The sequence below is a fragment of the Penicillium canescens genome (genome assembly GCF_028828765.1).
Source record: "Penicillium canescens strain IBT 15451 chromosome Unknown utg000009l_segment0_segment0, whole genome shotgun sequence".
NCBI lineage: Eukaryota > Fungi > Ascomycota > Eurotiomycetes > Eurotiales > Aspergillaceae > Penicillium > Penicillium canescens.
Genome location: NW_026703971.1, coordinates 38593 through 110174, shown reverse-complemented (window position 1 = coordinate 110174; position 71582 = coordinate 38593). Strand labels below are relative to the sequence as shown.

Here is a 71582-nt window from a genome sequence, read left to right as displayed (position 1 = left end):
CCATTTCTTCCGATAATGGTGCTTCAAGTTTTGGATAATACCTTGGTCCAAGGGTTGATAAATTGAAGTTGCGTTTGCTGGCAAAAAAACAACCGTAATCCGGGGTGGTGGTGGCGCTCGCTGGAGTCCAATAACATGTGGTGAAGCATTGTCTAAAAGGAGCAAAGCTTTCTTATCTAAGGGAATACGCCCATAGAAAGATCGCAACCAGTCCTCCATAATGTCATGACGCATCCATGCTGCCTTGTTGTGACGCCAAACACATCCCAGAGCTCGGAAATTAACCCCCCGGAGTGCGCGAGGGGTTTTTGCTGTGCCAATCAACCATAAAGGGACTCGATCGGAACCATCCGCATTTGATGCAACAACAATAGTGATTCGTGTTTTATCAAGCTTTTTGCCAGCAATTTTTCCCTTTGAAAGACCACCATTTGGCATACGTCGCCAAAATAGGCCAGTTTCATCCATATTGTAGATTTCGGACGGTTTGAATTGATTGCAAATCGATTTGGTGCTTTTGATCTGATCATGTACCGAGGATGGGACTGAGGCAGCTTCTCCGTGGAAAGTATGATATTGAAGAGAGTGGCGTTGTTTGAAGCGAGTTAACCAACCCTCAGAGAATTGAGGTTTGGTCCGATCTTTGTATTCCGGTATTTGTCTCCAAAGCTCAGCTGCTTTAGTTTGGATCAAAGGGCCATTTATTGGTATTCCATTGCCAATATGGTTATCTGCCCAGTCATATAGCTTTTGGTCCAATAATGGCCAATGAGAGGATGAAGATCGTTTGTTTGCCCCTGCAGGGCCCGTATCAAGATAATTGTATTTGGATGAAAGGATCCTTGATATGGTTGACCGGTCAATCACTTGTTTGAATTGGTCCTCAAACCACTTAGCACATGCAGTCTGCGTGGGCTTTGGGCTAGTATTAGACCAAAATGCCCGTAGTGCCTGTTTCTGCGCGTCTGATATACCCAATTTGGTACGCTTTGGTCCCATTCTGACGCGCTTGGGTGGGGTCGGGAGGGTAGGAGAGCTTGTAGATTGAGGCATTCTGATTGGTTGATTGCGCTGACTAAGCAGATTTGAGAGGAAGAAAGTGTGGTAAAACAAAATGTGTTATATTCTGTCAATTTATATGGAAAAAACTGGAATGAAGGGGCCATCCAAGCAAGGGATGTGTTATTATCAAGAATGTGCAATATCCCACCGTGGTATAAGCGAGAGTTGACTGTATGAGGCATATTCACCAACCATCAACACCACGAGACTGATCACCAGCACCATCATTAAACGGACTGCTAACAGAGTGCTGAGATTGAAAAGCTGACTACGCTGATTAACTCTCATGGTAAAAATGAGACCGAGTACCTAGCCACCTATGTCTTCAAGTCTATAAAAGCCTCCAAGAATTGATGGACATGCTATTGCCCAGATACTCGACTTTCACTACGATCAAGATGGATGCCCCTAACAGCACGCCAGAACGGGACAAAGAAGGAGAACAACAGCCCAGTGCATTGCCAATCGTTTCTGAAAAAGAGAATTCGGAGGAGGCTTCTGATCATGTCTCACCACAGGTAAGTAAAGCGGCTCAGCTTCGAATGCTCTTGCTGACTATTACAGCCCTCTACATCGCAACAGGAAGCAGAAACAAGACATGCCTTGGCGACTGAGCCCTTTCAACCTATTTTGAAGGTGCTAGCAGACCTCGAACGCGACGATCCCACGTCCGCCTTTCCAGCAGGTCGAATTGTCGGACTCTATCGACGCCTATGGGAGTCGTGCGTGTCCAAACACGTCGATGGCCAGAAGCTAGAGCAGAGCAATCGGATCTTGAAGGAGGCTAGCAGACACCTGACTAAAGAGAGGGACGGACTTCAGCTTCGCCACGACAAGCAGCTGTCTCGGCTGCGCTTCTTTGAGCAGGCACTGGAATCATCTCGGGGTCGATTGACTAGGATCCTCGATGACTGGGATCACCCTTGCAGACTCAACCTGGCAGGGCTGCCAGACATAGCAAGAGAAGGTTGAAGGATTCTATATTCTTGATTGTCCTATGTCTTTTACCATGTGGAGAGTATCCAATGATGTACAGTTTCCAACGATGTTGCAATGAAGAGTTACCGCAGGGGAAGAAGCTTATATCTTTTCGAGAACTCATATTACAGCTTTTGTGGAATGTGTCTGCGAATAATCCCGCATGTTCTAGTGTCGCTTTTATTACCCTAATATATTATAAACGAAAAACTACGGATCCAGTGACAATGTGGCCAGTGTAGCTAGCGGAGAAAGTGTCGATTAACTCGGCCGTCCCGCAAATCATCACGACAGCTACCGGAAGTAGATGTCGCCAGCTCGTACAGACCACCAAACCTTCTCCCCGGAGACCGCTTCAACAATCTTTGTGGAGTGTTGGCGTCTTCCATTCTGCTTCGAATGGCCCTCTGAATGTAATCGTTCCTGGTTAGATCCAGAGATTTTGTTAAATTGAAGTAGTTCAGTCTGGGATTGACCACAAGTGCATCAACAATCGAGGAATGCCCGCCTTTGACCGCCAACATCAATGGATCCTCAGAGCATTGATTCCTGAGGTTCACATCAATCCGATCATGGATTAGTAGTGCCTGGACCATCTCCAAGTCACCGCCACGGGCAGCCATGCAGAGAGCGGTGTCGTGAGTTGCGATCGTGCTTTCATTGATGTTCAGACGTGCGTCTTGTTGCACTAAAAGCCGTACCACATCGAGATGGCCAGGTGAAACCGCTTGACAAATGGGTGGGTCTATTGCATCCCTTCCATTAATCTCTACGCCCTCCATACTCAGTAGAAAAGCAACCGTGTTCACGCGTCCGTGATATGCGGCCAGGGGGATTGGAGAGTGGCCTCCAACACAGACATTCAGACTGATGCCTGGCACCGCAAGCAGCCGTCGTAGGAGCACAGTATCCAACCTCGCCGCGGCATGGTGGAGAGACGTAGACGGCATCTCGAATGCCCCGCGGCCTCCAACAAAATTGACGTTGATGTCTTTTTCGGCCAACAGCCTTTCGGCTATCCCGTCGCATGACGAGTAAGTAGAAAGCCAAAGTGGCGTATTGCCATGTTTGTCTTTGCAGTTTACGTTGGCACGGGGGTGACTTAGGAGCAAATTGACCACTTCCAAGCGTTTGTTTTGTACCGTGAGATGGAGCGCCGTAGAGCCTTTTCGGTTCTGGATGTCCAAATCCAGATTTTTTGCCTGAGAAGTCTTTTGACAGCTTCTACTGACCCATAGGCCACTGCTTGGTGAAGAGGTAGCTCAGCCTCTTGTGATGATTTGGTACCAAGAAACACCTTGGCCATCGGATCGTTTGAAAAAATCATTTCCATCACGGGTCTATTGAAGCGACATGCCCAGTCCCATGGCGAGTGGCCCGAATCGTCCTGTAGATCAGGGTCGCTGCCACTAGAAAGTAGCAGATGCACGAACCCTATTCTGCCTGCGAAGACTGCTAGGTGGAGCGCTGTTCGGCCGTGTTTGTGCTTGACGTCCACCTGGACGTTGGGTTGTTCTAGAACGCGCTTGACGGTGGAAAAAGTTCCGTAGTGGATGGCATACCACAGGGCGCTCTCCCGCGCTTGATTTTGAACGTTGACGCCTAGGTCTCCACGACTGAGCAAGAGGTCCCGCACAGCAGCGGAAGAGTATTTGAGCGCCCTCATTAAAGGAGTTTTGCCTCGGTAAAATGCATTGATGTTGGCGTTGCGCTGGAGCAAAGCCTCCGCAAGACCAATGTTGTCGTATTTGACGGCCAAGTGCAAAAGATTGCTGTTCTGAAATTTGATGTTGTATTTCCAGATGCTGGGCTGCAGTTTAAAATCAAAGTCTTTGCATGATTTTGCGAGGGCAAATAATGCACTACCGTCCAAAAACGACACAATCCACAGCAAAAGCTCGTTGGGCAGGTCTCTGATGTTTGGCTGTAACGTATTAGCTCATCGGTAAACTCCGTAAGAACGAATTGAACAGACCATGATTGGACAGCGGATGGAGCAAACGAAATGTAGATGGGGGTGAGGTGAGAGTTGTGAAAGTAGGATATCGGAGGCCTTTATATACTCACCTCAGCTAAATTCCGTGGTCAGCTAGGAGTCTAGTCTGTCACTTCGCTGAAAGGTGCGTAGCAATCACAAGGAGTTGACAACAATGCTCAGGCGGAGTTGTAGAATCTCTGGAGTCTAGCTCCTGGGAACGCCAAAACTGTTCCTGGTAGTGTGTCGATGGCCTGGGAACCGAATCTATCTCTACGTATCCACATCTTGCACCTAGCGCCATAAGAACAAATCACAACCTATCACGCACTTCGAAATCCATAGGCAACCCAGAATCTAACGCAGCATTTGTCGACTTCGCTGCCTACCGCAGTAGCCAATCTGTTCGCCAATGTATGGTCCCCGCGATGGATAGTCAAATGTGCAGCTGATTGCAGCAGTGGTCTGGAATGATATCCCTTCATGCAGGCCACTGATTGGCTGTATACAGCGCATACTGCGTGTGAATGCATTCTTCGACGTACCGACTGTTTCAAGGAAGTGTTCCATGCCAGCCACGCAGCCATGTAGGTAAGGAGCCCACGGCGATGGCATATAAAGCTGGCGAGGGAACACCGCAGTGATGGCCCTACACCACCACAATCCGAAGCATTTTCTGCCTTTGACGACCACCTCAATAACTACCATGCTGCCTTGGAATCCGTTTCTTGTTTGTGAGATAGAGGTCAGCCCCAATGGCGGTCCTGGCTCTTGTTGCGGGACGACGAAAAAAGGCGAGCCGTGCAAAAACTCGATCAAAGTTGAAGACACCAAGATCGGCCATCAAAAGTTGACCACTCTCGCCAGAGAGCCATTTGACTTGTCATCGTTGCAGTCCAAGCTCTGTGATGTCGCCAGAGACTTCCTCTGCGCGAGATGGCACCGGCAACGGCAGGCCGACCAAGTTGGCCAGCAGTGGTATGAAGCCGCCGTCTGCAACCAGGCGCGAGTACCACATGGCTCCAGAATGGCTTCTCCGTCAGTCATTGTACATCGGGGCCAGCGTCAGACATCGTCAGCCTCCAGGCGACGCCCTGCATCAGACAACACCCGGTCATCCCCACCACCGGTGCCCCTGTCAACCAACCCCGAGCCAATGCAGCCATTCAATCCATTTGTGACTTCTGCAATGCTGCGGACGAACAGTGTTCCATGGCGCGTTTCGCCGACCCGACCAGCCATCCTCTCATCGGCAACTAATATCCGGGTGGGTGTCCAAGACTTGACGCTGCAGAGTCTCAGGCCGAGCCAAGCGGTCGACAGCATCCACGTCGACAGCATCTACTGTGTGTTCTGCCAGACTGAGGATGAAGACCATGCGGACGAGAGCGTGATCTTGCACTGCGGTCAGTGCACATCGCTCTGTCATCTGTCATGCGCCGAAGAATGGTTGGAAAAGCGAGATACAGGGTTTGGCACGTCATGCTGTGTGTGGTAAGTGTGGATGACCTTATTTCTGAGACGACCAAGATACTGATGACCGCAGCCGAAACGAAGGAGCCCTAGATGCCATCATTCGCCCCTTACGAATCCCTCCGTCGGATGCCGAGACACATTCCGTCCACACGGCAAGCGATCCATCTCCCACTGGTGGGCCCCGTCGCTCAGCCAGACTAGCAGGAACTCATCTACCGCGAGAACCTTCTACTTCTGCACCGCTTCGCCGGTCGGCACGACTGAATTTCACTCAGCGTAGGTGATCACAGGTTACAGCCGAGTTTGACGGAAAATGCGAAAAGCGAGTGAATCACACGTGAGTGCACGTGACCGACACTCGGCATCGTGATCAGCAACTGTGGTTGTAGCATTGATATAGATTTTTGGAGCAAGCTTAGCAAGAAATGAGATCCTGATTGTAAAAATCCAGAGTACAAGGCGACAGTTCATTTTTGCAAGTGCTGGGCACCACTTGACCTTAGCCAAAAGATACTGGCTGCTTCACTTAATTTGACAATAACATAGCGCTAAATGTGCTAGTAGATTCAGTTTCTTCTTTCATCATACCTAACGGCGTGACCAGAGAACACACCGATTCATCTCAGGGGAGCCGTGGCACAAAGGGCGGAGATTATTGGCAGAAAATCGCAACTGGCGTGCTGGCGTGAGACTGACAAACTCGTGTGCTTGTTAACTTACTCTGGGAATCAGTATGTGAACCCTGGGAATCTCAGAAGCATTTCTCGGAGCCATTTTTACCCTAGGAAATGCTGTTTAGCTCCTGGAGTTATTTCTAATCTCTAGGAAAACGAGATCTACCCCTGGGATCTTCGCCTTACATTCCTGACTGAATACGGAACTGGCTCTGGGAATACATTGGCTTGACCTGGGAGCTGTGGAGCCCCTGGGAGCTTACTTTAGGGTCCTAGAGTCACTATCTTGCCTTCCGAGATCGCCGAAAGCCCTCACAAAACACCCTCACCGGACCTGCGCAAAATTCTGCGTCATTCGGTCACTCCTAGAGGGCCAAATTATAGCCCCAGGAATCAAAAAAATCGTCAACAGGAACGCGGCTTTGATTCCCCGAGGTGGGGATACCAGACCCCAGAAGCTACATCGGGTTTCCTGGGGGCTACGTGGCTCCTAGAAGCTGCTTCTTTGCTCCCAGAAACGTTTCAGATGTCCCTGGGAGCAAGAGAACTCCCAGGGCCAAGGCTTGTGCTCCTAGCACTGATAGAAACGTTAACAGGAGCGTGACCGGTTTCGTGATGGTGATGATGGGATGTTCAGACGAGCGCTGTGTTACACTGAGAGTCCAAAAGCCTCATGGTGGCCACGTGCGGCCGGTCTAGATATACTCGCTTGATAATCGAATTTTTGACTCCGAGAAACTTGTTGATGGGTCAGCGGCTATTGTAGCAGCTCAACTGCAGCTGTAAAGACAAATCCCAAAGCAAATTTGTGTTACACCGCTAGCTTCAATGACACTGGATTTCACCCCTTCGTAGCACGATTTGCCACTGTACGTCCTTCGAAGTGAAAGCTGAGGGGTCAAAAAGACAAAACTGAATCAGAGCGGATTGCACTATGATGGTTATGACAGCAAGAAAATTGATGAGATGACTCGATGCCTCATTATTCTGTGAATGTTGAACATCGGCTAACTTCGACCCTGCACGGTCATCAGATAGAAGCTATATACCGATTGTACAGGCATATCTGGATGACGCTCGTTAATAATACGATTCAAGGCGTTGATTTAGCCCCCAGAGCTCCCACTACTAACTCCCAGGGAGACTTCACGGAAAATGAGGAGGACATCCCTCGTTATGTATATAACCATCCAATTTCCCATTTTTTTAATTATATATCATCAAAAGCTCTCAATCTTTCTCTTATGTTTGAGGCATTGTTTATAGCAAGAAACATGACCTCAGGAACTTTGGAAGAGGCAGAACCCAGCACAAGACACGGTATGCATACCCCGACAAGTTAGAATATTCCATCCTGGCCTGACATTGAGAAGATTGGAGAAGCGCAGAGTTGCTTTGGGATCTCAAGGATTCCTGGTCCTCCTTCTTCGCCAATTTGAGGGACGCGTATCGACTAATCAAATTGACACGCAAATCTCTGCTCTCACCCGCGGTAATTTCCCAGCGTCCAAAAAATATCGACGGGGTTAAAGCTGCGGTGAAAACCTTCCGTCTTGATTCCAAAAGAGGAACATTAAGCACCGAAGGAGCACAGCACACGACGCAAGATTGTATATGGTCGCTATGCTGAAGTAATGAATTACGTTGAGCGTTGGTCAGGTGAGGGATCTAAGATAGACTTGGATGAAACTATCGAAGTTGCTGACTTTGTGAAGATTATCAATTTCCTGTCACGGCTCGGCAAGAGAAATGAGTTGTCCAGATGGAAAAACGAAAGAGGAAGGAAGCTCTCCTCTCTGAGCGAAGGATAGATTGGGCGTCGTGCGATTATTTCGCCGCTGCCACGAATGCACTAAGGAAGCTTATTGATGCTTTCGCCAATGGTGGGAGCTTTCAACGATGGAAGAGGACTGATTGCAGGTTGTGTTCAGGCAAAAACTGGATGAGGATGTATTGCACGAAGCCGTCAATTCTGAATAGCAGATAGTAGCATATCGAATTTTCTTGGTCCCGATAATCTAGCCCATAGCGAGTTGGATGGATTTGATGGCAAGCTAGGGATTTAATAGATCGTTGTCTCACGATGAGAATTTTCATAGCTTGCTCACACTAGTATAATTTCTCCGAATTTTAGGATTGACAACGGCGCAGCAAAAGCACCGATGACTGGATCGTCAGAGTGGACAGTCGATTTTGAAAAATTCTCGGAGGAACGAAAGACCTATTTCGACATTATGCGTCATTGATATATTTATTTGGAGGGCATTCCTACAGGTATTACGTGATCATACAGTATCTCCGTTCATCTTGTATGCTTCATGTATTATCCTGCCACAGTTCCTCAGGGAATACGAAATAGGTCTAGGAACGCATTCGCTGCATCTGGGATCTGTTTCACCTATTTCTGGGCCCTAGAATTAATCTTCTGGCCTCCCTGGCTCGAATTAATATTTCACAAGACACCTTTACCGGACCTACGCACAAGTCTAAGCCATCATTTAATGGTCTCAAGTTCCATCTCTGCCTTTTATTCCCCAGAAACCCTGTCAAGAACCTTGCGAGTTATCGAACTCACAAGATTCTACGCTTCTCTGAACCATACAATTCCCAGGGGCGAAATTCGTGGAATATGTATATGGATACATTACAAACATGCGGTTACTGTCAACTCCCTGGACATCCCTCCCCTACGGTGGTAATTGATTTTTCGAGGCAAATAGGCCGATTAAATTCTCAGGTAGGCCGGTCGGCTCCCGCAAAAGTCCTCTACATACCGTCATTTGCCCTCAAACCATGGGTACAAAACACAGTTGGCAATGGACGACAACTGCTGTCATTTTTGCTTGGAGGCTCTTGTCATACTATTTTTGTTGGTATCACCAGCTAGGTACTGTGTACACAGTTAAGTGGACAGTGGTTATGCTTCCAAAGCAAAAGTCAATTTGATTCATGTAGATAGATGTTCTTTTTAGGTCAAGGCCCAATACCCCTGAATCCATACGGCGGGAGCCGTTGCTTAGCAAGATTACGTACAACCTGTCTTTGCTTATTCTGACGGGAGTATATGTCCCGACAATTTTAATGAGCACCTCGACCCAGCACTTGATGCTGAAATGCCTCACTCATCTTAAGCTTCACAGGTCAGGATCTGGACGACTTAAAACTACATTGCCGGGTCAAGTCTCCTTAGAATGGACAGGCGCCATAAGGATGTGTAAAACTTGGTCTGAAGAGCGCATGCGGGCAGGCCTGATTTTTGATTAACTTACAATGTCATCCTCAATTATATGCTACTTTGAAAAGGGAACTTGAAAGCAAACTCAACCTGTCAGGAAAATGGTGATCAGCATCGTATTGAGCCAAACGGTTTCTCCGGGATTCTAGAGGATTCGATACCAGGTATTCTCGAGGGTATTTTAACCCCCTCGATCCCAGTAAATAGGGGAAGGGAATCAACACTCTTTTGATCTCATCATTTGGGTAGTTCCCCTTTTTGATTCTGTTGCGCCAATCGCCTAGTACATCCATTGTATTTCCCTAGCTATACAGGATATTCCTGTCATAATTTAAGTAGTTTGGGGCAGATTGGCGGATACTCCTAGTGCCACCAACTGGCTCTCGTCTGTGCTTCAAGTTAGGCCGCCACTTGGAGCTAAGCTCGGCACGTTCAACAAATAGCTGCGTGCTTCTTCTATTGACAAGTTGTCAGCAAGTGGGTCTAGTTTGGGACCATCAAGCCATCATTCGCCCCACAACCCCTCTTTCTCACCGCCATGAAAAGCTTGCTAAAGCTTAGCATCAAGTTTATTCCGAAAGTCTTGTAGCATGTGTATGATGGTTGTATTGTTAGTAGAGTTATGTGGGTCACGACCCAGTATTATAGATACAGGTCTAACCCTAATGCATGAGTAGTGCGTATCAGGGTGACAGGATGACACCATCAGTACAGGGGATCCAAGAGAAACCATCTTGCGGGTGTGTGCGAAACTGTATTTGATCAAGCAAGCTAAATCAGTAATGGCTACTTCTAGGTGACTTCAGTCTATTGAGCCACGCATTAGGGTTTAGTTTTGGAGTTTTCACAGCAATGAAACAAACTGGGTGCTCCCTGGCTATTTATTAAGTTACAGGTGATGGGTTTCTACAATGCGAATCGTGTTGCCGACATAGCCGAGTACAAAGTGCGCGCTAACCTGTACTTGAAAACGTGGCGTGACTTGCAAAGTGAATGGAGCGGGAAGCCATATTCTAACATGTGGATTTCAAAGCAAATATGGAATCCACCGAAAGGTCAAAATCTATTACGTGCTACTGTGCCGGGATGGCAACTTCTTGGAGTCATGGCGCCGCAAATTGCGAAAGGAAAAACGTGGAGGCAGTCGAAATTCTGATTCGCTTTCCCTACTCTAACCAACAACAATCTGCACGAAGATACAAAGAGAAAGGATACTAATTTAAGCTTTACTGCTACACATTTCGATTCTAGCCTCGAAGCGCGTTTGTGAACCTGTATATGATACTGAGTCTTGGCGAAAATGATTGTTACAAGGTAAAGGCAAATTTCGAAACCTATAGCTGAGACCCAACGGTAATTTTTTTGAGAATATAAATATGGTGCTTGTGGCCGCCTTTCACACAACCACATACTTCAGTTGGTCGGAGTAGTCGTCTAAGAAGATGTCATCTTCATGCCTGGTCCATGTCTTAGGATTCATCTTTGCCTTATGCGCACTTGGGGCACAAGCTGTACCCCCACCTCTCCCAAAAGGTCTACCAAATCGAGTGTTCTCTATCCTAGACTTGGTTGGCCAGGATCCAGATATCATTGAGTTTGGTAACATTACCTATCAACACTCCTTACCGGAACCAGACAAGTTGAGCTTTTACATTGAAGATGGAGTAAAATTCTACAACTACTCTGAAGGAATTAAGCCCCCTTCCGGGTTTTGGGAGGAGCGCGGAGCTGCTGAGGATACCCAGACTGAGAATAGCGATCGGTAAGCTTTCGCCTCTTGACGGCGAGAAGAGCTGACTGACATGTTGGTGTAAATGCAATAGTTCTCGCCCTGAAACTCGAAGCTTTGCATGGATCAATTGTCCTAACCTTTGTCAATGTGGACAGGAAACCTCTTATACCTGGGAAACCGTGAACTATCAGGTGGTCTCAGGCAACATACATCAAGTTTCAGATCCCCTCTGTCCTCCTGGAAGTATTGGGAAGTCATACACCTATTCTTACTCGTACTCTATCTCAATCCAAGAAGGCCCAGACTTGGTTAGTCTATCCTCTGCTGGTACTATGGTGCAGAGCGCAGGGACTTACAGCAGTATAGAAAATACCTGTTGATTATCTCGACAAACTTGGCATAAGGGCCATGTTCACCTATACGTGGGGGTACGTATATGGAGCTCTGTCAGATACTGTCTAACTAATCAGTCCAAACAGCCACGCTACGGCAACATCTTACACTGTTACCTACAGCGATAATAACCAGCTACATCCTTTTATTGAGACTTTTCGACCTAACATTTTTGTTGCAAATGGAGTAGCTAGAGTAAGTTTCCGTTTCTTGATCTAATCCTGGAGACCTTCAGCCTAATTTCTCGCAAAGGTGATTAAGAAGACGAAAGACGGACGTATTTGTAGCACAAGTGAGCCCAGTTATATGAACATCCATCTCCCGTTGGTTCAGGGAGAGAACAACGATTGCCAAGATGCAAGCTCATCATGTGGTGCCGCTGGTACGTTGTCCACCCACTTTTACTTTGATCACAAATCATCTCTATCAGCCAAAAATGAATAAGGCGGGCGCTAAATACGAGTCATTAGGTGTCTATGACTCTTGCTTTTACGTTGGGGATTATGCCGCCCTGCTGTGCCCTGGTCGACAGTTGGGCCCGACACCCAATGACCGTGAATGCCCAAGCTATCTGTATCCTAGCCCTTACAACAACTAGACCACGAAATGGGGCGGATCCAGATCCACATTTTAGACCCAGATCCTGAATGCAAGATGGTCAAGGCTATTGTCGGGATATATCCTTCGGTCAGAACAAGCTTGCGGTAACTCACCGCTAGCGACCGGGAGATAACATCCCTTGCTTGGTATACGCATTCTTGTGTGAGCTGCAGCTCGGGTGTTGTGACCACCGAGTGTCGGCGCATGGCCATAAGGGGTATCTTGGAACCTGAGCTGAGAAGATATATACATCTACTACATGAATAAATCGACCTTGCTTGGGAGCATAAGCTGTTCACTCAAAATGAGGTAGGATCTCAATCATAAAGATCATGTTTCAATGGATCTAGAGCTGAACAAAATTCCAGAAGCCAAGGAGACGCTCCCAGGAATACGAAAATCCTCAGTGCTTGTGACGGTTCATGGATGCTTCGGTTTACCACTATGCCATCTGGCCAAAAAGGCACAATGTTTGGTCAGCGAACAAACACCCAAGCTACTATATATGCTCGATCTCTGACAAACTGGACTGAAGGTCCCAGGAATAATTTTGGTTTCTCGAGAATATGAAGGGCCCGAAGAGCTAAGTTGGGGCTGTCAAGGATATACATGAAGCATACGGAACGGATTGAGATATGATCCGCGCGGGACCCACATGGTGTACATGGGTTCCCCTGAACGCGAGGAAGCTGTTGAAATTCAGGATGTACAACCCAAGACGGCATGAATTTGACCTATTCTAGAGAGAAAGAGACCAGACTTAAACACCTCTCTGGAATAGACTGTTTGCATACTTTATTCATCCTCCATCATTAGACATTCTAAATTACAACACATTGACATACACTTCTTGCCAAGAGAACCTCCATAGTCAGATATTGTTGAAAATATCTGACTATGGAGGTTCTCTTGGCAAGAAGTGTTGTCATTGAAATGAGGTGTTTTAATTCTAACTCCCTAAAGAGGTACTTCTACAGCTATTTGTAATAGTAAAAATACAATAAGCGAGAGTGCGACGGACCTGCAAGAGTTCCATGGTACAAAACATCTAATAAGCCCTATATGGTCGTTGCGCATGAATTCAGAGATGTTGAGGCCTCAGGCTCACTGAGCCAATATCTCAACAGACATTTCAAAATTATTGAGGGTATATATTTCAACCAGACACTACTTTCCGTTTCGTTTAACGCCTCAGAAATCCGACAAATGGAATATTGTAGAACCTTCAGTCACCAAAAAAAGAAGCTGAAAAAGATAACAAAACAAAAAAAAAAATGCGTGTCTTCATTCATGGTCGCAAGTTTGGAAATTGAGTGTTGACAACGCGTGGCCAAGCTTCAACGGGTTGACGGGTCGAATGACCTCGCTTTCTGCAGTCTAGACGGACAGACTCATAGCTCTACACAACCAACACCACACTAAAGCGAGGTTAAGAAAAAGAAATACATACTTATCGGGACGAAATTGTAGGCGCTTTTCGGTAATTCAACGTTGAGTCACTCACAGGTGAGGTATCAGAACAAGAAATATGAGCCTGCCATTGCGGATTGAATAGTACTCAGTGCCTGAATTTTAGAGAGCCGTGAAAGATTCAACAGTCAGCCAACGTTTCTTGACCAACTCAGCATCCTTTTTCTCAACACCGCTTTTACTCTCTCTCTCGCTGAGCATCTCAAGGCATCAAGGATGTCGCTGCAAATATTGCGGCAAAAAGAAAACATGAAAGTGACCTCAATTAGGACAGGTACCAAGCTTGTAAGTCACAGAAGCCGATAAGCCTATAAATACGTCCTCTACCCCGGCAATTTGCTCTACAATTTATTCTCCTGACTCTGCAAATTCGAGAGGGCTTGGGTCTGAGCCACTGAGAAGTACTTCCCCATTGATCCCATACTGAAATTGCCACTGTACTGACATTTATTGAATACGTGGTGGATTAGCAAGCCATACAGTGCTTGTGAGAGATACAGGTATGATTCCCACCAGATGCACTGCTATCCACACTAGCCGATTAAAGATGTCTATGCGAAGATGCCTCCGTCACAGCAGCCGACTGAGCTGATCTACTGTACAGCCTCTGTGTATTCCCAAGAGAAAGCGCGAATACCCGCGTCGCAGTTATGTGAATCTTAGCCTGACCTGTCTGGATTCTACTGATCCTGAAGTCGATGCGATTTAAATATAACCGAGGAAATTCGACAACAAGGCACGAGCGCAAGGGCCACAGCTTTTTGCCGTCTCTTCGTCCCTAGTTTTGGCCACCAGAACATGTGAGTCATGCACTATCTCGCCGATCTGAAAGCTAATGAATGACAGTGAACCAAGGACATCGCATTAGAGTGCCCCCGAGGCTACCACACTCCTGTTAGTGCTCTGCACAAGCCATGGCCTACACATCTTTCCTGGTCCCGTCGCTTAAGACTAGCCAGCATACCTTAGATGAGTAATATCAATAACAGGTATGGACATTCGATTGCGAGCTTGACTGCAAGGAAGTCCATTCATCCTGGTAGTGTGAGTGATTTGTCGCGCCCTCTGCTGTGCTATATCAGTTGTTCGCGCAAATTTTTGTGCTCCAAAACACGGACACTGCTGATTTTCATGCTATTGGAATTAGGAGCAGCCCATCCCAATGTGAAACATCGCTGTTGGGAGTTCTATCGCCGCATCGGAGATAAGACCAAGGCGTCACTACGACGCGTGATCCATCGCGTCTTCCGCGGCAATGCCCGTAGCCTCACGTGATATTTACACCAACATTACGCCTCTTCCTCCTACAACTGCCCCACGGGAGTCAGTTGCTTGCCTCTGCGGGTAGCTCGTCATCTCTCACGCAGTCAAGTCTTGATTTTGAGTATCACATCCTTTCTCTACGGCTATAGCACCGATAAGCCTTGACTATATTGCTCTCCGCCATGACGTTCGGCCAATCTAGCAGTGTCACGCCTGCCACACTCGACTCCGCTTGGCCTCCGGCCCACATTTGGGAAACCATGGGCGCGGCAGACCGTGCCAGTTGGCTAGGACAGATACAGAGAGACAGGGCCAGGCGCCTTGAAATGGATGTAGCGGAGACTGACCTCCGCCGCAAGGCCTCGTGTGGACCTGCAAAATGACGATAATCTCGAAGAAAACCGTCAGCCACTTGCCGAAGTCAAACCACCCATCGACATATTTCCGGGTGTCTCCGCCGCCCTCCTTACTCGCGTCTTTGAGAGGAAGTTGAAGGCGACTGAACTCATACGCTTCAAAGAGGAGTCAGTCACCGAGCTAGACCAGGAGGACAGAGTCTTCACGATGACCGAGTTGGGAGGCACAGTAGGCTTCAAGAAGGCAGCAGCGTCGCTTAAGGACTGGGCCCCCAACCCTCAAATATGGACGACCTGCTTTCTTGCCTATCTGGCCGTTGTAGGATATCTCTTCGGCGAAAAACATCCTAAAGCAGTTCCCAATCTACTCATTTTTATGAGGCAGATCCTGGACTTCGCTCAGACTTATCAGTGGTCGGAAGCGGTCCGCTCACTTGCCCTTGATTTCCACCAATACATAATGGATGAAGGAGAGTTATCGACGGACAACTACCTGATCACAGGACCATTTCGCGAGAAATACCTCAGCCACAATCTCACCCTGTCTGCGAAGTCACCAACAAACCCTCCAACCTGGCCTCGTCAAGCTAGGAATACCAGATCTTCGAATAATGAGACAGAAGTTTGCGATAAGTTCAATACGACAGGGTGCTCCTGGGAAGGCTGTAAGAGACGTCATGAGTGTACGGCATGCGGCCTAAGCGAGCATGGCGCCTCCTCCTGCCGGAAGGAAAAATAGCAAGTGACAGCCCTTGAGAACTGCACTAGTGACACCGACAACGTTGTTCTCAATCCCCTATCCCTAAATCTCGTACCACAGGGGCAACCACCCAGACCAAACACTGCTGTTCAATACCCCGTTTTCAACCCCGAGCTCCCAAGGCTACAGTTCTCTCCGTCGCCACTGCATGCGCAAGGCTGGAGCAATCTTCTACGCTACTATCCGGGCGATCTCGGGTCCACTATCGCTGGCATTCTGACCTACGGTGCTCAGGTCGGCTATAGGGGCAAGAAGCAGTTTCGCTATTCCTCCAACCATCACATACATGAACCTGGCATGATCACGCCCAAACTAGCAGAGGATCTCAGCCTCGGTCGTGTTAGACTAGCCTCTCGGCCCTCCTTCATTTCACCGGTTGGGTTAATCCCTAAGCACGACGGGGGATGGCGCCGCATCCATGATCTATCCTGGCCCCCCGGACAGGGCTTAACCAGGGCATACCGGACTCTGGTCAGCTATCGAATACATGACAATCGATGACATATACGAGCAGGTCATACAAGCTGGCCCAGGTTGCACAATAATCAAGAGGGACATCAAGGACGCCTTCCGAATCGTCCCCGTTGCCGAGGATAACCAGCACCTCCTTGCCTTCCAGTGGACCGATTCCACTTATGTCGAATGCTTCCTCCCCTTTGGCCTCGCAACGGCCCCGTTTCTCTTCAACCTCTTCGCCGAGGCGCTCCATTGGATACTCCGATGTCTCCTCCCTGCATTCCATATCGATCATTGCCTAGACGGTTAGTTACTCAGTCTCCCTCAGTGTCCGACCCCGCGGGTCTTTTTGATGAGGTTTACAACAGAGTTACCGACTATCCACGTATTCCTCGCAATACAAAAAGGACCAGCCAGGAACCTTTGTTAAAATCCTAGGTATCCAGATCGACTCCATTGCAATGGAAGCTCGTCTGCCGCCAGATAAGTTTTGCCGCGCTACATTGGACGCCGCAGCTGCCCTGAACGCAGCGAGTCTCTCCCTCAAGCAAGCAGAGCGCCTCACAGGCTTATTAGCCTTTTGTCCAAGAGTTGTACGACTTGGAAGAACAAGAATACAGTTTCTATACACCTTCCAGGCCGCTTTCCCGCATGGGAGTAGTGCGCGCCGCCGTATCCCTTACGAGGTACGTGACGATTTGGAATGGTGGAGGGACTGCTTGTCTCTCCGCCGCCACATCACGCATCTCTACACAGATGCCTCCAGTACAGGCCAGGCGCTCTTCTTCTTCTCATCCTAGTCTACGTTATACTGCTGGCTGGCCCATTGTCACCAGCTTCATCCAAGCAATGCTGCCACATTGGCCATTGCTCAAGACGCACATGCGCAAATCAATATGAACGAAGTAGACGCTATTTTACAAGGCTTCCTACTTTTCAACCACCATTGGCTCCATCGTACTCTCGTTATCTACACGGATAGCTCCACAGCGCACACGGGACTCAAGAAAGGCTTTCTTCATGGTCCGCCTAACGCACGTCTGAAGAGCCTGCTTATCCTAGCGGCGGCGAGAGACATCCACATCGTGCCACACTGACTTCCCTCCGGGGAAAATACATTAGCAGACGCGCTCTCACGTAACAATCTTGAAGACATTGCTAACCTTTGTCCCCATTGGCAGGACCTCTCGGTATTGAACCGCCCGCGTGGTTCTTTCACGAGGTCCTAAGCACAATGCCGGCCACCTAAAACTGCTCTGGAACGGACTCGGCGCCAACACACGTTCCGTTTACCTCTCCGTTCAGCGCAGCTACGAAAAGCACTGCGCGCTACAAAATTGCTCCGCATGTCCAGTGTCAAGACATTCATTAACCTCATGGTTAGCTCACGACTCCTTGGTAACGCCAGCCAAAAGGCCGTCAAGCCTGACACCGCACTCGCCGACCTAACGGCTCTCCGAGCCTACCATATCGATAATTTCCTTGACGATAAACTCTTCGATAACAAGCATTTTCGACATCTCATAGACGGTGCGAGGAGACTCAATTCCATCACAAAAGTACGAGTCAGAAAACCTATTTCGCGTGACACTATTACGAACCTATCCGCGGGCCTCGCCGCACTCCCGCCACGGCTCTTGGAGATGTCTGCGAACCTTCTAGACGACTTGAAGTTCGCAACCGCGTGCCGGGTAGCATTTTCTGGATTCCTCCGCCTCGGAAAATTCACCTACAAGACTGAAGACCTTAGCACACATTCTATCTTCTCAGCCACAAAGTTAACTCGCTCCGACGTCGGATTCTCTTCCTCGTTAGACCCCGCACAACTCACACTCAAGCGCAGTGAGACGGACCGCCGCCACGAAGGGGTGTAAATTATTCTTGCAAAGACGGGAGACGGCGCTTGCCCAGTTGATGCCCTTCAGAAGCTGCTACTTCTCGATCCCAGAGGGCCCGACGCCCCATTGTTCTCCTTTCACAGAAGACCATTCAGTCGCAACAAGTTCCTCTCGACCTTATCTACTACGCTAAGAGCGCTTGGACTACGGACGGAGGGCTACTCGGGTCACAGTTTTCGGAAGGCGCAGCTTAGCATGCGCACGATAGTGGGATACTCGACGACCAGATTCAGATGCTAGGGAGATGGATCTCAGAGGCTTTCAGGGTGTATTCTACGGCGAAAGCTTTAGTTTTGTACAAGCTCAATCACCAGTTCCAGACAGGCTCGCTGGACCCGCTGTCTCTGCTGCACCACCGTCCGCTCCACCATCCTAGTTTGACCGGGTCGTTTGGGCCCTATCTGGCGCTACGGTCTACGACCGCAGCGACAGGTTACCCGTTATGGCCAAACTACACTCTTCTTGCTCCTCTTGACTGCGTGAGGTCACCACTGAAACTATTCTTACTACGGTCAACGTGGGTGCGAATAAATTGTTCCTTCGTTAGGGAAAGCTCGTTGAAATTATATGATTTGAGGGATATCACTCGACAAATATCATCACTGATGAGCATTATTTAACAGAACCTCAGTCCCTTCCAGCCAACCAGACGAATTGGCCATATCCAAGACTGTCCTGCCCATCTCGTCTTTCTGAGTAAGATTCGCCCGACCGCCCTTCTCGATCAAGAGCTGCAGCAACCGGAGATCGCGGTCTTCAATGGCCTGCATGATAGCGTTCCAGTCGCGATAGCATTTATTCGGGTCAGCCCCCTTTCCAGGAGTAGCTCAATCATGGAAAAGTCACCATCGTCGCATCGTCTTATCGCCTTGACGAGAGGCAGATGTTCACCAGGAGCATTGGGGTCGGCAGCAGCCTCGTCCAAAAGATAACGCACAATGACCCAGTAGCGCTCGCGCAGCGCTGTCGTCAGCGGTGAGAACACGCCGCCGTTTTTCCACTCTACATTGGCGCCGGCGGCGAGGAGTAGTTTGACGTTTTCTAGTTGATTGGCTTGAACTGCTTTCTCCATGACGCCCTTGTGCGCGGATAGGTCTGTTATGCTGGGTAGCAGGAGCCGTAGCATGCTCGGCGACTGAGTCGCCATATACACGGGCCAGTCTTGGCCGCGTAGGTTGGGATCGGCACCATGCGCTAGTAACCAGCCTAGCATCTCTGGGCGTTTCTCCCGGATGGCCGTTGTCACAGCTGTGTATCCCAGAGCGCTGCGATCATTTGCATTGGCGCCGCCTGGGCCCACGAGCCAGTGTACAGCCTCTGTGTTGTCATTCTGTACGGCGCACTCGATGATACCCGGTGGTTGGTGGAGGTCCGCACCGGCTGCCACTAAGTCCGGGAGGAAATGAAGGCGGTTGTGGGTGATACACTTCCAGGCTGGGTATTCAGACGCCATCAGGTTAGGGTCAGCGCCGTGACTGAGCAGTAAGGTGAGGATGTCTGGCCGGTCATCGCGGATGGCCGAGCATAGCGGAGTGTATATTCCGTCCTTCTTGGAGTTTGGGTCCATACCAGCCTGCAGCAAAACGCGCACGGCATCGATGCTGTTCACACTTGTCGCCTGCTCCATCAGGCCAGGAGTCTTTCGAACGTCAGCGCCGCGCGCGAGCAGGATGCGCAGGCAGCTTGGGCGGTGGACGGCGGACCAGAGGACGTGTTCAGGTCCTGGCATGTTTGGATTCGCGTCCTGATTTAATAGAGTGGTCACGATGGCTGGTTGGTCGCTTTGTACGGCTTCGCATAGCGCTGTCTTACCGTGGTCGTCTTTGCGGTTGGGGTCACAGCCGGAATTGAGCAAGGTTTCGATGGCTTGCTGCGGTGCTCGCTTGTGAATTGCTTCGATCAGTAACGTTGTGCCATTGCGCGTCTCATCTTCCAGATTGACGCCATGGGCGAGCAGAGTCTGTGTTAGCCTGGCGCTGGCGGAATCCGGCTCCGAATAGCTGTCATTCCGAAGATTGATTTCTTCAGCAGAAGCTGTTAAGTTTGCCTTGGCCGGTCGGCGCGGCAGTGCTCGGTGCTCGAAGTAGGGAATCTTTTCGGTCTCGCGTCCAGGCTGGTTCAGAAACCCGTTCAGAGATAGGACGGAGGACATATCATCCGTGTTAATTTCAGGATCTTGTTGACGAAGGCCTTGGCTGGGTCGGGCGGCGGTGGATGATTCCTTCGGAGGCACGGATGGTGTCGACCGCATTGAATCAGGCAACTGACTTTGGATCGATGGTACGGACCGCTCAGATTCAAAACTCTTGGCCTTGTTTATGCCCATCACGGAGCGGCCTTTAGATACGCGGTCGAGCGCAGCAGCTAAGCCTGCATACCCAATGCCTACTGACTCCTCTGGGTGTGCGTCTCCGAGGGACCAATGGAAGGCCATGCCGCTGATCCGAAGGGTTTCGGTGGCCTTCTTCAGTGACTCGTGAATGCGGCTGAGTTCATGGCCGGGTCGATGCCATCCTCGCTGCAGCTTTCCCAGTGTCCCGCGATGCTCATAATGAACAAGTTTCAAAATGACCTTGTCAAGTTGTTGAAAGTCGCGGTAAGTGGAAACAAATTTCTTTTCCACCTCTTCAATTATCACCTCGGGCAGGGCGCGATTGGCGGCGGCTAATTCGGTCACTCCGGCTTCAATGGCCCACAGTGTACGACAGGTATCGAGGAACGTATGGGAAAGCTCGCGAAAACCGTCGGGTAGGTCTTTGGTGGTGCTGATATAGTTGAGCATGTGCACGGAGATCTGATTGCCCAGTTGGGTAGCGAGAGCCGCGACGCTGCAGATGGCTTCCTCTGACTTAGCCGTCATGATGAAATGAGAGGCTCACCTTTGAGGCGGAGAAGGCAGGGAGATACAAAAGGAGTCAAGGAGAGACAGTAGTCTAGATTGCCCAGATAAACGGGCCAAACTGGTCAAATTTTGGGGCCAAACTGGCACATCTATACAGTGGAGCCAGTGATCCAAACTAGGTTAAACGCTCGGTCGAAATTGTCGACAATCTCGATCTGGGACGTAAACCCATAGTTTTCTCCTATTTAATGCCTGTTGAAACTATAGTTTACGGTACTAGATCACTCTATCTCGATCTGAGCTCCGATTTCAGCCTGCAGTGACCGAGGTGTTTACTGTTGCAGCATTTTGCCACACGTTATTATTTACTATTCCAGATCTTCGTACAGTCACCGATGCCTCTAGTGAGAGTATGGATGTGGGACCGGATAAGTTACTATTTAATGCTGCAATTGAAGCACATACAGACCGGGGAACAGTGCATTAAAATCCACTACCTGTATGTTAACAGCTGCCTTCGACTTTTAAGCTAGCAGGCACCTCCGGCATCTATTCAGCAATCGCATTCAACTCCTATAATGACGGTTTATCAACATCCTGTTCAAGGAGCCTGTTGGGTTTGGCGCTGTGCTGCGCCCCGCTTAGCTTCCCATTGAGTTTTTGAAAAAGTTGAAGCACACCCAAGTGCCCAAGAGGTTTCAGAATTTCCTTTAAATTTCGCCACTGGTTTCGGATCTGAGTCTGAATTTTTGGATTGACTTGTTTCACAAGTGAATTGTATTATCAAGCTCCGTATCCACAGTGAGCCCTAAATCTGCGATAGTTGGACCGTGATTCTGAGACATAGTGGTTTTTGAGTTTCTGCCGATGTTCCACCGCTGCCAGCTGAGTATCAAGGATGTACGACTCGGGAAATGTTTAAAGGTCTATTGTGATTACTTCACGGCGCTAGGCAACATGATAAAAAGGTCTCCCTCGCAGAGGTACTGAGATCTCTCAACAATTGGATTTTATCTAGGCCATACAATTCTATCTGCCGTCTCTTGCTATTCATGTTGTAATTCAAAAGGAAGATTGATTCAGCTATTATTCGGTGGGAAACTTGAGACTATATATACAACGAGAAGAACAAGTTGATTTCCAATCAACTTGGTTCTTCGTATACATATCTCGGAATTAATTCCGATGGTTCGGCTTGGTTCCTGATCTGCACCAGCCTCATATCACAACAATTCATGTATCTCTCTTGCTTGATTGGATGAATTTTAGGTAAATATTAATATGCTATGTGGGTAAATTACATATAATAAACAAGCAAGCAATAGCCTATTGGACTTGAGTAAGCCCCGACAACCAAACGAACGAAGCAAACCCCGAAACGATCTTCTTTATTCTAGTGATTTAGTCAATTCCACGGGTTTTTCACTCTGGGTGGGATGAGAGGCTTGGTAGAGAGGCGCTGTGAGTTGCATTGTTGTTGATGGGGGGTAGACTTGGTCGTTGTTGGCGTAGAGGCTGCCATCTTTGATGGCCCAGTCAATGGACTGTGGATTGTTAGAACATGTGTATTCTGTGTATTCTGTGGATTCTGTGTATTCTCGAGGGTGCACATACCAGAAGTGATTTGACGCCGGTTTCGATGTCATCGGGCGAAGGAACAAAAGGAAGGCGGAGTTGGTGAAATTTGGTGGGCGTTGCGGAGGCAACGGCCAGGCAGAGGGCCAACCATGGGAGACGCATGATGAATAGGAGAGAGTAGAAGGAAAGGAAAGAAAAGAAAATGTGGGAGAAGGAAAAGAGGCCAAGAGGTTAATAGGTAACAAAGAAGCCGACTGCACAGCTGAGAGGGGAAGCTAAGACTTTTGGACCCCACGACTCCGGGGGAATTACTTTGGAGTGGCTGTCTGTCCGAGAAGCAAAGAGGAATCAAGAGTGGATGTGGGGTGGATGTGATGTGGAATATAGGAGCCTAAACCTATCCTCTACTTCTACTCCCTGATAACCGTGGAAAATAACCTCAATTCCCCTTCAGTCCTTTCAGGGTCGAAAGCTTAGCGTCCAATGTTAAGCTCGGGGAAAGGTTCAAATAGAAGTGAGACCTGCTAGACCAACTACAAACTTGTGAGGGAAAGCATGGAAGAACGAATATCGATAAATAAACTGTTGGCACTGGGCGGATGGATAGTCTCTGTCAAAACTCCGCTTCATCCGGAATCAAGATCAATAAGCCAGAGTTCACTAACCACTTTCCTCATCGAGTTTAGTCTCAAAGTTTGGGCACCACCCGCTTTAAAACCTTGTATATACAAGCTTCTGGAAATTACCTTCTTGCATACCTCCACCCCTACCATCGAATCAGGCGCGTTTATCTCTCAAGCCCCTAAACTTACTACGTCGTATTACTTGCTTACATGGATGTTCGCGGCTCTGGGAGAGACGCAAACTGACTTTTGTCCTTGGCCGTTTCGTCCAATATCTGCTGGCCCACCACCAGGCACGCGGCGTAAGCCGGGAAGCGAGATTGTTCGATTAGTTAAGCCATGGCTAATCTTTCCACGAGGTTCCCTGGCCGTGAGCTTGGTGAGGCTGGTCTTGATGCTTATTCCAGTATTAAGGCTATCCATGTGAATATGAAGTCCAAGCTTTAAGGGGACTCAGCACGACAGCTGGGATCTGTATTGTTATATATCAAAACTGAACATGCGCTTTGTGAATTTCAAGATGTTGCTATTCCGGTAATATATACACTAGAATTGGGATACCGTCATCTCAAGCCCTGGAACAACAACGCCTTTTTTCAGTTGCAATGAACATGATTAGGTGCAGCTTGAGCTTCCAGCAACGAAAGTACCATCCGAGTTCTCGCAGCCACACTCACCAGTCTGGGGATCTTTGATGCAAGTAGTGCCGTATCCACTGCTCTTTCCACCATCGCCCCAGTTGAAAATCCAGTAGTCAGAGTCCTCCGTTAACTCGCTGGTGGTTGGGGCAGTGCAAGTGTAGGCGCTGCATGTTCCGTAGGGAGCGCCGTTGTTGGAGTCGTATTGGTGGTCGGTCTCGAAGACGGCGAAGGTCTGGGTGGACGAAGTGCGAGTATTGTGAGAGCACTCAGCAGCCTGGATGGCCTTGGAGACCTTGGCAGCTATTTTAAGGAGGTTAGTTCATACGTTCGGATACACTAGAGCTGGGTATTTATACTTACCAGAGCAGTTGAGGCTGCTGGGCTTGTAGCCCTTACTGTTGGAAGAAGCAGGGTCGAGGGTGGCAGCGACAAGAGCTGGGGCAGCCAGCATGGAGAGGAAAGTGATGAAGTGCATTTTGAAGGTTAAGTGTTCAGATGTGGTGATTTACGCAGTCTGGAACCAAGGTGTAGTCGATATATATATGCAATACACAGCTTTAGCATCGATCCAGGAGACGTATGATCATGGAGTCAATTTTCTCTACCTGACACAGGAGTACTCATCAGCTATGGAGTAACACATGTCTAGAGCAGATTGCTGAAAATAACGCCTACTCAGGGGGACCCACTTCAGCTTCCATAAAGCTGAGACTCATACAATGTGTGTTTCAGCTAGAGGCCCGAAACAGCCAAGATGGTCCTCCCATCCCACACAATGATCCACTCGGAGGCCTTATTTCACAAGAAGGATGGATTTGTGAAGCATAAAGGGGTAGTTCCGAGCCATAAAACCTTACATCGGGTTATTGCTGTATACCTTCAGATTTGAAGACACATATCATAACAGTGCTATCATTTACTAGTGTGGTAGTTCAAAGGAAGATTAATTCTGCTGTTATTCGGTGGGAAACTTGAGACTATATATACAACGAGAAGAACAAGTTGATTTCCAATCAACTTGGTTCTTCGTATACATATCTCGGGATTAATTCCGATGGTTCGGCTTGGTTCCTGATCTGCACCAGCCTCATATCACAACAACTAGTGACCGACAGCTTACTAAAGAGCCGTCAGCCAAGTTTCATACAGAATGTGTGATGTTTGAGAATGTCCGTTCCAGATCTTTAACCCCCTACATTAAAACGGTAATCAGCCTAAGATGAGCCTAGGTCCTAGGCAACGTCAGACACCATACGTCAACCGATTAACGTACTAAATTAAAGTTGTGGCTGCTAAAAGGCTTGTAACCTAATTGAACACAAGTTTAGTTAGAAAAAATGGGTTCCAAATATGAAATGACTGGCAGCAATCAGGATTTTAAGGCAAATAATGCGCAATAGTTTTGAAATCGGAGGTCTTTCCCAGATCCCCACGGCACCAACTCTTAAAATAAATTTTTCTACCAGTAAGTGGGCCAGAAATGCGCATGAAAAAAGCATGGAATATTTCTTTCAGCCAGATCGTCAGGTATATAATCAACGTCGTTACCAGTAAATTGGTTTCAGGGAGCAAAAACTTCTAGTTTGCCAGACCACTAAGTGTTAAAATATCTCTTTGCTACGAGCAATCTCGAAAAGGTGCTGAAGATCAATTCCCAGTAGCAAGCTATTGGCTAGATTTTGTAAGCAAGTTAGCCGAGATGGATCCGATTAGCTTTGGGCTTCCGAGTAAACTCACCTCGTCGCAATGCATTGCTGTCATCTTATGAAGTAGCCCAATCCGCATGCCTTCCCAAAGACCCGGAATGACAAGCAAAGAGTTTAGCTTCAGGTGTAAGGTCTCATGTTTGAAGAACTGTTTCAAATACTTTCCTTTCTTACTTCCCGCGAGGGCCTCCAGTACAGCCCACCAGTTATTCGCAGCGAGTGGATCCCTCGGCGTGTTGAGGTATCCCTCGTAGCGATTGATCCTCTCGTAAATCAGTCCATCGGGTGGGCGATTGTCGTTTGGGTATCGCTCTTTCAGCGATTGAATGAACTTGTGACGAACAGACTCTACCTCATTGCTGTGGTTCTCGGGCGAGGCTAGGCAATTGTCAACGGGGATCTCAGAGAGCTAGAGCCGAGAAAACGCACCTTCATCATTATCTGTTAGATACACATCTACAATCCACCACTGGTTGTCGTAGTCGAGGACATGCTTGGCAGCCGTGATGAGATTTTCGTGATCGTACGCGCACAACCGGTATCTAACCCCATCTCCAAGGTAGACATGACTCCACTGCCAGATCGCGGACGTACGCGGTCTTGCCAATGAGCCCTGGGAACTATCACTGGTACGTGGTTGTCCCGCATCAACCGTTGGCACCCTTGAATCTTCATCATTTGTTTCAATCGGCGGATGTTCTGCCGGCCGTCCATCTGTCTTCTGAACCCGGTTTCGAAGACGAGGTGAGAAATATGCACTCTAGCAGATAGCTCGAAATGACGTTCTTTATAGTCGTATAACTTTCGCTCCCAATGTTCAACTTCTGCTTGCCTGGAAGGTGACATGATGGGAGCTAGTACAAGTCACATGTGAGTTGCAGATGAGCAGGTGTTTAGAATGACGCGAGAACAATGTGTCGAGGGAGACTCCATATAGTAGTACTTATACCAGCTTTATTATTGAACCTTTTTGGGAAGAATTTTGAGCCAAAGATCTGGATTCGACGATCTATTGCATGCCCTCCTATTCCACCGGTCAGTGAAGTCAATTATCTGCTGCACCAGCTACAGTTGTTTATTATGGGAAGCTCATTTCTGCTGGTAGTTTACCTGCCACGCTACTACTGCCCATGGAGTGAGGCGGAAAATTGCGCCAGCCTCAATTATCTGGTTTCCCGAATACTGCCCACACGGACTAAGCTGACCATATCTTGGACTTTTATAAAGAGCTTCCTTGCATTGCGATGCAACATGTTCTCAAATGTTACCCGGATGTCAAGGCCATAATCGGTTAAGATACCCATTCGCTTCTCGCTTGTGAAACATGAAGCTTTCCACCAAGAGCAAACTGGATTCGCTAGTTTCAACCACGGCACTGTCTTTTTCTGTCGCGGTTTTGGGTTGTCTATCTTTTATCTTTGTCGGATGTTCGTCGTCTTCCTCTCCGAGGGGTCTGCATTACTTGCAAGTAAGAAACGCCCGAAAACACTTCAGTTCTAATCACCTAGCTAAGAAATCGGCAGATAGACCTGAAAGATTTTCCAAAGCTACCTGATTTACAAATTCGGGATTCGTTCAATATTGACAATGCGCGTTCCGAGAGAGGGGGAAGAAATGCCGTCGAAGACGTGGCGTCTAGCGTCCATACCAGCGCACATGAAGCAACTATTGAGGCAACGTCCGCTGCCAGGAGCATGATGCATGCCCAGGTACACGACTTGAAGTCACATCTGCCTCGATACTATTTTGTTGGCCTCTGGAGCTACTGCAAGTCCCAGGATGGCTCGAAGATGGTGTGCTCCCACTCCAGCACATCTTTTTTCGATCTATCTGCCTTGCTTGATTCTACGCCAATAAAGGTAATCGACGTACTTCCAGAGATAGATCAAAGTCTGATTTCCGGCTACCGTCAACTCTCCCTGAGTGCGATCCCTTTGTATATTTCCGTGTTTGTGGCAACCACGTTGACCATAATCTTGGCTGGTCGCAAGTGTTTCTTTTCCAGTGGTAGCAAGTTACTTGCCATATTTTGCACGGTATGTAATACTCGGGAGAACATAGAAAGATGCTGACAAACCAAGCTTTCATCGACGCTCATTACGACTGCCACAATCTTGGTCACGGTTCTGTATGGTCTTTACGCTTCCGTCGTCAAGAATAACTTGCAGACCTATGGTGTCCAAGTCAACTTTGGAGCAAAGATGTTTATCACAACGTGGTTGGCCTTGCTGTTCTCTATTGCCAGTTCAATCATATGGCTGGTTCAAATTTTCTGCTGTTGCATTTAAATGGCAAGCGCATTGCGGGTCTTTGAATCAGATATTCATTCAGCTGAGTAGATTGCGATTTATTTATATAGTGAAATGGGGATGGCTCAATGGCAGTCTGGCATAGCAGACAGGTCGATATCATGGATGAAGGATCAAGCAACCAACACTCCCTAGACAGCACTAGTAGACAGCGGAGCGTATACCCTGAGACTTCTTCATAATAAAAGGGCTGGAAACGAAAAGAGTGAATTGTATGATGCTAGCCCAGTCCTCTGCTGGAATCCCAACATGGAGGAATGCTATCTGACTGGCCACGTGACTAATAGTCCGTCCATCTTTCTACTGTCACCGGTTCCACCACTACAATAGTCAATTGCGGATGATGGACTGGGGTACTGTATTGCTTGCTTCTGTAGTGCACATTCCGTAAATTGGAAATCTTTCTCGCTATATCTAATTCACAAAATTTGAGCCGAATACTTGTTGAACTCCCATGTCGTTTGTGGCCTTTATGGTAGAACTATCAGATAAATATGATACATTGTGGCCGCCTAATAATCTGTAGCGGGCGAAATATGGAAACGCGGAGGTTCTATGAAAGGTCACTAAAGCAGAACAGCCAATCTTGTCCGTGAGAAAGGATTTGATGGTAGGCTCAAGTGTGACAAGGGGTTTTCCTGCTTTCGGTTGAAGGACCTGGATCTGTATACATCCTTCTGATGGGCTCTAACATATCACGCGCTGAAAATGATGCATTCACGGGACACAACTCCTCACAAGCGGCTTGAGCTTCACATGCCCTTTCAACCAGGTTGCAGATTGTATTCTGGAAATTTCGGAGTACTTGTTGCACGGAATTGTTCGTATCCCCGGTACCGGATCGGTAAAGTGTTTGTAGCTCGTTGAAAGTGTGTTCCGTCAGGTCTTGGAGTAGCTTGAAGAGAGCATAGCAGTCACGATAGTAAGCATTGTGTGCTTGCTGTTGGCCGATCTGGCGAACAATATGTACAATCTCTTCCATTTCTGGATTTCGCGAGGACGTTTTGTGCAAGAGAAAACGAATAAGCACGTTCAACCCTTATAGCCTTTAGTTACCTAATGAGAAATACACCATGCTCTTATCCGTCACAGTCATTGCACACATAGGCCAGTCGCATAGCCCGAAGATCATTGGGACAACGACAGATAAACATGCCTCGACTGTTCAACATGAACGTGCTCATTTCTGAGGGTCCAGCCGTTGAGGTCGTGATTGTTGATATGATGGTTCTTCACCTCAACCGTTCTGGTGATCACCACCGCATAAAGATCACTTCCACCCTTCCTTCGTGTTTCAGCAAGTACCGACTTGTGTAGTAAAGAATATGACCCGGGCTCCACACTTGGCTATAAAAACGCCTACCCGCCCGAATAATTATCCTCAATCCGGTCGGAATAATTACTTAGACTTTGCAAAATGGACACTCTCGATTACCATAACCTGCGCAACTGTGCCATTGATATCATAATTGGCATGCTCGGGCTCTCCTACTTTGTCGTTTATCTACTACTATTTTTGATTTTCCATTTTCCTTCAACTCAAGAGTCGATCCCATATGCCCTGGCAGTCATCGCCTTTGGTGGCGGAATCGCTTTGTGGCATTTATGTGTTGTCATCCAAAATGGTTTCTGTGTGCTCCACAACAAAACAAAGACAAAACAGCAAGTCTCATTGTGGTTCGTTGGTCTCTTCCTCATTTGGACCGCTGCTCTTCCGACGGTCGCGTTTCTCTTTCCAGCCCAACCATTGCTACAACTTGGATACGCTTCAGCCTTCACCGTAATCGTTGTTGGAAGCCTCCCTGACGGCTACCTCAAAGATAACACGGTATCCTTTCGTGGTCGATTCGGCCAGTATGCGCCAGTGGGCCTATTGGCGTTGGTGCCCACCATTCATGCATTGGCCGAACCACTCCACGATCCCTCCCCACTGGCCACTGCATTCGGTCGACTGCTGCTCATCAATTTCTTCGGTTATGTTTTCTACGTTTGTCGCCCTCTTGAGAGAATTGGATTGGCGCGGATTGGCCAGCCCAGTCTACACGGCATGTACCTGATCGCAACATACAGCCTCGTGGAGTATTCCAAAGTAGTCATGCAGGTAGCGATCCCCTACATGTCTTGATACCAAGAGGAGGGCGGTGGTCAGAAGCGATTGCCAGAACCAAGAGACTATCACGTGAAACCCATGTCCTGTGTTCCGTTATTGCTCTTACGGCCAATGAACTGTCTAGGTGAACTACTTAACATTCAAGTGTATAACTGAATCACCAACAGGATGTGCATGAGGATTCGCACACTGTTTTTATTTTGTTTCTTGCGTCTATTTTATGTCTTTTACATTCGTTCTAGCAGTGCTGCATGTAATCATGAAGCAAGGAGGAACCTTATCAATTATAGTTGTACTTTCGCAACAGACTGAAACTACAAACTAAAATAGCGAAAGTATTTCCGTCATTTCTATCACCAAGACAACCTTGTACGGCTGCTCTTTGCATGTCGCATGTGGTAAAGCACGGGAACTAAATACCGATGCGCTCTAATCCACTGCTCGTTCAATAGACAGAGATAGAAATAGAAAATCCTCTAAGGTTACTGTAAGTACAAATATCTTTGTTGTTCTAATTCCAATCGAAAACTATTTCTGGCATACCATGATCTAAATTACACGTGTAGCCAAGAGACATGCTTCCAAGGCAACAGGAATTCAGTCGCAACAGGCATAATACATACTAAGAAGCTACTACTTAGAGCTAATATCTAGGATCTAGTTTCTTCCTGTATCGGTGTTTGAGTCGTTTTCAGAAAGGTAATACGTGCATAACGATTACCAAGCCTTCCCAAAGATAGAGCGTTGCTCCGTCCAAGCTTGCGAGATTTCCAAGCATGTTGTAGGCAACGCGCAAGTTTCTACTATTCCGATGACAGGTCCAAAGGAATTATGTGGGCGGCCAGCGATATGGTCAGATCTCGTGATATGTAAGATTCCTGTATATATTCACCACTGTATCGCATTCCGTCGACATTGAAAAGGCGAAATGCACTTGCAATCGGCCATTTTGAAGCGATGACCGACTGCACCCGTTTCTAGTAAAGTGGAATGTGAACGTCCATTACTTTTTATCGCTTTTCCCATGCAGGTGATCTCATATTAGCAAGGGCGAGAATGTGCAGGTGCGATACTAATTGGCTCAGCAATATGTTCCAGGCTTTCAAGCGGGACTTGCTCTCGAGCGCGGAAGGAAAGCAAAATGTTACCACGAACCATTAATTGAAGACCTCAGTTCTTCCGCAACGCCATAAAGTTGAGATAAAGGTAGAAAGTTGAGTATGCGATCCGTCGAGAAGATTTTGGAACCTGATGAAGAGCTCCTGGGATCTATACATTCATGACTAGGCAATTGTTGGTTTGGCTATATAAACCTCCATCTCTAATCCCAAGATGTGTCTGCTGCTAAGAAATTATAGCCATGATTTCAGAAGACATTATCAAATCTGTTTTAGTGACTATTCTTCTACTTCTGAACGTTGGAAGACTGTCTCGTTTGTACTGTATTCCATCCAAGTGGCGGTGGCACAAATTCGACTTGAGTTTGTGTGCCTTCTCATGTGTTCCCTTTGCTATTCTTACGGGGCTGTTCTGGAGTAAAAGATTTCCAAGATGGAGCCAAGTTCTCTTTTGGGTTACCCCGTTATTCCCACCGCTACAAGCGGTAGGTCTTCATTGCATGGAATGAGTGAGACTTACTATCGGCTAACGGACCACAGTATCTTCATGTAATTTTTCAACAGCGTGAAAACATATTCACACCCCGATTTCTACGCATCGTGTACCCTACTTTCGCCGTTCTTTCCGCACTGGCTAAGGTAGCATTGTCACTTGCTGGAACCTTCCTCCTGAGCTCCGTCCATCCGGGTGGCCTCTTTGTTCTCTTTGTGGACTATGTGGGCGTAGCTGCATGGTTCTGGTTGATGGTTCGACATTCAACCTTAGCCCGATCTAAGCTGCAGTACATCTCGTGCTATCTCTCTGTAATGGCACTTCTTTTACTTGTGGTTGCCATCATAGGTACGCTAGGCAAATCATGGATGATTGCACTCGAGGTAATTACAATTTCCCACATTATGTCAACAGTACTGACACCCAAGAGATCGAGCTTTTCATCATCGCCATCTCGACTTCTTCCTTGCAGTCAGCCGCGTGGGCCGCATAAATGTACCCTTGGGTACATCCAAACCCCCTACTATACGTGGATGGCATGTGAAAAGAAACTCTAGAATCTGTACTGTCTATAACAGTAGAAAACGTTTACAACGGAGACGCGAGAGATTGTCTGAAAGCTCCCTCTGGTCATTAGTTAGAAAATATAATTTAGTTGTTCGTGAGCTCGGAGGCTACTCTAGGGTGCCAACTGGTCGAAGTCTACTGATTACATGTAGCATAAAATGCTCTTAATCAAGTTGGAGATACATGCGCGCAGTTCTAGTATCTTGGATTGGGGGAAGGTTTTGGTTTAGGCCGTTTTCAATCCACCTTCCAATATTTTAAAGGTCGTTAGACAGTCGCTAGACATAGTACATATAACCTGCAATTAAACCGCTATCAAATCGCAACCAACCTCTGTTACAGAGGATTTCGTAAACGTTTTACCCCCAGACACACACGCTTTCTTTCCCAGTGCCCCACTTAGAACGCGCTAATCTAAATTTGGCTAGCTGAGGCACCTTCCTTGAGGCGTAACACCGTATTATTGGCTGCTGGGGAATCTGAAACCCAGCGATCCGGACCAGACGTCCTTGTGGTCTCTGGGAAAAGAAAACGGGTGTGTCTGGGGGTAAACTGCTGAAATCCTCTTTACTAGATTCCAGCTTTTCCAGTTCCCAATCCCCTACCGTTCTCATGTCCTACAAGAGATGCTTAGATATGCTTTTTCATTGACTGCAAAAGCAGAGAAACAATCCTGTTACCTACTGGCCATTTTGCGTATATCAGAACCTTACATTGCTTCTCAAAACATCCTATCTTCTATGTAGAGACTCAATATCTAGACTGTGTCTTTTCGAACCTTGGAAATCTGCATTCTCATGCCTAGTTGCCTGTGAAATACTTCCATCTATTCAACGATACAAGGAAGAGAGTAGATATTGCGATATGCCACCTGCTGAGCCTCCATGGTCGACTTGAAATTGTCCGACCTAGTAACGCCTATGGGGCTTAGGTCGAAGTCGTCCCATCCAATCCAGTCGTGTTGCCTCTTGCTCAGAAATCGCTCGTGTCTTGCGCGTGTTCTTGTGGCTGCCTTTCCTTGGGAACCTGCCAGACGACCGTGGAAGTAGTGCGACAGGTGGAACATGATATCGACAATGGACGCTCGTTCGCATTGCCTTTGCTCGCGAAGATTTCAAGCTCGGCGAGTCCGTGCAAACGTTGCGACCGGCATAGGTACCATGGCGAGTGGTCATCTTTGTGAGTGGACGCTTGGACAAGTCACACTGCAGTTGCACCATGTCGCGATAGGTCGCTAGTTTTGGACAGAGGGACCGGCGAGTTCTTGGGGCCATTTCTATCAGGATGATCGCGTGCCGAATGGGACATTCAGGTGGCTTGACTTGACGCCTTTTATATGTTTTCTAGACGAAATGAAATCTCCGTGGAATAGCCGATCAAGCCTGACTCTCTGCTCAATTCATCATTTTTTTGACCTTCTATCAAGCCATTCCGGCTTTCACAGCCCATATCGAAGGGCAGAAATGCGCAGCATCGTGAGCCCTACCAAACAGAGTCCTGTGTTTTGCCAACAAGATGTTATAATTGAAGGTATTTCACGCATAAATTGAGGGTCGTAGTATTTGTGCGCGACTCATGCACCCAGTACTATACATGAGGGCTCGGGGAGTGAAAGGTTTACGGAACTTTCAACTGATTCTCAACGCTGAAATCATCACAAAATGTATCTCATCCAATGAAAATCCACACTCCGAAAGTGGGCCACCCCTACCCATGGGCACCACTTTCTACCTGAGCAAAGAACGTATCATCGACCCTACATTAACTTGGTATCTAGTGCAAGTGTTATTTCCTTTTTTTCATTGTTTTATAAAATCCCGCGGATCTTTCCCTTAATCCTTTGAATGACCAAAGTACACTATAATGTCTAAAAGCAGCAACCAAAAACGCTTCCAACTGAGAAAACAATGTCGAGAAGCCTTAGCGGCTCATATATGTATTTACCAACCCCTTCTGCTGCCCACACAAGCTGATATGCCTAGTTAACCGACTTCACCTCGTCGTCCCTCCCGAACGAGTCCGTCTTCAACCGCGGCCCGAAGATGGATACGCTTGGTCTGTCACGAACACGAATGCCGCTTTGCTCAAATCAAACCTAAGTAGTGCCACGATAAACCTTTACCAGAAAATATTGAAGGAGCTCGGTTCCTCACTCGAAGCTGTCAATCCGCATTCCAATACATGCGGCCTTCCAAAAGGGGTGAGCCCGTTGCTAGATGTCTCCATTTGTATAGTCCTTCTGACGGAGCATAAAGACCCAGGGTTTCCTTGAAGGAATAATGGATGGTTCTTTCACGGCAGAGATATGCGAGCTTAAGGCTGCTAACAGCCGCATCGAAATGGAATTGGAACGCACTCGTTCTCGGCTAGATGATTGTCATCACGAAAGTAATACGCTCCGAGCTGAAGCCAACCACCTCCGCCACGATAGGCAGATTCTTGAGTCGGAAAACGAGATACTGCGTGATAAGCTGGTAGAGACGAGAAGGGGCATCGCTGGAGCAATGCAGACACTGGGTTCGCTGCAATCAGAGGGAACGGACATCGCACTTGATGACAACGACAGCCAATCATCAGCCTTTGGCAGCCATGCAGCATCAAGCGAGATCTAAAATTGACAGAAAAGCACAAGGCTGACACAGCTGGAGTGCGCTGAGAGCCCACCGAATATGCTAGTCCTCATCTTGCGGATCGCAAAGAGTCTATACGGCCAGTGATAAGCGCCAATAGTTGATACCCCAGATTTCCAGATTCAAGCTGGCGCACAACTTCTAGCAATGCATATGTATGAAAAGATTCTGAGGGAGAGATACTAGCAAAATGGATACAAAGAGCTTGAGCAGGGCGGTTGAGAAACATATTGTATCAAAATATTACTAAGAATTCCTGCAAATAATCTTCCTGGTGGGTTGTGGGGGGCAGTAGGTAATTTACTGCGTTCCAACTTCAAAGTGACTCTTTCTTCTGCACTAGATGGGCTGGATCCCCTACGTGAACACACATACCACAAGCGAAGCATAACAGTTCAGAGACGTCGCGAGCCACCTAAACTAGGAATTATGGTTATGATGGAATTTAAAATACGCAAGCGTATTAGGAATCGGTCTATACCGGTCGAAAACTTCTATTTCGTCCAAAGATTCACTGACTTTAGATGTATCAATGGTAGTTGTCGGGACATAACGTCCCGTTCTTGGTGTACGCATTCTTGCGCGGAGCTGCGGCTCCGGTGTTGTGACCGCCGAGTGTCCGTGCATGGGATTAAGGGGTATCTTGGAATCTGAGATGACTTGGAACACACATCTATTTTACACGAACCAAATTGACTTTTGCTTTGGAAGCATAACCACTGTCCACTTAACTGTGTACACAGTACCTAGCTGGTGATACCAACAGTAGTAAATCCTCCAGGCCTAGCAAACAGACTTCAGCCACACGTACGATCCCTCGTGACACCATGGAAAGTGGTCTAGTGATCACCGAACATGTACGGCACATCGCTTAGTCGTTGTCGGGGCTCCATTGTACTCTTGGTTCCTGCTGAGCCTGTTGCTTGAACTGAATTTATTCAGTAAAGTACAACGTAATTCATGTGTGATATTACTGGTAATAATATGAGGCCGGCCTGTTCATGCTGTGAAATGGTAGTGTGCATCACCATGCACCTTTGTGCGGGCCGATTGCTAGCAACTCCAGTGCAATCGAAGGATAGATGTTAAGTGCGTTCGCGATAACGCTCCACGGAGTCTGACATATAGAGTAGTCCTCAATCTATTGAGTCCGTAATCCTCGTCCCGACGCACTTGCTTGGTAGGAGCCCTGCTCTGTTTCAGATCTTACGCTTAGGCCTCTCCCTATTCCTATATAATGCCGGATTCTCCGCAGGTCACTGCTCATACTTTTCTCATCTCTTCTGTGCCTCGTTGATTCACTGTTTATTGAGGGTAACAAAAGTTCGAACATGGCAAAGAATCCCAAGCATCCTCAGCGTGACGCAGACCTCCGGTCTGACGGCGTACGACAGCGTGCCGCACCGTCATTCTATTCCGTTTGTTCTACTGGTTCTGAGACCAAGGATAGACGAAAGTCACGCAAACCAGAGACGAAGTTATACAGAACTTCGGTATGCCACTGCTCAACTTCTCTGCTCGTACTTCGCTATGACCAGAACAGCCTTGGTGTCACCCCTTTTATATGTACTCTTTACTGACCATGCTAGGCATCCTCCATTACGAAGAAGCCCAAAAGGAAAAACGACAAAGCGACGCATAGAAAGTGTCTCAGGGTGATGAGCAATATTGAGGAGGAGTTTCAAGGGGTGCTTGAGAAGAGAGATGGAGAGAACCACCATCTTTCTCAGTTGCTGGACCAGCTCAAATCCGAGAAAGCGCAAAAGAGTTCGGAATTGCAAATCGCTGTCACGGCAAGGGATACTGCATTAGCCCAGCACCAGAAGCTCAAGCGTGAGATTTGCCAATTGCAACAGCAGCTGGAATCCACGAACACCGCACTGCAAGATCAGGTCCCGTGGAATGATATACAGTTAGTGTTGGATCAAGCACACGCAGAGCTTGTTTCCGCGACCACTCGATTCTGGAGCACGATCGACGCCTTTCAGAACAGACGATTGGCATCCTATTTGCCAGGCTCCGGAATGATCCAGGCGGAATGGCCTGATCAGGGCGGCGCGGGTACGCTTGGCCACGATATGCTCCCCAGCATCTCCCAATCGAACAATGACAATGTCCCGCTTGGTACTCAACATGAACTAGCTACCACCAACTGAGATGAGCACAATTGGGGTGTGTTGATTGGGCAAGGTCCTACTGATGGAGTGAGCTAGCTTCTATGTATGGAAAGGACCGAAACTCTTACGAGTCATGTCTTTCCTGCAGACGACTGGCTTTTTAATATAGCCGACGCGCAGATAGTTCATGAAGAAGCATTCGCCACATTCTTATTATACATGTACCGTGCGAAATTGTGTGTATTGTCAATTCTGTTAATTGCCCTGAAGGGGACGGCTATGTGCTTTTGTCTAATAGATCCGAGCACGGGCGGCTCGAGGCAGTATTCGGTGCAGATTAGCGGCAGAGTCCGCTACAACCTCCACGGCCGATTTATTATGCCATAAATAAATATAAGCGTAGATTGGACTCTTACTTATGGCGAGACAGCCGTAGAGTATTCGACATCACACCGCTCCAGGCCGAGACGCCCGGGTACGCTCTGGATGAGAGAAAAGGCCCTGCCACGCGGGCCTGTGGATTTGTTACACACTGGGATCCCTTGCCGTAAAGTAAACGCATTTCCAACGGTCCTATCCGAATATTACTTATATCTGTGCTATGGGTTTCATGGAGAAATCCGCGCTTCTCTTGCGCATTATAGCCATTAGTTCTTCTCGGCGTTCAGCCAAAGCTTGCCGTAGTATCCTGGTCCAGCCCAATCACAAATAGCAATTGCTCGTTGAGTGGGATATCGCAAGTCGATAGATGTGGCACTACTGTGCGAGTATCAACTGCTAAGGATCGCACCTTGCTATATGGCGTATGATTCTAGAGCACTACTGTAGGATTAGCCTTCTTGGGAATTTCGTCACTTATACAGACCAAGTACAAGCATAGTGAGCCAGTCAATACAAATCAGCTGCAATGATGGAAATAATCAAATCTTTAATCTACTCGGTAAAATGTGGTGGCTCGCGACAATAGCACGAGGGTTCAAAAAAGCCATCTCGGTACAGTCCATATACCAGTCAAACTTTTCTGTCTGCAGAGCTTAGAAGATCACTGGTAAAATACAAACACCCCATGCAACGACAAACGGTCCATCGCTCGCCATGGCGTCAGTTTGGCATTGAGTCAATCGAGTTTTGTCCAGTGACCGTCCAATCCAGCGTCAATGATGAGCGTGTTCATATTCTGTTGGTTGAACTGGTGGTCATACCTCAAGACCAATACAGACTGATCTTGGTCTGATATACATGGTTCGGCATCCAAGTAAAGCTCCAGTCGCATCACTGCTGCCGGCGCAGGGATCGGCCGATCTTCTGGCCCTCTGTAGCTTTATTTGAACCCTGCCGTGTCCCCTTTTGGATCTCACTTTCGACGATTGCCAATCGACCAAAAATGTCGGCCAGGTCATTGCGTATCGTTTCATTCCAGGTGGCTTGGTCCTGCGATGAGCGCTCAATAGACCTGCGAAGACAGTTAGCGCTTTACATTGTCACTCAAGATGGACCACTACTGACCGCATCCGATTATCTAGTCTAGATGTTGTTAGCAGGCCAGTCTTGATTATGTGCTTGATAGGATTGTACTTAATCCGTCAGGCATTCCAGAGCAACCGAACTGCCATCTCCGGAAAGCTGAGTCTGCCCGCGTGGTTCCAAGTCCCTTTGGTGTCCAAACACAGTCTTCCGCTGTCGTACAGCTTCTTGCTCACTCTCATCGGCCGAGGTGCTATTGTCCTGGTCGACAGAGTCGTGTTCCTCCTGAAAGGATGAATCGTCCTCTGTGGTATCGCCTGTAGCGGATGGACTACCAGTATCCTCAGACTCAGAAGACGACAAGGACAATGCACGTTGCAATCGGCTTCGAAAGTTGTGTCGTCGAGGAGTGTGCGAGACTTTCCGAATTCCGCCCATACTTGGGTCTGAGTTACGCTGGGGTGAGGAGTGGTCCTAGTTCTGGTTTTCTGTGATAGGAGGAGGCGCTCGGGTTTTATAGCATGTTGTATCGCAGGATCAGGATTGACTGCTTGCTCGCAATTGAGGAGGGGTTCGCAAGTGCACGCATTTTTCATTCCTACATTCTGCCCGTAGATATCTATTTCTGAATCTGCGCATTTTTAACAATGACTCACTAAGAGGCGGATCAGACAATAGAATTCAAAAATGGGTGAAACAACGGGAAATTGTCAACAAGAATGGACTCTTGTGGCCGCGTTCAACGTTGTTGATTCTCAACGATGTGCGTTGCATCAAAAAATGAGGGCTTGTTTGGGTCAAATCTCATAGACACACAGAAGTCGATTTTATCTGCCACACTTCAATCTTTTAAACTCAACAACCCTACATCTTCAAGTTTACTTTCTGCAGTTTTCTTCACCTGTTCTGACCACTTCTGCCAACTACCCAAGCATAACCATGTCCCCACGTAACGCTTGCGGCTGGCCAGAATGGGAGGAGAAAAACCTTCTTCCATGGTTGGATGCTCATCCGGAGCTGTCGTGGAAAGCTCTCTCCGACGCATATTATGAAGAATACCAGGTGCATCGAAGCGTTGAGTCTTTACGAGGAAAAAGTACCATATCCTGCGGAAGCAGAGTCGCACTGGTGCCAAATCTCCCCCAAATCCAAGCAAACAAAAGCAAGCAGGCGCCGTACGGCGCTCCGTGGTCGGTAGCGCTTCACGGTCGAGTCTTTCGGCCAAGACACCTACGCAAAGGAACATTGACAAATGGTTCCAAACAATTCTAGCGGCCGACCCTAACCAGCCCGATGACAGCAAAACGCCAACTCAAACGATCCCAATTTCAGGTACGAAACACTTAATCGTCTCATATTACACACTGACCCTTTGTCACAGACCGCTTGACGCCAGCACCGCTTCCGTGCCGGCCTAAAAGAACACGTTCGTCATCCTGGAGGTGGGACTATGTGCATCGTGTCTGTGCTGCTAGGAAGCTGAGATACCGGCGAACAGAGCGTGCACTTTAGCAGCATTTATCGGCTGGAGCATTACATTGCGATGTCCAAGGAACAGTGGCCAACTACCACGATACACGAGTCCAAGTAAATGTTACTATAATAAAGGCGGTGATCAGCAACGAAGCCTCAGCATGAGGAATATAAGCGTAGTTGTATATCGTTCCATGTATTCCGTAGAGGTAGTAGCAATCGCCCTTCTTTGGAATGACAATAATATAGAGGATGTCCCAAAGTCAAAGGACTCGAGCACGATGGTGGTGCCCTTGGAACAGACCCGCCTACACATTTTCATCCTTGTCATGCAAAACCAGGAGGATTTCATCGGAGTGTTATGTGGCCCGGTAAATACTGCGGACAGCATATAAGGATTTACGATACTATGAGTGTTCCCGTAGGGAGACAGGACATGGTAGCAAGGGGGCTCTAGGAAAATGGAAATACGGCATTCTTGTTGGCTCAAGGTAATACGACTGCTTGGATTTGATAGGGTCGATGGTCGAAAGCAGGGTAATCTTTGGGGTGAAGCGTACGATTTGTTTTAAACTACACCCAAGTCAGGAGGAAATTAGTTAGACAGAGACCGTGGAATCACGAGCGCAGCTGACGATCATCAGCGGAACCGCAAATCATTTCCACCACTTGATCTGGAAGACCCATGGAATCGCCTGCTCGGTGAGAGAATGCGGTGGTCATGAAGGATTCAGGCCCCGGCTACTGCCTCACTTGCTTTCTAGGTTGCTCGTGATTAAGCCCTACAGCCCAAAAGAGAAGCCCAGAGAATTGGGGCAGAATCACGAGAGTTTCGACCTGTTCATGTATGGGGTATTGGAACAGACCAGCAGTGTACTAGAAAGATTCTCTCTCGCTACAGTCGTAATCAAGATGTGGAGGGTAATTGAGATAAAGTTTAGGGGCCGCCGGCCCACAACCTCAACCCATTTCCGGCAGCCAATCGGTTCCTCGGTTTTAGTGCAAAAACCGGAGATATTTTTACATAAGCTCATGAGATCTGTCCATGATCGGATAAGTTTCCACACGCTATCCGCTAGGGATATGGGACTGACGATTGAGGGGGTTGTGTCGGATTCAGAGAGTACAATCTCTACGGGAAAGCTTTATGCAGGACAGAAGTCAGAGCTTCTAGAACATTCGACAGACCTGATAGACAAGGAGCAACTTGCCACTTGACAGGAGAATTATTCTCCTGTGACAGGAACCAGGAAAACATAACCACGGATCGGGATTTAGGCTACCATTCTGTTGCCAAAATTCCGCCGATATTCCAAATACCTCACCTGCCTGGACCGTACCTCGGCCGTACCCTCTACGCAACAAAGTCCTTTTCCATCAGACACTGACGGCCGTCAAGTTTGGGCTTGTGGATCGGTCTGGACCTTTGCAAATCCTTCACTTCTTCTTCGGGCCATAAATAGAACCTCCTTGAACTAGTGTCCCGTGGGTCGTCGCTGGGATCTGCATCGCAGTACCGTACCTGCGTCTGTCTAAATTCGCGCATTGTGTTTGATTGGTCCGTCGGGCGCTATTTGTATCCAGAGTCTCATCAATGTGATAGTAGCGTTGCAATCTTGCGAGGGGGTGGCGATCACGCGAACCTAGCTCGTGGGCCTGGTTGCACATTTCACATGGTTGTCCTAGGCTCGGTTTCCTATTGAAACTTTCCAATAAGCTCTGGACTTTTGTTTATGCCCTCCCAAAGAAGGACAATCCTCATCCTGAGCTTGAGAGTATGTCATTATCTGTGCGGTAAGGGAGTAGAGATTCTGGTAAAAGCAACATTAGCTGGCTGCGAGTAGTCAGGAAACAAACAACATTCAGCGGCGCGGGGCCAAGGATGAACAGGATTGATTCGAGCGAGGCCAAAGGATCCTCCAGCCAACCGCAGGTACAGTCCAGCGTTTCTGTCAGCCAGAAAAGTTCCAACCTATTATTTTGGCATCAGTTGAAGCACTTCAACCCTCATGAAAGAGACGGTGACCGTGGCTAAACGGGCAGATGTAGGGTGCCACCGCTTGAGCGATTTAATTGCAAACTCAACAATATGTAGGGATCACATTTTTGCGGCGTTGCTTTCTTTCAACAGTGGATGAAAGCGGTTCACCATACTCAACGCAAGATTGAGAAAAATGATCCTAGGTCGAAACATGAATCTGCGGGCCACAAGGTGTCCAGACACCGTTTCAACGTCGTTCGACTTGCTTCAACGCCAACCAAAGGACAGTGATCTCTCTACCCTCGGCGCAATGGTTCCATGGTAGAGACTTGACCGAAAAGTTATAAAAGGGGCCGGATTCCCAGCCCAAAAAACTCAGGACTTCGGTCCTCACACTTTGATCCTCACACTTTGATGCATCGTAGTGTCCCTCTCTTGCCTGCGGGCTCGAGAGTTTCCGTGACCACGGCTGTCGCTGCCACGAGCCCAGCGATGTAAGACTGTGCTCCCTCGCTGCCATGAGCCCCGCGAGCGTAAAAAGGTGCTTCGCAGGATAGGTCTGCGTCAACAACAATCCTCGCAGGGGGGTGCTGCGAAAACAAGACTACCTCGCAGGGGGGCGCTGTGATGACAAGTGAGACCCGCAGGAGACCGCTGCGTTAACAAGTTATCTGCAGGAGACCGCTGCATTACCAAGTTCTCTGCAGGAGACCGCTGCATTACCAAGTTCTCCGCAGCCTAGGTCCTGCGTCAACAAAGCGCCTCGCAGGGACATCTGCGACACCAAGAGTCTCCGCAGGATGGGCTCTGCGTCAACAAGTGTGCTTCGCAGGATGGGCTCTGCGTCAACAAGTGTGCTTCGCAGGATGGGCTCTGCGTTACCAAGTGTGCCTCGCAGGATGGGCTCTGCGTGATCAAGTGTGCTTCGCAGGATGGGCTCTGCGTCAACAAGTGTGCCTCGCAGGATAGGTCTGCGTCAACAATAATCCTCGCAGGGAGGTGCTGCGTCAACAAGACTACCTCGCAGGGGGACGCTGTGATGACAAGTGAGACCCGCAGGAGACCGCTGCGTTAACAAGTTCTCTGCAGGAGACCGCTGCATTACCAAGTTCTCCGCAGCCTAGGTCCTGCGTCAACAAAGCGCCTCGCAGGGACATCTGCGACAACAAGAGTCTCCGCAGGATGGGCTCTGCGTCAACAAGTGTCCCTCGCAGGATGGGCTCTGCGAAACCAAGTACTCCAGACCATCCGTGACCACGGCTGTCGCTGCCACGAGCCCAGCGATGTAAGATTTGCGCTCCCTCACAGCCAATGAGCCCTGTGTATGTAAAAATGTGCTCCCTCACAGCCAATGAGCCCTGTGTATGTAAAAATGTGCTCCCTCACAGCCAATGAGCCCTGTGTATGTAAAAATGTGCTCCCTCACAGCCAATGAGCCCTGTGTATGTAAAAATGTGCTCCCTCACAGCCAATGAGCCCTGTGACTGTAAAAATGTGCTCCCTCACAGCCAATGAGCCCTGTGACTGTAAAAATGTGCTCCCTCACAGCCAATGAGCCCTGTGACTGTAAAAATGTGCTCCCTCACAGCCAATGAGCCCTGTGACTGTAAAAATGTGCTCCCTCACAGCCAATGAGCCCTGTGACTGTAAAAATGTGCTCCCTCGCTGCCCTGAGCCCCGCGAGTGTAAAAATGTGCTCCCTCGCTGCCCTGAGCCCCGCGAGTGTAAGAGTGTGCTCCCTCGCTGCCCTGAGCCCCGCGAGTGTAAAAATGTGCTTCGCAGGACGAGCTCTGCGTCAACAAACGTGCTTTGCAGGGGATTGCTGCGTTAACAAGCCCTCTAGCAATGTGCAGGCACCTCTTCGTGGTGTTAGAGACCAGTATTCGATATTCAACAGTATTCGAAGAAGCAAAGACCTGCCCAACCTCCTCATAGTCTGTTTCTTTTTCCGAAGGATCATCATTGGATAGATAGAATGAGCCCTAGATAGATCGTCCCAAATTCAATGGCCAAAATTATACGATAACAACGAAACTGTCATTTTTATCAAAGGGGAGGTTCCCAAATGTTCTGCGCTGATAGTTTGCGGTCCGATAATGCTTTCGCGTAGTGAAATTGACACCCTTCATTCAGGCGTAGAGCAAACATGCTGGTGAGAATTGGTGAGAGTGTTGATGTGTTGTGTTTTGATGTGGTGATGCGCGTTGATGTGTTGATGTATTGATGTGTTGATGTGTTGATATGTTGATGCGTTGTTGTGTTGATGCGTTGATGTGTTGATGTGTTGATGTTGATGTTGATGTTTGATGTTGATGTTTGATGTTGATGTTTGATGTTGATGTTTGATGTTGATGTTTGATGTTGATGTGGTGAATGTTCGGGCGGTGAAGGGAGTACTGGTCACCGTCTCACAGAGGCAACGCGGTCTCTTGCCATGTCCCCCACATCATAGAAACTTTTATTGCTCTTTTTTGATCCTGCAAAGCAATTTTGATCCCTGTTGGACACTCCTTGACTACGGCCTCCAACTCAATTGAGATGATCTAATTCAAGAATTGTGCAACTCTGATCACGCAACATACTGTACACTCAAGATCAGAACTAGGAAGTGTAGAGCCATGTGATGTATTTCGTAAATCCGAATCACGGATTCAATCCAAGATGATTATGCGATAGGCTCGGTTTCTTGCGTCGCGGAAAAAATTGCTTGAAATGACTATTGCTAGTCACTCGAACCTATTCTACACTAGAATGCCTACATCATAGAGCGACCACGAGAGTGAGAGTTTCGTTCTCTCGAGGTCAACATGTCATTGGTAGCTTTGGCTCGGGAATATCTGATCCGCTCCTTCTACATGTAGGAGCCGTCGCAACTCTGTGAATAATATCCCGCCAGTAAATTGAACCAGTCTTTCGTAGAAGTCCACTACAGCGATGAAGAAACGGTCGTTACCTTCTGTGAGGCTTATTCCCCACTACATGCGATAAATCACGCGCCGCTGCTGATATAGCATGATTAAATTCCGATCGGGGTCCAACGAGCTATCTGGAATCAGAACCGGTAAAGACACTCTCCACGATCACCGCTCAGGACCTGGTGATATCTGTACAGGGGTGTTCTAACCCACGTGTGACCCTAGCAGGCATCCGCTCCAACTGCTCCCCAAGCAAATATAACATGAGCGCTTATTGGGCTAGACAATTCAGTATAGGCTGTACAGGATATTCAGAGGTCCTAGAACCCGAGGGCTCTTGTGATTCTGTTACAGACATCAAACCCACCTTCACGGTGAATTGCTCGAACAGTGATATGCCAGATATCGTCTTGGGCGCGGAGGAATACATCATAGATGGTCAAAGAACAGTGAGCTCAGAGACGTAGAGGAATCGGTGATTTGCTGGCAAGACCTGCTTGCGCCTCCAATTGCGATATGTTAGACGACGGTCTCAATGGACGAAGGATACTGGATAACTTGACTGACCTCCAGCTGCTCTGACATTCAAGGTGTATGGGTTTTGCACGTAGTGCTCGGGCTTGGATAGAAAAACACAGGCTTAGGAATGAAATCGCCAAGCTCCTGTCTAACAGGGACGAGACAAACAATCCTGATAGCATGCAGCTCCGTGTATGTCCGAGTGGTTCCCGCTCGCTCGAATATGTCGATAAGCTGAGCAACGAGGAGAGGAAGAGGAATCAGGGGGACTCTATCAGGCGTGGTTCTTGGGTCATGGGTCCTCTCAATCGTTTGCCATCCTCGGTCTTGTCCATCGATTTGAAGCTGACTGGCTATTGTTAGTTGATTCGGGTAGAAATGACGGGACTTTTGCCTCACCTTCTCCATGCAAGCAGTCCCGACTAACAACCTCGCCAGTACGAAAATATGGCTCTAGCTAGACAAAGCATTGGCGTCTCCCGGTTTCTTAGGGGTTTCAGGCTCGAAAGACGCTAGATGCCATCTGAGGACAACGATGGTCACCCACTGGACGCCAGGGATCCAAGCCGCAAGTAGGCCATTCTACGAGAGGGTTCAAATGCCGGGAGACAGACACTGCTATGCGCTCCATTGGGTCTGCATCAGGTAGGCATACCAACGCATGATCTGATGAACCAAATCGAATGGGAGAAGGTCGAGGTAGCGACTCGTCGATGCCACCAGTAGTCATGTGGAAGAAACAAAGCATAGATGGTATTGGTGTAGGGGACGTCGAGCAGATAAGAGATTTGCTCGCTTTGCATTCGGGTGATGGGAATCTGACGGCGTCTTCCTGTGGTGAGACCCGAGTCAGCAAGTGTTGATTCAGTTGGACAAGGTGTTGTACTTTACGCCGTTCGTGAAGAATCCGAGTGTATGCTTGAGACAGATAATCAACAATATTCGTGATCATACCTGCTTACCAACTAGATCACTGCCAAATCAGTTCTGCGATGCAGTCACCAATATGCCATGTTGTATCCAGGTTCGTCACACTCTCCGGCTGTCGCTTCGAGAAGCCGCGCTGGATGAACCGACAAGTTCACAACACGGCAAAGGCGCATGACGAACTCACGTGTGACAAAAAATTGTACAGTTGTATTAGGAGACAGCTTCGTGCAAACAGCGAGAGGTTGAGGCACTCCGCTGTTCATGGTGTGAAGGCGGTGAGAAGGGGGAAGACGCGATGGCGCGTCGGGCCCTGGGTCTTATCTGACTCGGCGGGAATAGGTTACTCGCCACAAGAATTGTCGCGGTTGGCGATGGGCTGGCTGCTCCTGCAATGGCATAGAGATGTCTGTGGTGTTTGTGTTTCCGGCACAGAGTTGGCACAAATCATCGGACCCGGCGCAGCAGGAGGCGTGATATTGCACTCACCTCGTCGTGCACAACGAACGTCTGGGGCTTATGCATCCTGCTGTTTGTCCGCGGCCTTAGTTTGCAGTATTTCACATAGGACATGTTGCATGGTTTGAAGTGATACGGCCAGAAATGGCGTGTAAGCCATGACCCTGCGCGGAGCACTGACGGAGAGCTGGTTCGGACTCGGTCTGGTGCGCTGTCAACGGTTTCCTGTCCGTCGTTAGCTTGTCGATCGGCAAGGCAATGCATGACTCACATGTTCTGAAAGACGACACGGGAAAGGGCACCGTGGGTGGTGTATATTGGATGGAATGCATGGATCTTTGTTTCGCACCGTCTTTGAAGTCAGTCTAGTCTCGGATAGGGTCGCGCGGAGACAGACTTACCTCGACCGCTCTTCTGCATCGGTATATTCAGGAGCGGACAGTGGTCGGCTGCTATGGTGGACAGATGTTCGCATAGGTACTTTGACTAGCTAACCCAAATCTGCTTCTTTGATCGGCTGGCATGAGTGACATAGTGGACCTGGTGGTCGTCGCGTCTCACAAGCACTTTCTAGCTTGTCTGTCCACGATGTAACTGTAGATGTCAATACAGTGAAATTCCAGTAGGTCAAAGGGAAGAACTTATCAGGAATCGAAGACCTGCTCAACTCTGCATAGCCAAGTGATGGTAATGGAGAACAAATTGCTGGGGGCAGAGGACGTATTTATAGGTTTCTCGGCTCCTGTAGCACGCGGGCTCTAATAGAGAGCAAACGTTGAACACGATGTCTATCCTAAGTGAGGCCTGGTGCAACCCATGCCTTCATTCTACCGCAACTATTAGCAGCGAAATTCATGGTGCGATCTTAGATGCTCATCGAGAAAACCTGCTAAAGTCATGTTGAAAATGAGTCAAAGTGAGTCGGTTAAGAAACGTTGGGTCACTGTTGAATCTATGGTCTTAATATTGAGGCAACGGAAGCTGTTCATTCTTTGATCTTACCAAGAGCGCTCACATTTTCATCTAAAAAACATGGAAATTTTCTGGCCTCGCTCGAGTGTTGATTGTCTGCGCTGTGTGTTTTTCTGTCCCTCTAGGCTGCGGAAAGCGTCAGGCCGCTGTCGCGCGGGCACGGGTACTCAACCCGTCAACCCGTTGAAGCTTGGCCGTCCTTGTTGACGGGAGTCAACTTTTGAACATGTGATCATGGTTGAGATGGATACCTTCTTTTTTCGATTTTCTTTTTCGATTTTCTTTTTCGATTTTCTTTTTCGATTTTCTTTTTCGATTTTCTTTTTCAGTCCTCTAGGTTTTACTTTATTTACTTTTGGAATTTCTGAGCTCTCAAACGAATGTGGAAAATGCGTTGTGATTGAATATATATCTCCTGGACCGTTCATCACCGGAAGCCACTAATATGAGGCACATTCACCAACCATCAACACCACGAGACTGATCACCAGCACCATCATCAAACGGACTGCTAACAGAGTGCTGAGATTGAAAAGCGATTGAAAAGCTGACTACGCTGATTAACTTTCATGGTGAAATGAGACTGAGTACCTAGCCACCGATGTCTTCTAGTCTATAAAAACCTCCAAGAATTAGTGGACATACTATTGCCCAGATACTCGACTTTCCCCTGCGATCAAGATGAATGCCCCTAACAGTACGCCAGACCAGGAAAGAGAAGGAGAACAACAGCCCAGTGCATTGCCAATCGTTTCTGAAAAAGAGAATTCGCAGGAGGCTTCTGATCATGTCCCTCCATTGGTAAGTATGGTGGCTCAGCTTCCAATGCTCTTGCTGACCGTCGCAGCTCTCTCCCTCGCAACAGGAAGCAGAAACAAGACATATCTTGGTGACCGAGCCCTTTCAACCTATTTTGAACGTGCTAGCAGACCTCGAACGCGACGATCCCAAGTTTGCCTTTCCAGCAGGTCGAATTGTCGGACTTAGACCTCGCCAAACGCGGGTTTGGGGCGGGTTGTCGCTTTCTCCTACCCGCCCACGGGTAACCCGCGCGGGTTTTGGCCTTCATGAACCCGCCCGTGGGTTCTTGGCGGGTACCCGTGGGTTACCCATATAACCCACCAAAATGCATAATAAGTGAACAAAAGTGTATTAGTCAGTAGTGGTAATATTGGTAATTTAATTTTGTCACAACTTTATATGGGAGATACCGTCTCATGAAATGTCTCACCACCTCAATAATATATATATTATATATGTACAGGCAATTGTCCAGCCAGAGCGCGCTCTCCGAACACTTTTGCATCCCAGCGTTGGCACTAAGAACATCCATCGACCCTTATTGATATCAAGCCTCTCGAGGACACTTTAAGCTATAATATCCAGAAAAATGATTGACCAGCCAGTGAAGAAGCATCCTCGCCATCGTTTTACTGTCGCACGAGTTTTGGGTACCCGTGGGTTTAGGGTACCCGCGGGTTGACGCGACCCACTATCTCATACAAAAAACCACCGCGACGCGTTGGGAAAAAAAATCACTCTGATCCCACGAAAATTCCAATTCTTGGAACTCCAACGAGCTTGAGCTATGAGCATCGAATCTCCAAAAGCCATGTCCTCGCGGTCAATTCATCGGTCTTTGAGCCCCTTGCTCTCCATTGAGCCATCATCAGATGTTTCCATGGACTCGGACTTCCAGTCCTCGGTACGATACTCTCAAAATCGCAGATTAATTCAACAACTCAGAGACGCAAGCACATACTAACCAGTTAGCCTTTCACTGGCTCCCGACGTAGCGTCGATAGTCCCGCTCAACAACCTCCAACGATACTTCGACGCGTCGGACCGGACCGCAGAAAGAACTGGATATTGTACGAGCCTGAACATTCCAGCAGTTTTTTGACTTGGTGGCAAAAAACAGAATATGGTCAAGTGCTGAATGGCGACGGACGGTCTAAAATAAAGTGGTCGATGGAGTCACATTACGCTGAAGTTTGGAAGCATTTCGACCAAGTTGCGGGCATTGAAACTGGCATTCCCAAAGTGATCTGTAGGGCTTGCTTGACCCTACTTGATCATCCACAGCACAAAAAGCACGGCACAAGCGCAATGGGAAAGCACCAGAGATCCAAGTCCTGTCGAAAGGGCCAGAAAAGAACATGCCATCAAGCTCTCGTGTCAAACTCAATCCAGAAAGCCTTCTTGGGAGTACCATCCGGTCCGAACAAGTTCACCACATCGCAGTTCGAGGAGCGGCTGCTGAGGACCATTGCTTGTCTTCGTCTGCCCTTCCAGACCGTTGAAAACCCTGAATTTCAAGCACTCCTCAAGTTCATCCACCTCGGACCGGGAGAGCTAGAAATGCCTTCAGCAAAAACCTTGCGACGACGCCTGCGTGACGCTGTAAGAGGACAACAGGAATCACAGTTGCGAGATCTACCCGAAGACGCCAAAGTTTCACTTGCATTAGATTGTTGGACTAGTCCCTTCCAGCAAGCATTCATGGCAATTACAGTCTACTTCATCGATAGAGATTGGAACTACCGCGAGCTGCTTCTTGGGTTTGAGCCTTTGCATGGACCTCACACAGGAGTCAATTTGAGCGACGTGCTCCTCCAGCTGCTCAGAGAAAGACAGCTATTGGGTCGTATCTTCAGCGTTACCACGGATAATGCAACAAATAATGAAACCCTCATCCGAGCGCTGCAAGAATCACTCATTTCTAGTGGCGCCATCGGCTCGAGAGAATCCATTGTCCGTGTTCCATGCATGGCCCATGTGATTCAGCTTTGCCTCAAGCAGCTGTTGGGGCATATCAGAGCTGCTCCCAAGAATAAAGAAGTGAGAAGTTTTTGGTCCAATTCACAAGCTCTTTGTCTCAGGGACTCAGTGGACCATGGTGAGGTGGCGCATACTCTAGCAAAGGCGAGTCCGTTGATTTCGGACCCGTCATATTTGGACATTGCTGACGGTGCCTCTTCCACAGATTCGGTCCTTTGCAGTTTTTGTCAACGCCAGCCCCCAGCGGCGAGATGCATTCCTGTGCCTCCAATCTGGTGGAATGCGACTTTTCCCGTTGCATGATGTTCAGACCCGCTGGAATTCCACCTTCTTGATGCTTCGACGAGCGCGCCGACTAAGGAATACCATCGACAAATACTGCCGAGACCATGACTATTCACAATTTAAAATCACTGACATTGAATGGCGGCAAATTGACTATCTTGTTCACTTGACGAAGCCGTTCTTTCAGTTCACCATGGCCCTGATGAAGACAAAAGACGTGACAATTCACAGCGTCTTCCTCGTGTACAGGAAGCTACTGGAACACATTGAACGCTCAAATCGAAAATTGAGAAAAAAGACGACCCCCTGGAAGAAGGACATGTATGGAGCGCTGCTTGTCGCGAAGCAGAAGCTGAGAGAATACTACGAAAAGACGTATCGTGATCACGGCTTCCTCTATGGCACGGGGACCCTACTTGCTCCTCAATACAAGCTTTGCGCTTTTGACGACGCAGAGTACTCGCAGTGCCACAGTGAAACTTCCAAAAAATACTGTGAATACCTCAGGACATGTTTCTCGCAATATCAGCAACGGAATCCTGAGATGCTCTTCCGTACCGTGCATCGCCCTTCCTTGCAAGCCTCGGAGTTAGATCGGCTTCTTGGGCCGTCACAAGACGCACAAGTCAACGAAGGGTTCGAGCATGACGAGGTCGATCGATATCTTCGCGAGGGTAAGTATTATCGGGCCGCTGAAGCTTGATGACAGACTAATTCCTCATAGCAACTGTCTCAATTCCTCCCCGCGCATATTGGAAGGAGAACGAGCGTAAATTTCCAGTCCTGTCGCGACTGGCTCGCGATTTGCTCTCGGTCCCTGCTACGGGCGCAGGAGTTGAAAGGCTATTCAACAGCGCACGGGATATCTGCCATTACCGCCGCGGATCCCTCAACGAGACAACCATTCAAGACTTGATGATGTACATGTGCTCGGAAAGATTCACTTTGGAGAGCCGGCAATTGAGTCTTCTGGAAAGTCCAGCGGTTGAGAGGGAGGGCCAGGAAGCCCTCGAAGAAGATGAGGCGTTAAAGGAGACTGAAGACGATATTGCTCCTATCAGCGATGTCGAGGAGAACGATCCCATTGAGGATTCCGAAACAGGTCTCGCCGTCGAAGGGGTAAGTGGAGTAGAAAGCACAGCCTCAGAGGAACTTCCAGCCCATGATCAAGTGCAAGATGCGGCGATGGCTGAAGTGGCCGAAGATGAGGACGACGATGGAGATTTGCTCCCACCTCCGGTCACACGCCTCGGCGATAGGTCTCACAAGAGATCATCCGGTAGGGTAACAGTACCTTCAAGCCGGCTGCAGGGTTACGAGCTGTATTAGTCTATGAATTAAGCTTAATCTGTTTTATTCCTCAAATTTATGTACTCCAAAACTTTAGACCATACTTATACCAGAGCCATACCTTGATATAAATCAAAGATACGGCATTATTTTATGCTAGCTGACAAATCACTCTTTTTTGGCTATCGCGGGTTATATGGGTACCCATTTGGGTCGCGGGTCGGGTTCTCAAAATGAAGACCCGCCCACGGGTCTGCTGACTAAGACCCGACCCAACCCGTGGGGCGGGTTTTCGTGGGCGGGTTTGGGTTGTGGGCGGGTTTTGGCGAGGTCTAGTCGGACTCTATCGACGCCTATGGGAGTCGTGCGTGTCCAAACACATCGATGGCCAGAAGCTAGAGCAGAGCAATGGGATCTTGAAGGAGGCTAGCAGTCACCTGACTAAAGAGAGGGACGGACTTCAGCTTCGCCACGACAAGCAGCTGTCTCGGCTGCGCTTCTTTGACCAGGCACTGGAATCATCTCGGGGTCGATTGACTAGAATCCTCGATGACTGGGATCACTCTTGCAGACTCAACCTGGCAGGGCTGCCAGGCATAGCAAGAGAAGGTTGAAGGATTCTATATTCTTGATTGTCCTATGTCTTTTACCATGTGGAGAGAGTATCCAATGATGTACAGTATCCAACGATGTTGCAATGAAGAGTTACCGCAGGGAAACAAGCTTATATCTTTTCGAGAACTCATATTACAGCTTTTGTGGAATGTGTCTGCGAATAATCCCGCATGTTCTAGTGTTGCCTTTATTGACCCAATACATTATAAACGAAAAACTACGGGTCCAATGACAGTGTGGGCAGTGTAGCTAGCTGAGAAAGTGTCAATTAACTCGGCCGTCCCGCATTGCATCATGACAGCTACCCGAAGTAGATGTCGCCAGCTCTTCCAGACCACCAAACCTTCTCCCCGGAGACCGCTTCAGCAATCTTTGCGGAGTGTTGGCATCTTCCATTCTGCTTCGAATGGCCCCCTGGATGCAATCGTTCCTTGTTAGATGCAGGGATTTTGCCAAACTGAAGTATGCCAGTCTCGGATTGACCACAAGTGCATTAACAATCGAGGAATGCCCGCCCCTGACCGCCAACATCAATGGATCCTCAGAACATTGATTCCTGAGGTTCACATCAATCCGATCATGACTCAGTAGTGACTGGACCATCCCCAGGTCACCACCACCGGCGGCAATGCAGAGAGCAGTGTCGTGAGTTGCGATCGTGCTTTCGTTGATGTTAAGACGTGCGTCTTGCTGCACCAAGAGCCTTACCACATCGAGATGGCCATGTGCAACCGCTCGACAAATGGGCGGCTCTATTACATCCATTCCATTGATCTCCACGCCCTGCACACTTAACAGACAAGCAACCGTGTTCATGCGTCCGTGATATGCGGCCACGGAGAATGGAGAGTGGCCTCCAACACAGAGATTCAGACTGATCCCTGGCACCGCAAGCAGCCGTCGTAGGAGCACGGTATCCAATCTGGCCGCGGCGTGGTGGAGAGATGTAGACAGCGTCTCGAAACTCCCGCGGCCTCCAACAAAATTGACGTTGATGTCTTTCTCGGCCAACAGCCTTTCGGTTATCTCGTCGCATGACGAGTAAGTAGACAGCCAAAGTGGCGTATTGCCATCTTTGTCTTTGCAGTTTACGTTGGCACGGGGGTGACTTAGGAGCAAATTGACCATTTCCAGGCGCTTGTTTCGAATGGCGAGGTGGAGCGGCGTATAACCATTGCGGTTCTGGATATCCAAACTCAGGCCCTTTTGTCCGAGAAGCCGTTTGACAACATCTACTGACCCATAGGCCACTGCTTGGTGAAGAGGTAGCTCAGCCTCTTGTGATGATTTGGTACCAAGAAACACCTTGGCCATCGGATCGTTTGAAAAAATCATTTCCATCACGGGTCTATTGAAGCGACATGCCCAGTCCCATGGCGAGTGGCCCGAATCGTCCTGTAGATCAGGGTCGCTGCCAATAGAAAGTAGTAGATGCACGAGCCCTATTCGGCCTGCGAAGACTGCTAGGTGGAGCGCCGTTCGGCCGTGTTTGTGCTTGATGTCCACCTGGACGTTGGGTTGATTTAAGACACTTTTGACGGCGGAAAAGGTTCCGTAGTGGATAGCATACCACAGGGCGCTCTCCCGCGCTTGATTTTGAATGTTGATGTCTAGGTCTCCACGACTGAGCAAGAGGTCCTGCACAGCAGCGGAAGAGTATTTGAGCGCCCTCATTAAAGGAGTTTTGCCTCGGTAAAATGCATTGACGTTGGCGTTGCGCTGGAGCAAAGCCTCCGGAAGACCAATGTTGTCGTATTTGACGGCCAAGTGCAAAAGATTGCTGTTCTGAAATTTGATGTTGTATTTCCAGATGCTGGGCTGCAGTTTAAAATCAAAGTCTTTGCATGATTTTGCGAGGGCAAATAATGCACTACCGTCCAAGTACGACACAATCCACAGCAAAAGCTCGTTGGGCAGGTCCCTGATGTTTGGCTGTAATGTATTAGCTCATCGGTAAACTCCGTAAGAACGAATTGAACAGACCATGATGGGACAGCGGATTGAGCTAACGAAATGTAGATGGGGGTGAGGTGAGAGTTGTGAAAGTAGGATATGGGAGGCCTTTATATACTCACCTCAGCCAAATTCCATGGTCAGCTAGGAGTGTAGTCTGTCACTCCGCTGAGAGGTGCGTAGCAATCACACGGCAGCATCAAAGCCTTGACAACAATGTTCAGGCGGAGTTGGAGAATCTGTGGGATCTAGCTCCTGGGAAAGCCAAAGCTGTTCCTGTGGTGTGTCGATGGCCAGTGAACCGAATCTATCTCTACGTACCCACATCTTGCATCTAGCGCCATAAGAATAAATCACAACCTATCATGCACTTCGAAATTCTATAGGCAACCCAGAATTTAACCCTGCTCACCGCAGTAGTCAGTCTGTTCGCTAATGCGTGGTCACCGCGATGGATAGTCAAAAGTGCAGCTGATTGCAGCAGTGGTCTGGAATGATATCCCTTCATGCAGGCCACTGGTCGGCTGTATACGGCGCATACTGCGTGTGAATGCATTCTTCGACGTACCGACTATTTCAAGGAATTGTTCCATGCCAGCCACGCAGCCATGTAGGTAAGGAGGCCACGGCGATGGCATATAAAGCTGGCGAGGGAACGCCGCAGTGGATTGCCCAACACACCACAATCCGAAGCATTTTCTGCCTTTGACGACCACCTCAATAACTACCATGCTGCCTTGGAATCCGTTTCTTGTTTGTGAGATAGAGGTCAGCCCCAATGGCGGTCCTGGCTCCTGTTGCGGCATGACGAAAAAAGGCGAGCCGTGCAAAAACTCGATCAAAGTTGAAGACACCAAGATCGGCCATCAAAAGTTGACCACTCTCGCCAGAGAGCCATTTGACTTGTCACCGTTGCAGTCGAAGCTCTGTGACGTCGCCAGAGACTTCCTCTGCGCGAGATGGCACCGGCAACGGCAGGCCGACCAAGTTGGCCAGCTGTGGTATGAAGCCGCCGTCCGCAACCAGGCGCGAGTACCACATGGCTCCAGTATGGCCTCTCCATCAGTTGTTGTACATCCAGGCCAGCGTCAGACATCGTCAGCCTCCAGGCGACGCCCTGCATCAGACAACACTGGCCCGTCACCTCCTCACAGGCTCAGACAAATCCCGCCGGTGCGGCTTTCAACCAACCCCGAGCCAGTGCAGCCATTCAATCCATTTGTGACTTCTGCAATGCTACGGACGAACAGTGTTCCATGGCGCGTTTCGCCGACCCGACCAGCCATCCTCTCATCGGCAACTAATATCCGGGTGGGTGTCCAAGACTTGACGCTGCAGAGTCTCAGGCCGAGCCAAGCGGTCGACAGCATCCACGTCGACAGCATCTACTGTGTGTTCTGCCAGACCGAGGATGAAGACCATGCGGACGAGAGCGTAATCTTACACTGCGGTCAGTGCACATCGCTCTGTCATCTGTCGTGCGCCGAAGAATGGTTGGAAAAGCGAGATACAGGGTTTGGCACGTCATGCTGTGTGTGGTAAGTGTGGATAACCTTATTTCTGAGACGACCAAGATACTGATGACCGCAGCCGAAACGAAGGTGCCCTAGATGCCTTGATTCGCCCTTTACCAATCACCTCATCGGATGCCGAAACACATTCCGTCCTCGCAGCAAGTGAATCATCTCCCGATGGTGGGCCCCGTCGCTCAACCAGACTTGCAGGGTCTCATTTACCACGAGACCCGTCCACCTCTGCACCGCTTCGCCGGTCGGCACGACTCTCCACTCTGCGTGCGTGATCGTAGAGTGCAGGCGAGGTAAGATGCAAATAGAACAAGCGACTGCCAATCACACGTGAGTGCACGTGACCGACACTCGGCATCGTGATCAGCAACTGTGGTTGTAGCATTGACATAGATTTTTGGAGCAAGCTTAGCAAGAAATGAGATCCTGATTGTAAAAATCCACAGTACAAGGCGACAGTTCATTTTTGCAAGTGCTGGGCACCACTAGACCTTAGCCAAAAGATACTGGCTGCTTTACTTAATTTGACAATGACATAGCGCTAAATGTGCTAGTAGATTCAGTTTCTTCTTTCATCATACCTAACGGCGTGACCAGAGAACACACCGATTCATCTCAGGGGCGCCGTGTCACAAAAAGGCGGAGATTATTGGCAGAAAATCGCAACTAGCGTGCTGGCGTGAGACTGACAAACTCGTGTGCTTGTTAACTTGATTATGGGAATCAATATGTTGGCCCTGGAACCTCAACGGCATTTTTAGGAGCTGCTTATCCCCTAGGAAATACTCTTGAGATCCTGGTGCTATTTCTATTTCCAGGAAAATGAGATCTAGCCCTGGGATCTTCACTTTACGTACCTGACTGAACACGAAACTAGCTCTGGGAATACATCGACCATATCTGGGAGCTGTGGAGCCCCTGGGAGCTTACTTTAGGGCCCTAGAGTCACTCTCTTGCCTTCCGAGATCGTCGAAAGTCCTCACAAAACACCTTCACCGGACCTGCGCAAAATCCTGCGTCATTCGTCACACCTAGAAGGCCAAATCATCGCTCCAGGAATCAAGCAAATCGTCAACAGGAACGCGGCTTTGATTCCCCGAGGTGGGGATACCAGACCCCAGAAGCTACATCGGGTTTCCTGGGGGATATGTGGCTCCTAGAAGCTGCTTCTTTGCTCCCAGAAACGTTTCAGGGGCTTCCGGGAGCAGGAGAACTCCCAGGGTCAAGACAGGAGTTTCTAGCACTGATGGAACCGTCAACCGGAGCGTGACCGATACTTGATAGTGATGATAAAAATGTTTATGTTCGTATCTGGATACTGCTATGGGTATCTGTTTGCTGTTTATACGGACGGGGACAGAAAATGCGCATCAACAAGGAGAATCTCACTTTGCCCTAGACTTCAGCCGTGAAAGACATCAAGCCCAAGCAAATTGATACCAGACGCGTCAGGCATAGTAAATCTAGTTCCCCCTGATTTCTGGAGGCAGTAATGAGACGGCGTCTGAGATAAAAGACCTGCTATCTGTAGAGGATTACCGAGCACGGCAAAGCAGAAATACTTACTCTAGTTAAGTCCAAGGTAAAAGAGAATCATGCTATTACTCATTCATATGAGAACAAGAGCGAGTTAGAACAGTATCTGCGACCTTAGGAACTTCAAATCTTCCGAGGACCACAAAGCAGCCATGGAGGACATCGCAGGCTCAGCTGGACTAGGCTGGACTAGACCCAATCACGCCGTTCTGAAACTCCCTGTTTATGCACTATAGCGTAGATTGGTTGCTTTCAACATCACTTTTTCACTCCTAAATCTGACATGGATTATGTACATGGCTTGGTCGAGCGGCAAATTGAGGAAATGATAATTTACCCAGGAACAAATGCGGCCCTGGCCCTTAAGCGCATCTAATTGGAATTGCGAGGTATTCTTTGCTCTGCATTTTGACTAGCTTTTAGAACTTCACAGGTCCTGGGTATCATCAACCAAGGACAAACAACGGTGGCTAAACGAATGCATGGCTTCAACAGGCCTCAATTAGGACAGGCACCCATGCCTTCCTTTTCAAAGTTCCCTATTTCCTGCTCTACAGGCCTGGATGTCGGGTACGGATTTCCACTGACGTACATTTTAGTTTGTTGCCAGAATAGCAACACCGCTAAGTTCTAGACTGGGCCAGAATATGGAATCTGTATATGAGGTGTCTCGATCTGCTGAAGGACACATACTGTAACCCATCATTAGCAAGAAAGACAACGGTCTTTGACCGAAATTCGCCACGCCTAATTCTATAACAGTCGGGCCAGGGTCACGTCGACCAAATTTACAAGCTGACCAGAAGGCTAGGGAGAACCGAAAACCGGATCAACATTCGTTGGATCCCTACATGTACTAGTGAAGAGAACAAATTGTTGGGCCTAGCGAAAGAGCCAGGACCGCTACCCAAGCGGATGCTCTCCTCCAAGCACGAGTTCCTAGGATGAAGTCAACAACCCTGAACATCGCACAGTCACATGTAGCCACTGGGAAAGGCTTGCCAGAGAACGTTGGGAAACACGTCAAACGAGTGGATGCAGCACTTCCAGAAAAACACACTCGACAGCTGTATGATCGCCTATCGTGGAAAGAAGCAAGCGTGCTGGCGCTCAACTCCGGACTGGCATGGCAAGACTCAATGGATATCTCTATTGAATCAACGCGGCAGAGACGGATCAGTGTGCATGTGAACAAGCGAAAGAGACCGTGGAGCATTTCCTTTTTCGATGTCGGAAGTGGACTGCGCACCGAACGGAACTGCTACAGTGCACCAACTACCTCGTGCTACAGATGGTAGACGCGCTTCAACTGCCGAAGATAGGATGTTGAACACTTGGAGAAGCGCCTTCAAGCCAGCCTACTAACAAAATTACTAACCCACGAGGTTCCGCTGCGACACTGCTTGCCTGAAATGACATATATGGCAAGGTCTTATGTACGGGCTCTAAGGAGACACAGTACTGTGTATATTATGACATGTATAGTAGATCAGAGATAGTTGCCCTTCCGGCTTAGCCGCCGGGCGTTAATAGATTGTGTGTGTGTATATACCAATAGCATCGGGTCGCCAGAACTTCAACGTGTTTTAAGAAGAAATGAGAGGTGGCAGAAGATTCAACAGGCCGAGAGAAGGAAATCGGTGGCGTGGAAAAGAAAAAAACAAAATAACCCGGAGTGCAGAGGAGATTTTGCATGCGGCTACAACATACAGCATATTCTAGGGGGGAACAGCATCATGAGAATTGTCCGCGGCCCCGGCACTCCCTAAAGTGAGACTTGTTAAAGTCCGGTATTGCCCAACTCTCCATCCACTCGCATTTTACAATATCCTGCGCAGTTGGCCGCTTTTCCGGCTCAAAAGACAGCATCGACCGCAGCATATTCATAACAGCAGCTTTCTCTTCTAAGTCAAAACCTTGGATTCCAGCCTGTTGTCGCGGGAGTTGAATGTGCTTTTCAAAGCGGTCTTCCCAAGACCTCACATGTCGACCTTGATTTGGTTTTCCACTTTCATCGAAATATTTGTGCCGCGCCCCCATTTCTCCCACCACCGTAAAGGTAAGTTCCCCCGAGTATCAATCTGCTCGGCTGTGATATCGTCCGGCGTGGCAAGTATGTCCTCAAATAAGGGGCGCTGGCCGAGTATTATCCAGATAGAACATGCGAGTGTCCAAATATCAGCTGAAAAAGAAAGACCACACTCTGACTCAAATCGGGCTTCAGGAGGCACAAAGGACATAGGGGCGTGCGAGTTATGTCGGTACTCTGTAGAGGGTCTGTATGCCTCTCCAAAATCACTGAGCAGGACTCTAGATTCTGGAAGGGAGAATTCCTCTGAAGCTTTCCCAAGCCAGATAGGAGGGACGACGCTAGACGGAACACTAGATTCAAGGGGCTGACCATCAAAACGTATAACTGGTTCTGACACGGGCGAACCGTATTTTTCGTATAACTCTTCGATTGAGAGCTGATCAAAATCGGCTGGGAGACATAAAAGAATATTGCCGATGTGAAGGTCTGATGTAGTTGTTGTATAAGCATATGGTTGTAAAGCTATAAAGAATGGTGACTAACCTCCATGAACAACTCCTTTGCTGTGGATGTACTCAACGGCTAGCAAAAGTTGCACAATCAGCGAGCGAGCGGTCATGGCCTGAAAGATGCGTTTGTATGACCCTTCCTTCGCACTAGAGACACTACACATTGCTAGGGTTGTCACATAGCAAGGGTGGGTGCCGTTAGGGCCATGGAGGACGAATCTATCTTTGATAGCGGGTATCATTGTCCTCCCCGGGTGATCAAGTGGGGAAGAGTGGTTGAGATAATTGAGGACATCAACCTCACGATCATTTGAATCCGCCGTTCCAACTTTGACTGCCACGTATGTATTAGACTGGTAGTCCCGGCAGAGCCAAGTGGTTGAATAGGCTCCGTAGCCTAGCTTGTGGGCGACTCGGTATCGGGATTGAAGAATATCTCCTACCAGAATAGGGTGATATCCACCAGGCTGGTACTTTTCAAGTCTCTCGACTTCTTCTATCGGTACATATTTGAAGGGGAGTGGACCAGAGTCAGCACTGGACGAGAAGTTCTTGAAAGCCATAATTGACTTGCATGCGAGTTCACCAACAGAGATGTTCCAAGAACAAGGATAGCAGAGCAACGAGGAAGATGTTGGGTGAATGAACATCCGATATATAGAGCTTCGTTGACGAGCCCAAAGTGAATTTCGCGACCTGATCACGAAGGCCATTACCGGACGACGTGAGTTAAGTAAATGATTAGGCGGTGAAAGTCCGATTAATTATGCCCGCCACAAGGTCATCTTTGAAAAGGATAGTTTTCCTGTAGCTTGACGTATTGGGTGCTTGGTAGATGATAAGTTGACGTCTAGAGCGCACATGACCCGCCTGTGTTGTCTTAGTCAGTCGCCGTAGCGACCGCGCGGACGAGGCGGCTAGGGAAATCGCGGAATGTTTCAGATTCTGGTGGAGCAACGCCACTAAGCCACAATTCCTAAAGGAGGGCACAACTTCTACTAGATGACCACAAATATCAGTGGAGAGGAGAATTCGGGCAACTATACATCCGAAAAGTGTGTGCCAAGCCCCTATTATTAGCCAATCAACTACCCATTTGGAAATTGAGCTCTTCCTACAATTAGTTCTAATGAGACTATTTGATAGAAATCAGATGTATGGCGAGCGCACTAATAAAATTCACAATGGTAAAATTCTCTAGCTTATTAAAAACAACAATGATTTGGTTTTGACAATCTGGTCAGACACAATTAGTAAGCAAATGCATAATACAAAAAGTCACATGTTTGTTTCAACGGTAAAAAGACAGTATCTTCCTGTTTCTTGACACTATCTCTGAAATATACATGCAGGTGGCCCCGCTGTATATAGCTTGCGATATGTACAGTGACGCAGCAATGTTTTAACACCCTTGGACAGACTGCTTTTGAGACCGCCTATTGTAGACAGAAGAGCAAGTTTATGATATCTTACTTTTTAAACATTCTTGTTTCAGTAGTTGTTTTTCATAGAAGGTATGGTTCATTCAATACACAAAAGCCAAGTGTTTTATTAAAAAACAAGTTAAAGAGTGTTGAAAAAATCGAATTTTTGACCGGCAGAAATCAAAAAATCAGAGGGGTGTTAAAACATTTGCTGCGTCACTGTATCTGCTAACATACAGTACTTTCCGTGCGCTTCTATCACTTATTTGCCAGGCGTTGGATCCTCTTCGAATACTTAATGTAGTTTGCTTCGCGTGGGATTACAGACCCGCACTAGTTGTTCAGACTCTCGGTTGGATAGTCGGACTGAACCTAACTCCAGGCCTCGTGCTTGTAAAATAGTATGAACCATACCGTGGTTCACTCCTGGCAGTGGGCCCGGGATTAAGAACAGAATGTAAAATGGTGAACCTGGCTTTGCAATTATCACCCAAGTAACAGTCCAGTCTGCTGCAATAGTGTTTCAATAAAATAATGTTCACTGTTGCTCTGTATTGACGGCGATCGGTGGTTTGAAAATGTATGGTACCATTCAGTGGTAGGCTAATTCTTTAAGATGACAAATGGAAAAAGACAATTTCAACCTCGCAATAGACACGCTGACGAATAATAATACGCACTGTAGGGTATTCCAATTTCCACAGTAATGTGTTCTATAAATCCATGTAATTTTCTTTGTTTCTGCCAAGTTTTACTAGCCACTTTATCTACCATTCTTGGATTTTCCGCACAAAGCACCAATTGCAACACGAACCCAATTGCAACACGAATTTACAGAGCAGCAGCTATCACCATCCCCTGGTGAATCCTCATAACAAGTGTTGGGTTTGTATCGACCGGTTGCTACCCTTCAAGATCCAAGTATATTGGTAATCCGAAACCTAGCCACTACCAGCACTTGGAAAGTGACCATACCCAATCTCCGGTGCAACATCTAACTCCATTTCAGAAGGCCATACCGGCTTTCCATTCGACTTCAAGTGGGAGTCTGGCTTCGCCCCCGAATGAGTCGCTTGAAGAAAAGTCAAGTCCCCTTTGCCCTTGACGTAGCCATGAGAAGCAACATGGGTATTGCTGGCAAGCTGGACGTCATCCTTGAAACAGAGAGTGACATGCCAACCCAAGGGATCCGGCTTGTGTATGCCTCCTTGACTGGTACTGGAGTGCTCGTTGGACCTGCCAGTCGACGTTAGCGAAGTCTCTAATGACATGGGCCACAAGTCTCTATATCACTGTTCGTTGTGCTGAAATTCTTTCTCACCTGATGAGGATGGCCTTGGGGTAGAGTTTTCTGTCTCTTGCGGTCTGATAGGCAAGGGCTATCAAGTCTCGCAGCCTCTGTTGATTTTCAGGGAGCATTCCCCGGTAGAAGTAGTATTTCACCATGTTGATGGTCGACATATTAGGCCAGTGATTCAATTATTATCGGACTGTATCTTAACAGTATAAGGTGGAATAGAATCGACGAGATGTTGGCTAGTTCAAGTGGTCACTAAGAAGAGAGGTTGGGAGGAAAGATCCACCACAGCTGCTGAGGAGCTAGTGTTTATAAACATGAAAGAATCTTCCTAGCTAAACCTCTTTATGCAGACCTGTCACATCACAAGTCAGCCGCCAGCCACAAAAGAAACGCTAGGAAGGCCAACTTTGAAAGCGGAGGGCCCATCAACAACGTACAAGTTTGGAAGCCACGTTCAGCTGTATCGGTACATATTTGACCCCTACACTGCTTGGCAGAATACTTGCAAGAGTAGTTCTCTTGGTTTTCTAAAAGATATCGACACTAAACCTCATGTGGGCTGTGCAAGTTGCCTAATGGGGGTTGCGCATTTATGCGCAACCCCCATTAGGCAAGGCAAGGCAGATAAATTACACCGATCAAATGGCCCACGGCCCTTTGGAAATGACTCGGAACATGGCGGCCCAGTAATATTATCCCGCCACCGATCGGACATTGGTGAAATCATCGGCGGCTGGAGTAAGCGCTTTGGGATGACTCGTGTGATTATGCAGCAGATAACATTATTTGTCACATCTATAGGCTACCCCGCTTTATATCATAAAGTACACCACGCATATATACACAGGTACCTCATTGGGAACTATCAAAATCTCCATCCATCTCTTTGGACTCAACAACGACTATGTCTCAAAGCAACCGTGCATTCCAATTCGAAGGCAGCGACAGTGATTACATAGCCTTCCTTGAGAGTCGGCTTTCAGCTGCCTTAAGCCAAGGAACTAGCCAGGCTTCTGTTGGCGCGGCGATTTCGCGATGCGATGCTCCAGCGACCACATCATCGGATTCTCGGCCGACTACTTCTACGACTGCATTAGCGGACTCTCAACATGGCACTTTAGCTATAGCATCAACAGCATCAGCGGAGTCTCAGCCTAGTGACTATCGGAATGGATGTTCAGTGTTTCGCGCTTCTCGTCCAACCAGTCCTCGTTCGACTGGATGTCCTCCTTTGTCCACTAGAGATGATCTCAAAATTCTATATTACGACCCGATCCGAAACCGCGACAGCGATCTTCCCGATAATGCTCTCTCCAAGTTGCCATCCTTTAAGCAAACATCGGTTGTTGAGGCCCAAGGCTTGAAGGAGCTCAGACATTTCATTGAGGACGTTATGAGGAATTCTCATTGGATTAAAAAGAAGAAAGAGCTAGGATTATCTCGCCCAGAAATCAACCAAGATACCATTCACGCGCTGTGTGGTCGACCGTCAGCCTCAAATCTGCGCGATGAGTCAAACTTATACCCAAATAATGAACCCTCAGAACACAGCGCCTTGATTATGCGAGGATGCGACTATGGCGCGTTGACGAAAGATAGAAAACTGCAAGGTAATCTTCTCCTTCACATCGCCAAATACCAACAGCTCATATTTGTGTCCTTATGTGTCGTCATGCTTGAAATTGGAGCTCCGATTGATAGTGTGGACTGGATGATGCGACGATATATCAGTGATACTAGCTCAGCGAATCTCCGGCGACTTCGATATGGATGTAAATGGGTAAATCGTTGCATGTCTAAGTTGTTGGAACGGAACTGGGGGTTTTTAAGTTGGGAAGCTTTCCTCTTATGTTGGTATTCCCATCCAGAGTAGCTTCTTGATGCTGATCACCTCAAAAGTTCCCCGGTCTATCCAACAATACGGACGATTTGCATACACGAAAAACAGTTGCGAAACCTTCGTGACAGATATGGGGACGCCCGATCTGGCACTTCCTTTCGCTGAGGATGGGCTCAGTCCGTACTGCCTTCCTTGTTTCATTAAAGTGATCGCCGGCAACGACTTAAAGTATATTGACCTCATGAATATTGGTGAACACATGCTTATTTATACAGGCTAGTTGATATTTGCAACAGTTTGGGCTATAGCATCCTACTCGTTTCTCCGATATACGAAAACCACTTCAATAATGCCCCCTGGACTTCAATCCTTTCATACATGCATACAGCGAACCTGTCGTGGATTTCAATCCATTCACATATGCACGTAACGACCCGGTGGTGAATTTTGACGCCTTCAACCAAGTATTTCCCAGTGGCGCAGACAATCCATGATCCGAGGAGCGAGGGGAAGAAACAGAAAGCAGCATGCAAGCCGACAGGTAGGCTGACGAGAATGAAACCAGTTGTAGAAGTTATATGCAAGAAGGAAAGACGAAAGAGGAAAGAGAAAGGCAAGAGCTGGCCGCTGAGAAATCAACTCATTATTTTGTCCGTATGCGATCAGCTTAGGAACATGTTAGCGATGGGCAAGCGCTGAGCGGCTTTCCTACATACCTGGTGATAGGGGGAACCGCAAAGATAGCCGCGAGCCTGGGCTCAACGGTAACATCACCATCGATTCGTCTCATCAGACCATGCTTAAAAGCACCTCCGGGTTCGCTTCGCGCCGAATCTGATATGTTGCAGATAGGTATAATATTGACGGGGCCGGGTAACTTGTCCCATTTGAAAGATGTGTTCCACATCCATACTGTGAAGTTCCAATTCTGAGAATAAATTAGTAGGTCGCCATTCATAGAAACTTCCAACCATACTGGAAGGCCAACTGTTCTGAGAAGAGGCTTAACGAAAGCCGAAACCTCTTTGTGCTCATACTCTAGATTTCCATTCCCATCGTCTTGGAATTTCATGCCTGAAAGTGCTAGCGCGAGGGCATGTAGCAGGCTCTTTGCTTCTTCGTTGAGAGATGAGTCTGTCATACTGAGCTGTGTCAGTACGCGATATCAGCGAGTATTTCCAATTCCGGCGTTAGATCTCAACTGTCCAACGTGGAGTCAAATAACGCAATGATGTGGGCAGATGGAAACGTGTACCTCTATTTTCAAGCGGAAGAAGTTCGGAGCGACCGAGGTGTGGATAAAAGAGGAATTGCCGTCGCAGAACACTTGAAGATGACCGCGGGGTGAGGGGCACTCTGACGGGTCCCGTGACCTTCGGTGCCCATCGTTCGACGTGGGTCCACGACAACCTAGTGAGATCACAGCCCGACCAGTGGAGATACTATTTGGGTATTAGACATCCGTCTTGATCCTTAGCATGCTCATAGTGATATTTACTCTACCAACACCCGACATTTACCAAGTTGGTATTTTGCGAACATTATCCCTTTCATACATTATCCGGAATTTAGTTCCAAGGTTATAAGGGAGCCGTGTCACGGGACCACCCACTCCCTCTCGGGTGTGGGTGGTCCCGTGACACGGCTCTGCTTACTTATCATATATGTGGTGAATCTCCATTAGGCAAACCACCTTTCACCAAGGTCCAGTGGGGAATGTGACACCACTACTAACTAATTTACAATTTATGCGCCTTATTCCATATCATTCTCTCTGTTATTTTGCTTTAGTGAAACCCACAACTCGATCTCTGGGAGTGGCCTAGAAAATAACCATCTTAGAACTGAACCTATGAGAATTTATGACTCTTCCCTTTTAGTCGCTGCAACGAAAACCACATATAAGATCAAAAGTTTTAGATTGATATCACAATACTTGGTATTAAGAACACACCCACGCGAAGAAGAAATCGATAACAGGCACTAACCCCAATGCTAGTGCCAAGAGATTACTTGATACTGACAAGTTTATATCAAACCGAATTACAGGGTTTTGATTCAAATAGCTATCTTAGTAGATTCTTCCAACTAATCACTTGATTGGTATCGAGTGGTTTTTAACCCTTTCCGTCTCCACGTTTTGTCGAGCTGAAGGAAATTTCAATCAAAAGGTCGGTATGATAACCAGAAAAAGCTACCAGCTTACCAAAACTCTTTCTGTTCTAGCTTCTCTCTTCGAAGACTGTTTCCCAGCTGGATAATATTTTTCTCTTCATTCTAGATCCTTCTACAGATGTTGCAGACCTTTATTGTGGAGGGTTTCCGGGGAGGGCAATTTGGCACAGCAAAGGAAGCGCTCGATATGTATCTATAATTGGGGCATCCACTTCAGCAACGGGGTCCCCATACTAGGAACCATTTTACGCGGAGCTGTGGTAACCGCGGAAAGGGGTTGTAAAGCTCAAAGAACAAGTGACTAACTTTGAATATGGTCAAAAGCGCCACTACAGTTTCGAATTTTGTACTAAACTGCATATGACATATCGCAAGCCCGTTGATATTCAAGCTTGATTGAGGTCCTATTCGTGGCAGCATAGGCTCCGCTTCTGGAATGAGAAACCTCTCTTGTATTATATATATCCCGTGCCCTACATCCGGATTGAAAAACGAGCATTTTTCATTGATTACTTTACCGTTGCACTATTGTTGGTATGTCCTTGTCTTCATCGTCCACAATTAGCATCATCAATGTTAGCCAAGGCCTATCGGGCCTAATGGCCGACGTAAGCCGTGCTTTCTTCATTTGTTACCAAGAATATACTGCAACAGGCACACCACTGTGAGTCTGACTCCTAACAGCACAAACGATCTATCTGACAAAAGAATAAGAGACGAAGAAACTACCACTGGAGTGGAGCTTGAAGAAGGGTCACTCACTCCCTTGAATGATTCCCTTTCCATCCCGGCTATATTTCAGGATCCACAGGTTATCCAAGAGATCTTGAATGATCCAAGTATTGGAGGGTTGAAACTTGTGGTATTCGAGTGGGTGATATGTTCTTCTTTCATGGCTTAACGACTGATGAAGTGATAATCAAGCCGAAACCAGGGTACATCAGCAAGCACTTCTTTTCTGTAAGCACAAAGTTCCCCACTCGTACATCCGAAATCAGCTAACGTCCCACAGGGCGTTCTCGATCAGAATCGCAGCTCCGCGGTTTTCCTTATTGCCAATCTCCAGCCATATATCCCTGCGGCAACAAGTACAGGATATCATCCTCACAATTTGCCCGTAGAGGAGCAACATCAATTGATGTGGATGCCTCGATACCCTAGTTACGCACCCTCGTGGTACTTAGTTAGATAGTTAGATTGAGAGCTCTCTCTTCTCCTAACGCAACCTTTTTTTGCTCCTGCTTTTGGTGCCTACACTCTGTATTGTATTGCGTGATAATTGATTTCCTCCCGTATTCTGATACTTTATTATTTCTTTCGATTTCTTCCATAGTAAATGTCGGGACATATACTCCCGTCAGAATAAGCAAAGAGGGGTTGTACGTAATCTTGCTAAGCAACGGCTCCCGCCGTATGGATTCAGGGGTATTGGGCCTTGACCTAGGAGGAACATCTATTTTACATGAATCAAATTGACTTTTGCTTTGGAAGCATAACCACTGTTCACTTAACTGTGTACACGGTACCTAGCGCTGGTGATACCAACAACTTCTAATGGTAGGAATATTATTCGGGTACACGTTACTTTCTTTCATCTTTGTATTCGAGAACCTGCAGTACAATCTAGTGTCCTAACACTAACAAAAGAGTCCGGTTAAAATTATTCGCATAACCAGGGTTAAGAATTGTGACATGGACGGAAATAGACTGGTCGTGTTAGAAACAATGGACTGTATTATATCCAAATTCAAACCCACTGTCAAGAAAGATTTTGCCCGTGAGAACACTCCAGTGCTTCATATTCAAGATATACTGCTTTGGTTATCAAAATCCTCTAGGCTTATACTCGGTTTTTCGAGAAAGGCATTTTCATCGTCGATTGCTTTATCTCTGCACTTTTTAATTTCCGCTCCCTAAGTAGCAATACCCGGAAACAATGAAAAAGCAGGTAAGCTCGGCAAATATGCCGTAAGTTTAGACGATGCTGCACCAGCAGAATCCTTACCATATACCTTGTGATGCCGGCGCTGATCTTTCATTTGAGAAAATAGGCGATTCGATATTGTCTGATATCGACGAATGGGAGTCTGACGGCTCGTGGTGCCGCATAAGGAGAAGGCTGCCAATTGGTTTGTGTCTTTATATTCCATACCATGACGCGCAAGGATATAAATGCTTTCCATTTCCCTGAGGAAGGTTACGTTCCAAGAGGCGAAGATATTTATTGGCATCTGACTTGAATTATTCTGGGCTCAAAATGGAGATATGCCTCTCTGCAGCAATTACATACCTGATGGTCTTGAAATTAGAAGTGAGCTTCGCTTTCCGTGTTGAGGAAAATTACTAACCAATTGACCCAGCCCTGGGATATGTTGCACATCCGGGAGCAAGATGAAAAAGCTGTGACAATAGGAGCAGCGGGGTGGAAGCTAGAGCCTTCCCTGAACGAGATGAAAAGCTCCATATTCGGGTGCGCATTTCTTCTCGACCACGGAGGATATTTTTGGTGCATGGTTTGTCACACACTGCGGCATTGGAGGAATCCAGAGTGGAAGCCACTATCCGGAACCGAAGGCCTTCGAGTTGGCAGCAAAACTCAAAAAAGACTACTGCCTCTATGCCCTGTCGTCTATGGCAATACTTCCACTTTGGTTCCATTCACTGTGCTGGAGATGACGACACCTGGTCGAACAATGATTTGGCAGGCTGAGCATCCGGATAGCCAGTACACGCTACGAGTCAAGGTCCAATTACTACGCCAAATTTGTAAAGCAGCTTTGATTGGAAATTGGAAGTATTTCCGGCGCCTGATCCTCAGCTTCGCCATTTGTGGGTCACGACTGTTGTTGATTGTCATTGTCATGACCCAGGGGCTGGTAAATACTGTTTGGGAACGGATCTCTGGGAACTCTTTCGAGCCACTTGAGTGATTGTGCGCATTAGGTTTTTTTTTTTCCTTCTCGTTATGAACTTGGGCTACCCGGTAGGGCTCGAAGTCACCCATCAATGTGACGCAATATCATTCCTTTTACTACTCGTTTGCAACAACCTGGCCATTGATTTCCAGCCTTATTTAGAACACTTTCGAGATGGTAATCGAGGCATTACACTCTGTCGGGATAGATCTCCACTTAGTATGCCTTTTTCGGCGTTTATAAAAGTTCAGCTACAAAGCAGATACTCTCCTCTTTCGGCAAGACATCATTACAACATGATAATAGGTTGCCCGGTTCGACAGAAGGGAGTATACACCATGTCTAGAACGTACTCTAGATGACGGATTAACCAACGATCATGTTGGACGGAAGAAGCGGAGAGGCTATAACTGGGTTCAAGGTCAGCCGTCCTACTCCACTAAAGTAAGTCTGAAAGTCGCGACGTCTCCTGTCAATTATAAAGTTACCAATCGCCAGACCAGCATTACAAGAACCTTCATTTTTATTCATTGAATGACCTTTCTATTCCAAGAGCTCGAGGAGTCAGCAATCTCAGTGTACTATGGCAGCTCGAACTAGTACAGCATGCGAAACTTGTCGCACTACTAGGAAACGCTGCGCTGGGGGACCTCCTTGTCAGAACTGTTTTGAACGGGGGAAAGAGTCTTGTGAATTTGTCCTCACTGCAACTAGCAGGAAGCGTGTTGCACAGCAGGCAAGGATCGAAAGTGACGCATGCGGTCCGTGCCTCACGAACAGCACACTTTGCAGGGGAGGACCGCCGTGTGAGGAATGCGTTCTACGTGGAAATGGAGCATGTACGTTTGAGCTTGACTCGCGCAGCGAGAAGCACCTGGCAAGGGCCAGATCTGCCTGCCTGCCGTGCCGCGCCAAGAAAATCCGCTGCACTGGCAAAGGAGTTCCGTGTGTATCATGTACTCTTCGTGGAATTGAAAGTACGTGTGAGTTTGCAAAAACAGTTCACACGAAACCCACAATATCGCATACACCTCTATGTCAGTCCGTTATTCCCGCCGAGTCATCCTGGAATGCAGTACTAGAGAAGGCCCCAGTCCAACCGGCTGAGAGCCCTCTCCATGAAGAGTCTTACAGTAGTCCGTCATCCTACACCTCCACTCTTGCTGCTATTGATACGAGACGAGCATTCCACGATGAGTCAGAGGGAGTTACCACACCACTTTCCAAAACCAGCTGTTTGACTGCCCTGTCGGAGCTGGGCAGAACTCCAAGCCCAGATGTTAGCAGTTCCGACAGTGCTGTTGGCCCATCTTCACTGGCAGGGTGCGCTTCATATGAGCAACTCCTCGACGTCCTCCCAAACCGTGAAGTGATTGACCACCTTATAGAAAGATACTTTACATCTATTTCCATGGTAAATTTGGCCTATCAAACTGCCGAGATATGTTCACTAACATCACGCTAGCTATGTTGTGTCATCGACGCCGCCAGCTTCGAAGCTGAGTATGAGGCATTCTGCCGCAATTTTCATGTCGCGCCGCAATCCTGGCTATCCTTGCTTTTTGCAATTCTAGCACTAGCCTGCCGTGCGGAAGAAGATTCTGGAAGAGGCTGTTTCTCCGATGATTT

At 48.0% G+C, this 71582-nt stretch overlaps 8 protein-coding genes across 8 annotated transcripts; 2 read left to right on the top strand and 6 right to left on the bottom strand.

The window, feature by feature from the left end:
• Nucleotides 1-10842: 10842 nt before the first annotated feature.
• Nucleotides 10843-11166, top strand: N7446_011801 (uncharacterized protein; the record flags this gene model as incomplete). The annotated part of the gene is made up of 1 exon (XM_058520543.1): nucleotides 10843-11166. The coding sequence occupies one exon, from the start codon at nucleotides 10843-10845 to the stop codon at nucleotides 11164-11166; it is 324 nt and encodes a 107-aa protein (XP_058366829.1).
• A 7761-nt stretch (nucleotides 11167-18927) lies between these two features.
• N7446_011800 (ankyrin repeat domain-containing protein) lies at nucleotides 18928-21188 on the bottom strand (the record flags this gene model as incomplete). The annotated part of the gene is made up of 2 exons (XM_058520542.1): nucleotides 18928-19154; nucleotides 19175-21188. The coding sequence occupies 2 exons, from the start codon at nucleotides 21186-21188 to the stop codon at nucleotides 18928-18930; spliced, it is 2241 nt and encodes a 746-aa protein (XP_058366828.1).
• A 1370-nt stretch (nucleotides 21189-22558) lies between these two features.
• On the bottom strand, nucleotides 22559-22910 carry N7446_011799 (uncharacterized protein; the record flags this gene model as incomplete). Its single annotated transcript, XM_058520541.1, has 2 exons — nucleotides 22559-22714; nucleotides 22785-22910. 2 exons carry the CDS (start codon nucleotides 22908-22910, stop codon nucleotides 22559-22561), a joined length of 282 nt encoding a protein of 93 aa, XP_058366827.1.
• Nucleotides 22911-23986: 1076 nt separating this feature from the next.
• Nucleotides 23987-24487, bottom strand: N7446_011798 (uncharacterized protein; the record flags this gene model as incomplete). The annotated part of the gene is made up of 2 exons (XM_058520540.1): nucleotides 23987-24312; nucleotides 24373-24487. The coding sequence occupies 2 exons, from the start codon at nucleotides 24485-24487 to the stop codon at nucleotides 23987-23989; spliced, it is 441 nt and encodes a 146-aa protein (XP_058366826.1).
• A 35841-nt stretch (nucleotides 24488-60328) lies between these two features.
• N7446_011797 (uncharacterized protein) lies at nucleotides 60329-60862 on the bottom strand (the record flags this gene model as incomplete). Its single annotated transcript, XM_058520539.1, has 1 exon — nucleotides 60329-60862. One exon carries the CDS (start codon nucleotides 60860-60862, stop codon nucleotides 60329-60331), a length of 534 nt encoding a protein of 177 aa, XP_058366825.1.
• A 1802-nt stretch (nucleotides 60863-62664) lies between these two features.
• Nucleotides 62665-63169, bottom strand: N7446_011796 (uncharacterized protein; the record flags this gene model as incomplete). The annotated part of the gene is made up of 2 exons (XM_058520538.1): nucleotides 62665-63007; nucleotides 63045-63169. 2 exons carry the CDS (start codon nucleotides 63167-63169, stop codon nucleotides 62665-62667), a joined length of 468 nt encoding a protein of 155 aa, XP_058366824.1.
• Nucleotides 63170-65525: 2356 nt separating this feature from the next.
• N7446_011795 (uncharacterized protein) lies at nucleotides 65526-66004 on the bottom strand (the record flags this gene model as incomplete). The annotated part of the gene is made up of 3 exons (XM_058520537.1): nucleotides 65526-65529; nucleotides 65580-65791; nucleotides 65840-66004. The coding sequence occupies 3 exons, from the start codon at nucleotides 66002-66004 to the stop codon at nucleotides 65526-65528; spliced, it is 381 nt and encodes a 126-aa protein (XP_058366823.1).
• A 1570-nt stretch (nucleotides 66005-67574) lies between these two features.
• N7446_011794 (uncharacterized protein) lies at nucleotides 67575-68230 on the top strand (the record flags this gene model as incomplete). The annotated part of the gene is made up of 4 exons (XM_058520536.1): nucleotides 67575-67702; nucleotides 67753-67849; nucleotides 67879-67998; nucleotides 68051-68230. The coding sequence occupies 4 exons, from the start codon at nucleotides 67575-67577 to the stop codon at nucleotides 68228-68230; spliced, it is 525 nt and encodes a 174-aa protein (XP_058366822.1).
• Nucleotides 68231-71582: the final 3352 nt, after the last annotated feature.